General features: G+C 45.5%; 1 protein-coding gene across 1 annotated transcript; it reads right to left on the bottom strand.

Annotated features, from left to right (window-relative positions):
• Positions 1–30632: 30632 nt before the first annotated feature.
• On the bottom strand, positions 30633–64724 carry AQP3 (aquaporin 3 (Gill blood group)). The gene is made up of 6 exons (XM_088442409.1): positions 64534–64724; positions 46335–46461; positions 45560–45697; positions 37461–37579; positions 34479–34696; positions 30633–31940 (listed from the first exon to the last, which is right to left on the bottom strand). Exons 1-6 carry the CDS (start codon positions 64717–64719, stop codon positions 31772–31774), a joined length of 957 nt encoding a protein of 318 aa, XP_088298535.1. The 5' UTR covers positions 64720–64724; the 3' UTR covers positions 30633–31771.
• Positions 64725–72089: the final 7365 nt, after the last annotated feature.

The raw sequence follows: 72089 nt of genomic DNA, 5'->3' as shown, positions 1-72089 counted from the left end.
CAGAGTACAGCAGATAGAGGCACATGATAGGCAGAGTACAGCAGATAGAGGCACATGATAGGCAGAGTACAGCAGATAGAGGCACATGATAGGCAGAGTACAGCAGATAGAGGCACATGATAGGCAGAGTACAGCAGATAGAGGCACATGATAGGCAGAGTACAGCAGATAGAAGCACATGATAGGCAGAGTACAGCAGATAGAAGCACATGATAGGCAGAGTACAGCGGATAGAGGCACATGATAGGCAGAGTACAGCGGATAGAGGTACATGAAAGGCAGAGTACAGCGGATAGAGGTACATGAAAGGCAGAGTACAGCGGATAGGGGTACATGATAGGCAGAGTACAGCGGATAGGGGTACATGATAGGCAGAGTACAGCGGATAGAGGCACATGATAGGCAGAGTACAGCGGATAGAGGCACATGATAGGCAGAGTACAGCGGATAGAGGCACATGATAGGCAGAGTACAGCGGATAGAGGCACATGATAGGCAGAGTACAGCGGATAGGGGTACATGATAGGCAGAGTACAGCGGATAGGGGTACATGATAGGCAGAGTACAGCATATAGAGGCACATGATAGGCAGAGTGCAGCGGATAGGGGTACATGATAGGCAGAGTACAGCATATAGAGGCACATGATAGGCAGAGTACAGCAGAAAGAGGTACATGATAGGCAGAGTACAGCAGATAGAAGCACATGATAGGCAGAGTACAGCAGAAAGAGGTACATGATAGGCAGAGTACAGCAGATAGAGGCACATGATAGGCAGAGTACAGCAGATAGAGGTACATGATAGGCAGAGTACAGCAGATAGAGGCACATGATAGGCAGAGTACAGCGGATAGAGGTACAAGATAGGCAGAGTACAGCGGATAGAGGCAAATGATAGGCAGAGTACAGCATATAGAGGCACATGATAGGCAGAGTACAGCAGATAGAAGCACATGATAGGCAGAGTACAGCGGATAGAGGCACATGATAGGCAGAGTACAGCGGATAGAGGCACATGATAGGCAGAGTACAGCGGATAGAGGCACATGATAGGCAGAGTACAGCGGATAGAGGCACATGATAGGCAGAGTACAGCGGATAGAGGCACATGATAGGCAGAGTACAGCGGATAGAGGCACATGATAGGCAGAGTACAGCGGATAGAGGTACACGATAGGCAGAGTACAGCAGACAGAAGCACACGATAGGCAGAGTACAGCAGATAGAGGCACACGATAGGCAGAGTACAGTAGATAGAGTAGATAGAGGCACACGATAGGCAGAGTACAGCGGATAGAGGCACACGATAGGCAGAGTACAGCGGATAGAGGCACACGATAGGCAGAGTACAGCCGATAGAGGCACATGATAGGCAGAGTACAGCCTATAGAGGTACATGATAGGCAGAGTACAGCGGATAGGGGTACATGATAGGCAGAGTACAGCGTATAGAAGCACATGATAGGCAGAGTACAGCGGATAGAAGCACATGATAGGCAGAGTACAGCGGATAGGGGTACATGATAGGCAGAGTACAGCGGATAGAAGCACATGATAGGCAGAGTACAGCGGATAGGGGTACATGATAGGCAGAGTACAGCAGATAGAAGCACATAGGCAGAGTACAGCATATAGAGGCACATGATAGGCAGAGTACAGCGGATAGAAGCACAAGATAGGCAGAGTACAGCATATAGGAGCACATGATAGGCAGTGTACAGCATATAGAGGCACATGATAGGCAGAGTACAGCGGATAGGGGTACATGATAGGCAGAGTACAGCGGATAGGGGTACATGATAGGCAGAGTACAGCGGATAGAGGCACATGATAGGCAGAGTACAGCGTATAGGGGCACATGATAGGCAGAGTACAGCGGATAGAGGCACATGATAGGCAGAGTACAGCGGATAGGGGTACATGATAGGCAGAGTACAGCGGATAGGGGTACATGATGGGCAGAGTACAGCGGATAGGGGTACATGATAGGCAGAGTACAGCGGATAGGGGTACATGATAGGCAGAGTACAGCGGATAGGGGTACATGATAGGCAGAGTACAGCATATAGAGGCACATGATAGGCAGAGTATAGCAGATAGAGGCACATGATAGGCAGAGTACAGCAGATAGAAGCACATGATAGGCAGAGTACAGCGGATAGAGGCACATGATAGGCAGAGTACAGCGGATAGAGGCACATGATAGGCAGAGTACAGCGGATAGAGGCACATGATAGGCAGAGTACAGCGGATAGAGGCACATGATAGGCAGAGTACAGCGGATAGAGGTACATGATAGGCAGAGTACAGCAGAGTACAGCAGACAGAAGCACATGATAGGCAGAGTACAGCAGATAGAGGCACAGGATAGGCAGAGTACAGCAGATAGAGGCACACGATAGGCAGAGTACAGCGGATAGAGACACACGATAGGCAGAGTACAGCGGATAGAGGCACATGATAGGCAGAGTACAGCGGATAGGGGTACATGATAGGCAGAGTACAGCAGATAGAAGCACATAGGCAGAGTACAGCATATAGAGGCACATGATAGGCAGAGTACAGCGGATAGAAGCACAAGATAGGCAGAGTACAGCATATAGGAGCACATGATAGGCAGAGTACAGCATATAGAGGTACATGATAGGCAGAGTACAGCGGATAGGGGTACATGATAGGCAGAGTACAGCATATAGAGGCACATGATAGGCAGAGTACAGCAGATAGAGGTACATGATAGGCAGAGTACAGCAGATAGAGGTACATGATAGGCAGAGTACAGCATATAGAGGTACATGATAGGCAGAGTACAGCATATAGAGGCACATGATAGGCAGAGTACAGCAAATAGAGGTACATGATAGGGAGAGTACAGCAGATAGAGGTACATGATAGGCAGAGTACAGCAGATAGAAGCATATGATAGGCAGAGTACAGCAGATAGGGGTACATGATAGGCAGAGTACAGCGGATAGAAGCACATGATAGGCAGAGTACAGCGGATAGGAGTACATGATAGGCAGAGTACAGCGGATAGAGGTACATGATAGGCAGAGTACAGCGGATAGGAGTACATGATAGGCAGAGTACAGCAGATAGAGGCACATGATAGGCAGAGTACAGCGGATAGGGGTACATGATAGGCAGAGTACAGCGGATAGAGGCACATGATAGGCAGAGTACAGCAGATAGAGGCACATGATAGGCAGAGTACAGCGGATAGGGGTACATGATAGGCAGAGTACAGCGGATAGAAGCACATGTTAGGCAGAGTACAGCGGATAGGGGTACATGATAGGCAGAGTACAGCAGATAGAAGCACATAGGCAGAGTACAGCATATAGAGGCACATGATAGGCAGAGTACAGCGGATAGAAGCACAAGATAGGCAGAGTACAGCATATAGGAGCACATGATAGGCAGAGTACAGCATATAGAGGCACATGATAGGCAGAGTACAGCAGATAGAGGTACATGATAGGCAGAGTACAGCGGATAGGGGTACATGATAGGCAGAGTACAGCATATAGAGGCATATGATAGGCAGAGTACAGCAGATAGAGGTACATGATAGGCAGAGTACAGCAGATAGAGGTACATGATAGGCAGAGTACAGCATATAGAGGTATATGATAGGCAGAGTACAGCAGATAGAGGTACATGATAGGCAGAGTACATGATAGGCAGATTACAGCAGATAGAAGCACATTATAGGCAGAGTACAGCAGATAGGGGTACATGATATGCAGAGTACAGCAGATAGGGGTACATGATAGGCAGAGTACAGCAGATAGGGGTACATGATAGGCAGAGTACAGCGGATAGAAGCACATGATAGGCAGAGTACAGCGGATAGGAGTACATGATAGGCAGAGTACAGCGGATAGGGGTACATGATAGGCAGAGTACAGCGGATAGGGGTACATGATAGGCAGGGTACAGCGGATAGAGGTACATGATAGGCAGAGTACAGCATATAGAGGCACATGATAGGCAGAGTACAGCAGATAGAGGTACATGATAGGCAGAGTACAGCAGATAGAGGTACATGATAGGCAGAGTACAGCAAATAGAGGTACATGATAGGGAGAGTACAGCAGATAGAGGTACATGATAGGCAGAGTACAGCAGATAGAAGCATATGATAGGCAGAGTGCAGCAGATAGGGGTACATGATAGGCAGAGTACAGCGGATAGAAGCACATGATAGGCAGAGTACAGCGGATAGGAGTACATGATAGGCAGAGTACAGCGGATAGAGGTACATGATAGGCAGAGTACAGCGGATAGGAGTACATGATAGGCAGAGTACAGCGGATAGAAGTACATGATAGGCAGAGTACAGCATATAGAGGCACATGATAGGCAGAGTACAGCAGATAGAAGCACTTGAAAGGCAGAGTACAGCGGATAGAAGCACATGATAGGCAGAGTACAGCGGATAGAAGCACATGATAGGCAGAGTACAGCAGAAAGATGTACATGATAGGCAGAGTACAGCAGATAGAAGCACATGATAGGCAGAGTACAGCAGAAAGAGGTACATGATAGGCAGAGTACAGCAGATAGAGGCACATGATAGGCAGAGTACAGCAGATAGAGGCACATGATAGGCAGAGTACAGCGGATAGAGGCACATGATAGGCAGAGTACAGCGGATAGAGGTACAAGATAGGCAGAGTACAGCGGATAGAGGCAAATGATAGGCAGAGTACAGCATATAGAGGCACATGATAGGCAGAGTACAGCAGATAGAGGCACATGATAGGCAGAGTACAGCAGATAGAAGCACATGATAGGCAGAGTACAGCGGATAGAGGCACATGATAGGCAGAGTACAGCGGATAGAGGCACATGATAGGCAGAGTACAGCGGATAGGGGTACAAGATAGGCAAAGTACAGCGGATAGGGGTACATGATAGGCAGAGTACAGCGGATAGAGGCACATGATAGGCAGAGTACAGCGGATAGAGGCACATGATAGGCAGAGTACAGCGGATAGGAGTACATGATAGGCAGAGTACAGCATATAGAAGTACATGATAGGCAGAGTACAGCATATAGAAGCACATGATAGGCAGAGTACAGCAGATAGAAGCACATGATAGGCAGAGTACAGCGGATAGAAGCACATGATAGGCAGAGTACAGCATATAGAAGCACATGATAGGCAGAGTACAGCAGAAAGAGGTACATGATAGGCAGAGTACAGCAGATAGGAGCACATGATAGGCAGAGTACAGCAGATAGGAGCACATGATAGGCAGAGTACAGCAGATAGGAGTACATGATAGGCAGAGTACAGCACATACGAGCACATGATAGGCAGAGTACAGCAGATAGAGGTACATGATAGGCAGAGTACAGCAGATAGAAGTACATGATAGGCAGAGTACAGCAGATAGAGGCACATGATAGGCAGAGTACAGCAGATAGCAGCACATGATAGGCAGAGTACAGCAGATAGAAGCACATGATAGGCAGAGTACAGCAGATAGAAGTACATGATAGGCAGAGTACAGCAGATAGAAGTACATGATAGGCAGAGTACAGCAGATAGAGGCACATGATAGGCAGAGTACAGCAGATAGAGGCACATGATAGGCAGAGTACAGCAGATAGAGGCACATGATAGGCAGAGTACAGCGGATAGAGGCACATGATAGGCAGAGTACAGCGGATAGAGGCACATGATAAGCAGAGTACAGCGGATAGAGGCACATGATAAGCAGAGTACAGCGGATAGGGGTACATGATAGGCAGAGTACAGCAGATAGGGGTACATGATAGGCAGAGTACAGCGGATAGAGGCACATGATAGGCAGAGTACAGCAGATAGGGGTACATGATAGGCAGAGTACAGCGGATAGGGGTACATGATAGGCAGAGTACAGCAGATAGGGGTACATGATAGGCAGAGTACAGCATATAGAGGTACACGATAGGCAGAGTACAGCATATAGAGGTAGACGATAGGCAGAGTACAGCAGAGAGAAGCACATGATAGGCAGAGTACAGCATATAGAGGTAGACGATAGGCAGAGTACAGCATATAGAGGCACATGATAGGCAGAGTACAGCGGATAGAGGCACATGATAGGCAGAGTACAGCGGATAGAGGTACATGATAGGCAGAGTACAGCAGACAGAAGCACACGATAGGCAGAGTACAGCAGATAGAGGCACACGATAGGCAGAGTACAGCAGATAGAGGTACATGATAGGCAGAGTACAGCGGATAGGGGTACATGATAGGCAGAGTACAGCATATAGAGGCACATGATAGGCAGAGTACAGCAGATAGAGGTACATGATAGGCAGAGTACAGCGGATAGGGGTACATGATAGGCAGAGTACAGCATATAGAGGCATATGATAGGCAGAGTACAGCAGATAGAGGTACATGATAGGCAGAGTACAGCAGATAGAGGCACATGATAGGCAGAGTACAGCAGATAGAGGTACATGATAGGCAGAGTACAGCGGATAGAGGCACATGATAGGCAGAGTACAGCGGATAGAGGTACAAGATAGGCAAAGTACAGCGGATAGAGGCAAATGATAGGCAGAGTACAGCATATAGAGGCACATGATAGGCAGAGTACAGCAGATAGAGGCACATGATAGGCAGAGTACAGCAGATAGAAGCACATAGGCAGAGTACAGCATATAGAGGCACATGATAGGCAGAGTACAGCGGATAGAAGCACAAGATAGGCAGAGTACAGCATATAGGAGCACATGATAGGCAGAGTACAGCATATAGAGGCACATGATAGGCAGAGTACAGCAGATAGAGGTACATGATAGGCAGATTACAGCGGATAGGGGTACATGATAGGCAGAGAACAGCATATAGAGGCACATGATAGGCAGAGTACAGCAGATAGAGGTACATGATAGGCAGAGTACAGCAGATAGAGGTACATGATAGGCAGAGTACAGCATATAGAGGCACATGATAGGCAGAGTACAGCAGATAGAGGTACATGATAGGCAGAGTACAGCAAATAGAGGTACATGATAGGGAGAGTACAGCAGATAGAGGTACATGATAGGCAGAGTACAGCAGATAGAAGCATATGATAGGCAGAGTGCAGCAGATAGGGGTACATGATAGGCAGAGTACAGCGGATAGAAGCACATGATAGGCAGAGTACAGCGGATAGGAGTACATGATAGGCAGAGTACAGCGGATAGAGGTACATGATTCGCAGAGTACAGCGGATAGGAGTACATGATAGGCAGAGTACAGCGGATAGAAGTACATGATAGGCAGAGTACAGCATATAGAGGCACATGATAGGCAGAGTACAGCAGATAGAAGCACATGAAAGGCAGAGTACAGCGGATAGAAGCACATGATAGGCAGAGTACAGCGGATAGAAGCACATGATAGGCAGAGTACAGCAGATAGATGTACATGATAGGCAGAGTACAGCAGATAGAAGCACATGATAGGCAGAGTACAGCAGAAAGAGGTACATGATAGGCAGAGTACAGCAGATAGAGGCACATGATAGGCAGAGTACAGCAGATAGAGGTACATGATAGGCAGAGTACAGCGGATAGAGGCACATGATAGGCAGAGTACAGCGGATAGAGGTACAAGATAGGCAAAGTACAGCGGATAGAGGCAAATGATAGGCAGAGTACAGCATATAGAGGCACATGATAGGCAGAGTACAGCAGATAGAGGCACATGATAGGCAGAGTACAGCAGATAGAAGCACATGATAGGCAGAGTACAGCGGATAGAGGCACATGATAGGCAGAGTACAGCGGATAGGGGTACATGATAGGCAGAGTACAGCGGATAGGGGTACATGATAGGCAGAGTACAGCGGATAGGGGTACATGATAGGCAGAGTACAGCATATAGAGGTAGACAATAGGCAGAGTACAGCAGAGTACAGCATATAGAGGTAGACGATAGGCAGAGTACAGCAGATAGAGGCAGACGATAGGCAGAGTACGGCATATAGAGGCACACGATAGGCAGAGTACAGCAGATAGAAGCACATGATAGGCAGAGTACAGCAGATAGAGGCACATGATAGGCAGAGTACAGCAGATAGAGGCACATGATCGGCAGAGTACAGCGGATAGGGGTACAAGATAGGCAAAGTACAGCGGATAGGGGTACATGATAGGCAGAGTACAGCGGATAGAGGCACATGATAGGCAGAGTACAGCGGATAGAGGCACATGATAGGCAGAGTACAGCGGATAGGAGTACATGATAGGCAGAGTACAGCATATAGAAGTACATGATAGGCAGAGTACAGCATATAGAAGCACATGATAGGCAGAGTACAGCAGATAGAAGCACATGATAGGCAGAGTACAGCGAATAGAAGCACATGATAGGCAGAGTACAGCATATAGAAGCACATGATAGGCAGAGTACAGCAGAAAGAGGTACATGATAGGCAGAGTACAGCAGATAGGAGCACATGATAGGCAGAGTACAGCAGATAGGAGCACATGATAGGCAGAGTACAGCAGATAGGAGTACATGATAGGCAGAGTACAGCACATACGAGCACATGATAGGCAGAGTACAGCAGATAGAGGTACATGATAGGCAGAGTACAGCAGATAGAAGTACATGATAGGCAGAGTACAGCAGATAGCAGCACATGATAGGCAGAGTACAGCAGATAGAAGCACATGATAGGCAGAGTACAGCAGATAGAAGTACATGATAGGCAGAGTACAGCAGATAGAAGCACATGATAGGCAGAGTACAGCAGATAGAGATATATGATAGGCAGAGTACAGCAGATAGAAGCACATGATAGGCAGAGTACAGCAGATAGAAGCACATGATAGGCAGAGTACAGCAGATAGAAGCACATGATAGGCAGAATAGAGCAGATAGAAGTCCATGATAGGCAGAGTACAGCAGATAGAAGCACATGATAGGCAGAGTACGGCAGATAGAAGCACATGATAGGCAGAGTACGGCAGATAGAGGCACATGATAGGCAGAGTACGGCAGATAGAGGCACATGATAGGCAGAGTACGGCAGATAGAAGCACACGATAGGCAGAGTACGGCATATAGAGGCACACGATAGGCAGAGTACAGCAGATAGAAGCACACGATAGGCAGAGTACAGCAGATAGAGGCACACGATAGGCAGAGTACAGCAGATAGAGGCACACGATAGGCAGAGTACAGCAGATAGAAGCACATGATAGGCAGAGTACAGCAGATAGGAGCACATGATAGGCAGAGTACAGCAGATAGGAGCACATGATAGGCAGAGTACAGCAGATAGAAGCACATGATAGGCAGAGTACAGCGGATAGGAGTACATGATAGGCAGAGTACAGCAGATAGAAGCACATGATAGGCAGAGTACAGCATATAGAGGCACATGATAGGCAGAGTACAGCAGATAGAAGTACATGATAGGCAGAGTACAGCAGATAGAAGTACATGATAGGCAGAGTACAGCAGATAGAAGTACATGATAGGCAGAGTACAGCAGATAGAAGCAAATGATAGGCAGAGTACAGCAGATAGTACATGATAGGCAGAGTACAGCAGATAGAGGTACATGATAGGCAGAGTACAGCAGATAGAAGCACATGACAGGCAGAGTACAGCAGATAGAGGCACACGATAGGCAGAGTACAGCAGAGAGAAGTACATGATAGGCAGAGTACAGCAGATAGAAGCACATGATAGGCAGAGTACAGCAGATAGAAGCACATGATAGGCAGAGTACAGCAGATAGAAGTACATGATAGGCAGAGTACAGCATATAGAGGCACATGATAGGCAGAGTACAGCAGATAGAAGTACATGATAGGCAGAGTACAGCAGATAGAAGCACATGATAGGCAGAGTACAGCAGATAGCAGCACATGATAGGCAGAGTACAGCAGATAGAAGTACATGATAGGCAGAGTACAACAGATAGAGGTACATGATAGGCAGAGTACGGCAGATAGAAGCAGTGGCATCACAAGGGAGATGCGGGCCGCCCCCGGGAGTTACCCGCCGAGGGGTGACGCCAAGGTCCAGACTCCCCCTCAGTGACAGGAGCCGGGTGATGCACTGTATATTTAAGCTCCTGACACTGTGAGGGATCCAGCACTGCAAACTGGGTAGTCACTCCGCACCTCCGGCACCCCCCTTCCCCATTGTCTGCACTTAATTATACAGTAGCCATGGGGATTCTGGGCGCGAAGCCCCTCCCCTTCCCACGTGGCCCATCCCCTAACCGCGAGTCCACACCCCCTTTTTGTAGGCGCGCGCCGGAGCCTCCCTCCCCGCACCAGGTGACACCGCAGGGGGGGGGGCACCACTGGATAGAAGTACATGATAAAAGATGTGCCATACTGCAAAATGCGTGAGGACAGAACCCTCCATTTGTTGTGCCCAACCGTAACCTCTCCCTCTTAGTGCCTGAACCTAACTCCCCCTCCCCGCATCCTAAACCTAACCCTCCCCCCTTAGTGCCTAACCCTGCACCCCAATCCTCTCCGTAACCCCCGATACTTACTTTCGGGATGCTGACAGTCGGTATTCCGGTGCTGGTATTTAGACCGTCAGCATCCGGTCAGCCAGGGTGCTGGCTACATCCCGATAATAATAGTCAGGGTTTAGCACCTATGTGTATTGTGACCAGCAGAGGTTACAGGAGGGGGGGATTGAGTAACAGCATGCAGGGGTTGAAATACTTGAGAACTTGTGGAACTTTAGAGATTGGGACAAACGGCCTGATTCAGAGCCGGACGCAATTAGCGCTCGCTCGTCCACAAAATTGGGGTGGCTATTCAAATCAACCGTTCGATCTTTGCGGTCTGTTCACGCCTCTAGGTCTGAACGAGCGAACAAAACTTGCGGTAGTTTTTTGAAAAAATTACGCCGGCTGGCCGCTCGCATCCTACGTCATGTCCGCTATTTATTAGATTAATCGAGTACATCGACCAGGGTATGAACTGCTCGCTATTCTTGTGGTTGGTTTTTGCTACCACAAATTTGCGAGCAGTTCTGGATATAAAATAACCCAGTGACGTGGTCAATGACGCTGCTGTTTTAATTATGCACACCCATAAAACGCCCGTTTTGACCTTTAAGCATGCCTGCGTTCGGATCTCCACTCCCCGTTTTCAAGCACCTTCCCCCGTTACCACCCACATACGCCTACTCCTGTCACTCAAATTATCAAGCATTCGCTATTTTGCGAGCACATGAATTTCGACCGCACTGACTGGTTCGCGCATGCGTATAACGATCCGTACGCATGCGAAGTTGGGCAAACATCGCTCGGAGCGAACGAGCGGCCGCTTACGAGCGGCTCTGAATCAGGCCCAAAATCCATTTTAAACTCCAGTTATTATAACTCTGCATCCTTGAGATGACATAAAGTGTGCACTTGTTCCCATAGCTTCATACTGATTACAACAGTCCAATAAGATCACTGTACGAGAAGTTATAGTAGAACAAAGAAGACTTATAATTAAGTGAATAACTTCAGTGGTTCAAGTGTCTGACTCAACCTCTTGACTCTTTACTGGGCCCAATACAAATATACCATACAACGTATTATTAATGTAATTAATGCTAATATGATCCTATTATGTAATAGTCTAGTAAAGAACAATGTAAATATAGTATTATATTATTTATCTATATTTTTTTTCCTTACATATACCTATAATGGCTCACCCTAAAATCCTTGGGATTGTCTCCACAGATACTGACCCTCCCTAGTAACTGAGAATACCGTACTGTGTGCATGATTCAGAGATGTACACTAATGCGACCGCAACTGCATCTCCATACTGTGTGCCTGATTCAGAGATGTACACTAATGCGACCGCAACTGCGTCTCCATACTGTGTGCCTGATTCAGAGATGTACACTAATGCGACCGCAACTGCGTCTCCGTACTGTGTGCCTGATTCAGAGATGTACACTAATGCGATCGCGACTGCGTCTCCATACTGTGTGCCTGATTCAGAGATGGACGCTAATGCGACCGCAACTGCGTCTCCATACTGTGTGCCTGATTCAGAGATGTACACTAATGCGACCGCAACTGCGTCTCCATACTGTGTGCCTGATTCAGAGATGTACGCTAATGCGACCGCAACTGCGTCTCCATACTGTGTGCCTGATTCAGAGATGTACGCTAATGCGACCGCAACTGCATCTCCATACTGTGTGCCTGATTCAGAGATGTACACTAATGCGACCTCAACTGCGTCTCCATACTGTGTGCCTGATTCAGAGATGGACGCTAATGCAAGCGCAACTGCGTCTCCGTACTGTGTCTGATTCAAAGAAGTACACTAATGCGACCACAACTGCGTCTCCGTACTGTGTGCCTGATTCAGAGATGTACACTAATGCGACCGCAACTGCGTCTCCATACTGTGTGCCTGATTCAGAGATGTACACTAATGCGACCGCAACTGCGTCTCCATACTGTGTGCCTGATTCAGAGATGTACACTAATGCGACCGCAACTGCGTCTCCATACTGTGTGCCTGATTCAGAGATGTACACTAATGCGACCGCAACTGCGTCTCCGTACTGTGGGCCTGATTCAGAGATGGACACTAATGCAAGAGCAACTGTGTCTCCGTACTGTGTGCCTGATTCAGAGATGGACGCTAATGCAAGCGCAACTGCGTCTCCGTACTGTGTGCCTGATTCAGAGATGGACGCTAATGCGACCGCAACTGCGTCTCCATACTGTGTGCCTGATTCAGAGATGTACCCTAATGCAACGGCAACTGCGTCTCCATACTGTGTGCCTGATTCAGAGATGTACACTAATGCGACCACAACTGCGTCTCCATACTGTGTGCCTGATTCAGAGATGTACACTAATGCGACCGCAACTGCGTCTCCATACTGTGTACCTGATTCAGAGATGTACACTAATGCGACCGCAACTGCGTCTCCATACTGTGTGCCTGATTCAGAGATGTACGCTAATGCGACCACAACTGCGTCTCCATACTGTGAGCCTGATTCAGAGATGTACACTAATGCGACTGCATCTGCATCTCCATACTGTGTGCCTGATTCAGAGATGTACAGTAATGCGACCGCAACTGCGTCTCCATACTGTGTGCCTGATTCAGAGATGTACACTAATGCGACCGCAACTGCGTCTCCATACTGTGTGCCTGATTCAGAGATGTATGCTAATGCAATCGCAACTGCGTCTCCGTACTGTGGGCCTGATTCAGAGATGTACACTAATGCAACCGCAACTGCGTCTCCGTACTGTGGGCCTGATTCAGAGATGTACGCTAATGCGACTGCAACTGCGTCTCCATACTGTGTGCCTGATTCAGAGATGTACGCTAATGCGACCACAACTGCGTCTCCATACTGTGTGCCTGATTCAGAGATGTACGCTAATGCAACCGCAACTGCGTCTCCATACTGTGTGCCTGATTCAGAGATATACGCTAATGCGACCGCAACTGCGTCTCCATACTGTGTGCCTGATTCAGAGATGTACACTAATGCGACCTCAACTGCGTCTCCATACTGTGTGCCTGATTCAGAGATGTACGCTAATGCGACCGCAACTGCGTCTCCATACTGTGTGCCTGATTCAGAGATGTACACTAATGCGACCTCAACTGCGTCTCCATACTGTGTGCCTGATTCAGAGATGTACACTAATGCCACCGCAACTGCGTCTCCATAATGTGTGCCTGATTCAGAGATGTACACTAATGCGACCGCAACTGCTTCTCCGTACTGTGGGCCTGATTCAGAGATGTACACTAATGCGACCGCAACTGCGTCTCCATACTGTGTGCCTGATTCAGAGATGTACACTAATGCGACCGCAACTGCTTCTCCGTACTGTGGGCCTGATTCAGAGATGTACGCTAATGCGACTGCAACTCCGTCTCCGTACGCAACTCAGCTGCATGAATATGCTAATGTTAACATAGATCACCCGAGCATAAAGACGCCCACTACTGCCTTCTCACCTGCGTGCGACTAGAGATACAAATACCTACATAAACACCGGTATCTTCCAAGTACATCGGCTGCCATTTTATCCTTGCGGCAGGTCTGATTTGACGCAGGCCAGGGAGCTCTTCTGTAGATAGTAGCACATGATAGGCAAAGTACAGCAGATAGCAGCAAATGATAGGCAGAGTACAGCAGATAGAAGTACATGATAGGCAGAGTACAGCAGATAGAGGTATATGATAGGCAGAGTACAGCAGATAGAGGTATATGATAGGCAGAGTACAGCAGATAGAAGCACATGATAGGCAGAGTACAGCAGATAGAGGCACATGATAGGCAGAGTACAGCAGATAGAGGCACATGATAGGTAGAGTACAGCAGATAGAGGTACACGATAGGCAGAGTACAGCAGATAGAGGCACATGATAGGCAGAGTACAGCAGATAGGAGCACATGATAGGCAGAGTACAGCAGATAGAAGCACATGATAGGCAGAGTACAGCAGATAGAAGCACATGATAGGCAGAGTACAGCAGATAGAAGCACATGATAGGCAGAGTAAAGCAGATAGAGGCACATGATAGGCAGAGTACAGCAGATAGAGGCACATGATAGGCAGAGTACAGCAGATAGAGGCACATGATAGGCAGAGTACAGCAGATAGAGGCACATGATAGGCAGAGTAAAGCAGATAGAGGTACATGATAGGCAGAGTACAGCAGATAGGAGTACATGATAGGCAGAGTACAGCAGATAGAAGCACATGATAGGCAGAGTACAGCAGATAGAAGCACATGATAGGCAAAGTACAGCAGATAGAAGCACATGATAGGCAGAGTAAAGCAGATAGAGGCACATGATAGGCAGAGTACAGCAGATAGAGGCACATGATAGGCAGAGTACAGCAGATAGAGGTACATGATAGGCAGAGTACAGCAGATAGAAGCACATGATAGGCAGAGTACAGCAGATAGAAGCACACAATAGGCAGAGTACAGCAGATAGAAGCAGACGATAGGCAGAGTACAGCAGATAGGAGTACATGATAGGCAGAGTACAGCGGATAGAGGCACATGATAGGCAGAGTACAGCAGATAGAAGCACATGATAGGCAGAGTACAGCAGATAGAGGTACATGATAGGCAGAGTACAGCAGATAGAAGCACATGATAGGCAGAGTACAGCGGATAGAGGCACATGATAGGCAGAGTACAGCCGATAGAAGCACATGATAGGCAGAGTACAGCAGATAGAGGTACATGATAGGCAGAGTACAGCAGATAGAAGCACATGATAGGCAGAGTACAGCGGATAGAGGCACATGATAGGCAGAGTACTGCAGATAGGAGCACATGATAGGCAGAGTACAGCAGATAGGAGCACATGATAGGCAGAGTACAGCGGATAGAGGTACATGATAGGCAGAGTACAGCGGATAGAGGCACATGATAGGCAGAGTACAGCGGATAGAAGCACATGATAGGCAGAGTACGGCAGATAGAAGCACATGATAGGCAGAGTACAGCAGACAGAAGCACACGATAGGCAGAGTACAGCAGACAGAAGCACATAATAGGCAGAGTACGGCAGATAGAAGCACATGATAGGCAGAGTACAGCAGATAGAAGCACATGATAGGCAGAGTACAGCAGATAGAAGCACACGATAGGCATAGTACAGCAGATAGAAGCACACGATAGGCAGAGTACGGCAGATAGAGGCACATGATAGGCAGAGTACGGCAGACAGAAGCACATGATAGGCAGAGTACAGCAGATAGAAGCACATGGTAGGCAGGGTACAGTAGATAGAAGCAGTGGCATCACAAGGGGGGTGTGGGCCGCACCTGGGTGTCACCCGCCGAGGGATGACACCCAGGGCCGCCAAGAGCCAAGGCTAGCCCAGGTAATAGGGGGTGTGGCCTAATCTCAGGAGGCGTGGCCACGGCCCCTTGACGAAAAATAAATAAATAAATAAGCTGTCACCCACAGCTTAGCGAGCGGCCAGGAGGCCGCAAAAAAAAACCACCCTGATTCAGAGCTATTAAAGAGCATCCGGCTCTGAATCAGGCCCACTGTGTTTTGAGGGGGATTCTTTTAGAAAAAATTGTGGTGGCGTCCCCCCAAAAGCCTACCCTGCACCAAATTGGTCAGCCAGTCCTGGTCTAGAAAATTACGGGGAACAAAACGTGTAGGGTTGGCTGCAGGGCCAGTGCTGGTTTTAAATATAGGGGGTCCCCCTATATTTAAAACCAGCACCGGACCCAAACCGACCGGGGTGTAATGCCACAGCCAGGAGACCCTATTACCGGGTCTCCAGGTCCAAAGCATTCACACCCCAAGTTGGTCAGGCCAAGCTGGGGATCTCAGGGGACGTGGGGACCTCTCAAAAAACCAAACCAAAGCCATACGGACAAGTATTGCTATGTGTGTTGTCACACACAGCAAAACTTCACGATTGACAGCTGACGGGCGGCCTCGGGATTTCCCACGGGACGCCAGCCACTTTACATGTAGCAGCCACTCATTGGCTGGTTACACGTGGGTTCCAGCCAATGAGTGGCTGCTACATTTAAAGCACTCTCTGATTGGTTGGCGGGCCATGGGAATTCCCGAGGCGGCCCGTCAGCTGTCATTCGCAAAGTTTTGCTGTGTGTTACAACACACATAGAAATACTTGTCCGTATGGTTTTGGTTTTTTCGGGTTGTTATTTTTCCAAGACCCCTGGAGGCTATGGAGACCAGTGTGAGGTTGGAGATGAGTGTAAGATCTTTTTTCAGGTACATCCAAATGGTGCTGGTTTTAAATATAGGGGGACCCCTAAGCATTTTTTCCCCCCTATTTTTAAAACCAGCACTGGCCCTGCAGCCAGATGCTGGTTCTTAACTTATGGTGGAACCCTACACGTTTTGTTTCCCATAACGCCAGATCGAACGAGGTAAGTCCGGGGCACCCTTAGCGTTAGCCGCGGGGAGGATGGTTAGGTTTAGGGGGTATAGCGGAGTTAAGTTTTGGGGGGGAGAGGTTATGGTTAGGTACCCCAGGGGGTAGGTTGGGTTTAGGCACCTGCCGGTAGGGTTAGGTGTGGTAATAGGGTGTTAGGCTTAGGCACCCTTGGGGGGAGGATAGGGTTAGGCACTAGGGAGGGAGGTTAGGGTTAAACACCACTAAGGGAGGGCTAGGGGGGGAGAGGGGTAGGGTTAGGGTACTCACCTGCCCTGTCGGGATCTTCTCCCTTTGGGTTGCCGGCGTCGGGATATGAACCACCGGGACTTCATACCCATTCAAAAAACAACATATATACATTCACATGGGATCATTAGTATAATTTCCCTGCATTGGGTATTAGACACAATGATCCCTATGGTTACATACATTTTCTGAAAAGTATCAGTGTGTTTTCATCAACAAATAGATCTTACTGACTGCTTTGGGGCTCATTTACATTTGTATGTAAGTCAGTATTATGACACACCCCTGAGATGTAGCAGTACACGCCCACTTTACCGCTGCGCTCATAGGTGCTGCTTTCACAATCTCCCTGACATGCTTTATCAAAAGTAGGCAAGTATGACATATGGCTTTAATTGCTGTTACCAGCCGCTAATATCTGGTCATGTACTGTTTATCCAGCAGTTTTATTTCTCCAGCTTTCCCTATACACAGTGACGTAATGTGGGGGGGGGTGAGTGGGGCACAGGCCCTGGATGCCATCTGACCTGGTGGCTTGCAGGGCGCCCTCGGCCACAGTCCATTACACGTGTGGTCCGTGGCACTACACAGTCAGACAGACTGTTATTGGCTGTTGCACTCAGGGCCGGACCCGGGCTGGAGCTTTCTCATGAGCTCCGCCTTCTGGCTCCCGCACTGGGTGAAGGGAGAGACGTCAGGACATCATGACGTCTTTCCCATAGTGCCAAACGGAAAGGGAGCAGCGGACAGTGGCGGGCACAGGAGAGGGCATTTCCAGTAAGTATAATTTTGTCTGTCTGTGTATCTGTGTGTTTTATGTGTAAAAAGCAATACTACTGGGGGTACTGTATAAGGGGCACTGTATAAGGGGCACTACTGGGGGCACTGTATAAGGGGCACTACTGGGGGCACTGTATAAGGGGCACTGTATAAGGGGCACTACTGGGGGCACTGTATAAGGGGCACTACTGGGGTCACAGTATAAGGGGCACTACTGGGGGAACTGTATATTGGGCTCTATTTTGGGAGCTGTATAAGGGGCAATATAGGGCACTACTGGGGACACTGTATATTGGGCTCTATTTTGGGAACTGTATAAGGGGCAATATAGGGCACTACTGGGGACACTGTATATTGGGAACTGCATAAGGGGCACTGTATATTGGGCACTACTGGGGCACTGCATAAGGTGCACTACTGGGGGCACTGCATAAGGGGCACCTTATGCAGTGCATCCAGTAGTGCCCACTATATAGTGCCCCCAGTAGTGCCACATATAGTGCGCCCAGTAGTGGTGCCCCTTATGGAATGTGTAAGGGGCACTACTGGGGCACTGCATTAGGTGCACTACTGGGGGCACTATATATTGGGCACTGCATAAGGGGCACCATAGTGCGCATTATGCAGTGCCCCCAGTAGTGCCCCTTATACAGTGCCCCCAGTAGCGCCCCTTATACAGTGCCCCCAGTAGTGCCCCTTATACATTCAATAAGGGGTACCACTACTGGTTGCACTACATGTGCACTACTGGGGCACTGCATAAGGGGCATTACTACTGGGGCACTGCATAAGGGGCACTACTACAGGGGGCATTGGATAAGGGACACTGCTACTGGGGGCATTGCATAAGGGGCACTATTAGAATGGGCATTGCATGAGGGGCACTTCTACTGGGGGCATTGCATAAAGGGCGCTACTACTGGGGACATAAAGGTGCATATGGAATGGAAATAAATATTCCCAGAGTGACCAGAACGGTGGTATCATGTTGCCATGCCCCCATTTTTTTCAGTGCCATTAGTGCCCATTTCCGCTGCATGCACATAGGGGGGAGGGCTCAATTTTTCATCTTGCCCTGGGCTCCATATATATCTTTGTCTCCCCACCGCCCAGTTTTCTCTGTCCCGGTTTCGTAGAGGTAATGTTGAAACCTTATTATACAGAGTTTTCCATAGAAACAATGTTGCAACTTTGTTAGAAGATTGTGCAACTGTAGATGTTCTATTAATACCTCTGCTATTGCCACCTCCGTGTAATAGTGATCCTCATTCAGGGATGCACGTAATGCCCGTTGCTGCCGCGATCCTGTATGCAGTGTACCTGCAAAAATATGCTAATGACTCAGCTGCCATCTTGTGCACTGAGACACCCACCTCTGGCGCCTCACATGCGCCGCTTACGTACAAATGCGAAATCATCGGTTTCTCGTGGAACTTCTGAGCAAGCCTGTGCTGTGCGAGCTGAGCAGAATGAGCGTCTCCCCTAAGGCGCTGGGGCCTCTCCAGCTGCGCATGAATTCAGAGAGGCTCAATATAGCACGCCCAGAAAAATGTCCCGACGCGCCTGTGTTTTTCTAGCCACCCGTTACCTCCCCGAAACACAATCTTCTTTGCAATTGCAGTCGCTCACCAATCGCTGCACAAGTGCGGCGCGCACGGCTTTGGTACATGTGCTTTTGCAAAATATCGCTCCACTGCCTCCGACATTAATATTGCGTCCATCTCTGCATCAAGCCCAATGGTTTCTATGGAACAAAAAGTTGCAACATTCGACCTGATTCAGAGTTGTACGCTATGCCGAAATTTGCGCAGTTGCCCAATGATTTTATTGCTCCTGAGATGTATGTGACCGGAGGCCTTTGTAATGTCGCCCGTAGAGGGGTTTTACACTCTGAATGAGTGACAGTTAGGGACTGTTTGTGGGTGGCAATGGTGGGGTGGTTAGGAAAACGTGGCCGTATTGTAGGTGCGTTGGAGCCAACGACTGCGTATTTGTATGCAGTATAATGGTGCCAGCGTCTCAGCCATTCTAAGTAGCTATAGGGTTACTCAGGAGGCCGATAATCGACTGATCTGCGTCTGATGCTGTATTTCTGTACGCAGTCGCTTGGATTCGCGAAAGCCACAGGTGGGCGTCTCTATACATATGTCTCCCAGTGGCTGAGACATATGACAGCATAAACGTACGATAATTCTGAATCATCCCCATTGTCTCTATGTAACAAAGGAGAACAACAGAAACCAAAACCGGGGAAGTAAAACCACTTCTTGTGATATATACCTGAGCCGCAATTTATGGCACATACCAGCAATTAATACCCTGCAAGGTCATCCGTGACACGGCACTTCCTAGCCAGTAAGATCTCTCATAACTAGACATGTGCGCTGACCCCGTGTTTTGGTTTTGGATCTGGATTCATCTTCGTGTTTTGGTTTTGGATCTGGATTTTAGAAAAAAACAAAAAACAATAAACAGTTTTTAAAATCAGCTAATTCGGGTGGATTCAGATTTCTGGAGAACCGAACTGCACAACTCTACTGGACCTGTGAGCCACTGAGGCGGCTCCTAACATGGTTGTTTAGTGGTGACTTAACCTGGTCTGGCAGTTTCAGCTGTGCTTCCAGGAAAATCTTACCCCTAACCCTCCCCATAGTGCCTAACACTTCCTTTCCCACAGTGTGCCCGGACTCTACTGCACATGCACAGAACGCTGAAAAAATGGCCGCCACGCCAGTCATCTGTCGGGAACTAGGGAGAGAGGAGCTGGCCCGCACAGGGAGTGCACACGGGCCCCCTGCTCTCTTAAGATGCCTCTGCCTCCTACCCTAGTGCCTAATCCTAACCATTCCCCTCCACTGTACATTCGGATGCCGGACTGTAGATAGACAGAAATTAGTTAGACAATGTCTAGATCGACCCCAGTTGTTAGACAGTCAATAGATCGACAGGTACAAAAGGTCGACAGGTACAAAAGGTCGACATGTAAGAAGGTCGACAGGTACAAAAGGTCGACAGGGTAAAAAGGTCGACATGGAAATGGTCAACACAAAAATTATTGACATTTTTTTGGGGGGGTTAGGTACTTAAGATGAGCCAGTGTCCAACGTCATTCCCTACCATCCAACGTCATTCCCTACCATCCAAATGGGCATGGAGGGGGAATAAATCCATGTGGCGAGTGAAGCGAGCCACCGTGCCCGCAGCGTGGTGAGCGAAGCGAGCCCGCAAGGGGCCGAATGGTATTTATGCAAAAAAATTTTTTTTTAAATGTGTCGACCATTTCAGTGTCGACCTTTTCCATGTCGATCTTTTGTCCCTGTCGACCATTTGTACCTGTCGACCTTCTTACATGTCGACCTTTAGTGTGTCGACCTTTTGTACCTGTCGATCTATTGACTGTCTAGACATTGTCTAACTAATTTTTGTCTATCTCTTATACCACACCCTGTACATTCATGGATAAATAGGGTACAGTAGCCACATACGGCAGTCCAGTGGTGACGGCTGACTTCTGCCGATCACCCTCATTACATTGCACCAAGGCCCTGAATATGCTTTAACTATTCAGGGACCCAATCAGAACCCCAGAACAGAGGCATGCCCTTGCAATTCATTACACTGCAGCTGAGTAGCTGCCGGTACAAAGATAGCATCAGGCAGTGCAGCTGTAGAGAGTCTTGGTTGCCTAGCAACCGTCAGGACCATCGGCCATTGCAGCTGCTCCTCCCTCCTCCCCTCCTCTCTCCCATGCTGCTGCTATCACTGACTGACTGCACAACGCCTGGTAGCCCCGCCCCCTGCTCGGTCTCCACCTGCGCTCTCCTTTACAATTTCTGCAGTTTGCAATGGACTTATGCACTGCAACTGCAGAGCAAAGCTGGGGGGTCCCATGAGAGGGGGGGGCAGAGAAATTTGCCTCCTGTGCCCCCCCTTAATCCAACTTTGGCCACACACACAACACAAGGGTCACTTACATCCACAGTCAGTCTACCATATGTTCTTGGATTGTAGGGGGCAATTGGCGCACCCGACGGGTACCCACACAAACACGGGGACAACATGCAGAGTTCACTGGTTGGAACGGAATGTATGATGCTGGCACTGTCAGGCAGCAATGCCAATTATTGTGCCAACAATTACATAGACCCTGCATACAATTTACATAAATTCTACACTTTTAGCAGTAATTATTATTATTATTATTAAGAAATGACCTGTTTGACCATCATGTAGATTAATCCTGGCTGTCACTGTCCCTGATTTTATGTTGGACTGCAGATGTCCATTAGCTGTAAACTTGTAGTTATAATATAATCTTCTTAAAGATGAGAAACCCAGGAGATACAATGTTACAATGAAATGAAGTAACGAGTGAGTCTGTGCAGTGTCTAATTAGATAGCTGAGTGTTTTTCCTCTGCACGTTGATCATTAATATGGTAACATCCCCTTCTCAGAACAGGAAACCAGACAGGAAATTACTATGTGAATATTATTGTCATTATTATTTTAGCAATATAAAGGAAACATATTAACACATTAATTGGGCTAAACCTCTGCATTACACAGGCAGCAGGTTTAAAGAGTGGACGTAATTCCCCCTGTCATTCCTAAATTGCTGATTACACAGTTCTAGGTCAATAATGGTCATTTACAAAATTTGCAATACTGTGCACGCGGATGATGTTTTGTGGGGTAATTTGCCAATTTTCAGTGCACCCGTTATGGGGAGTGAATGGAGTTTTATATGAGAGGTTGCAGCCTTCTGTATATCTTGCCGGGAGGAGCTGGGCAGGTCAGGGGCGCCGATAACCTCTCACCCACCTGTAGTACAGTATTACCACATGCAAAAACACAATATTTTTCCTCTCTGAATTAGATTCAGGGAGGACGTGGGGACGGGCTCCCTGGTTTGTGGATGGATGAGGTGCGCTTTCCTCCCTGCAAAATGTCTTATCCCTTACAAGTGCTCAGAGGTGGTAAAACTGGGCTTCGCCAGCACCATCAATGAAAGGCCAAAATATCAAGAATATTCAAATAGTAGCTGAAGTACCTGGCGTTACCCGGGTTTAAATCTTCAAATGATTAAGTTAGGCATCCCAGACCAACTCCATCCAGTGGAAGGCCCAGAACAGGCTCCCCGGGTCAAAGTTCTGCCCAGCGTACACCAACAGGAGGTCATACCGAGACCTCAACTCCCCTAGTATGTCTTCTGGGATCCAATGTTACCACTCTGGTAAAGGTGCTATGGGGCAGCAGGGATGTTGCACCCACAATAGTGATGACCATCGCCTGCTTTTTCATTAAGGTTTGATGGTTTTTCGGTAATTAACCAATTGATGGTTAGTCTATGTGCATGTGGAAAACAGCATCCTCGCACCATCATGGATCAGTCACAGGTGTTTACCATTGGTGACTTTCCATCAATGGTGAACACAATCAGCATCAGACCATTGATGGTTGCTAACTAGTAATGGCCAAGACTGTACCATTGATGGTTTTAAAACCATCAGGAGAAAACAATGTTTTAGACAGCGATTATAAAGTGCTGCTCCTGCTCAGTCCTCAGCTATCGGGCTGGCACCACTGATGTGCTCTCGACATCGATGGTAAAAACACTTGCCATCGTCGTAGACCATTGATGGATGCAAAACATTGATGGTCGATGGCCACTCCTACCGCACAGCCTTGCATCCTGGGCAGAGGGGTAGGAGGTATAATATATCTTAATTAATATTTCCCCCTGCCTCTATATACTATGCTGCCCTTTTTATAAATTATATCCCACATGTGCATTATATCAGATGATTAGTATATCCCACATGTGCATTATATCAGATGATTAGTATATCCCACATGTGCATTATATCAGATGATTAGTATATCCAACATGTGCATTATATCAGATGATTAGTATATCCCACATGTGCATTATATCAGATGATTAGTATATCCCACATGTGCATTATATCAGATGATTAGTATATCCCACATGTGCATTATATCAGATGATTAGTATATCCCACATGTGCATTATATCAGATGATTAGTATATCCCACATGTGCATTATATCAGATGATTAGTATATCCCACATGTGCATTATATAAGATGATTAGTATATCCCACATGTGCATTATATCAGAGGATTAGTATATCCCACATGTGCATTATATCAGAGGATTAGTATATCCCACATGTGCATTATATCAGAGGATTAGTATATCCCACATGTGCATTATATCAGAGGATTAGTATATCCCACATGTGCATTATATCAGATGATTAGTATATCCCACATGTGCATTATATCAGAGGATTAGTATATCCCACATGTGCATTATATCAGAGGATTAGTATATCCCACATGTGCATTATATCAGAAGATTAGTATATCCCACATGTGCATTATAGCAGAGGATTAGTATATCCCACATGTGCATTATATCAGAGGATTAGTATATCCCACATGTGCATTATATCAGATGATTAGTATATCCCACATGTGCATTATATCAGATGATTAGTATATCCCACATGTGCATTATATCAGATGATTAGTATATCCCACATGTGCATTATATCAGATGATTAGTATATCCCACATGTGCATTATATCAGAGGATTAGTATATCCCACATGTGCATTATATCAGATGATTAGTATATCACACATGTGCATTATATCAGATGATTAGTATATCCCACATGTGCATTATATCAGATGATTAGTATATGCAACATGTACATCGTATTTGGATTTCAGAAGATGCGGAGACGAGGCATAAAAAGTAGCCATTGGAGAGCTCTGTAGTCGCAACCTTGGAAAATGCAGGGTAGGACGCAATCACGAGATGGTTCTCTTCCATGCGTCCGCCACACCTATTTCATGTATGGAGAGAAACAGTCATAGTATAGGGGACCTGATTCAGACCCGCTCGCTAAGGCGCGATCGCTCGCTGTGAACAATTTTCACCCATCTGCGCATGCGTATAATTCGCAGTGCACGTGCGCAAGCCATTCATTGCGATCTGATTTTGGTAGCTGGTAAGCCACTATCAGGTCGCTGCTTTGAGTGACAGATAGCGCCGTTTGTGGGAGGTAACAGGGGAAGGTGCTTGTGAACGGGGGAGTGGATGTGCGAACGCAGGCGTGTCACTCCCCCAAAACGCTGTTTAAAGGGCGTGCATAGTTAGCAAAGTAGTGTCATTGAACACATCACCTGCATTTATTTCAGCCCGCACTGATCGCAGTGCTTGCGGCGGGGAAAGGCTACCCCAAGGGCTGCGAGCTGCTCCGATGGATCCCGATGATCCCGATTAATCATACATTTCCCGGAGATGACGTGTGTTGCGAGAGGCAAGGGGGCGTCTTCAGACACTTGCGAGCGCACTTTGCCGTAGCTCGCTAACACACAGTGGGCGTCCTTACGCGACGCAGTGCGAGCGCTTAATTTAAATATCTGACACCCCTTTTGGCCAGCGAGCGATCGCATCTTGCGTGCCGGTCTGAGTGAGCTCCCGTATGTACAGTACGCTGCAGAGCATGCGGAATTTGCTAGACTTTGCCACATGCGGTGCTGCCTGCCTGACACTCAGGAATAGAGGCCAATGCTGTGGCTAGATTGTGCCATTCGCCTCTTTATATGAGCGCGCCAAGGTGTGTAATGATGCTAATTGTGTCACCACTCTGTGGGCCTGATTCAGAGCCGCTCGTAAGCGGCCGCTCGTTCATTCCGAGCGATGTTTGCCCAACTGCGCATGCGTACGGATCGTAATACGCATGCGCGAACCAGTCAGTGCGGCCGAAAATCGTTTGTTCGAATAGCTGTGGGTGGTAACCCACAGCTATGTGAGCGTCCATGAGGCCGCTCCAAGTCGAGAGAGGAGGGACCTGATTCAGAGCGAGTGCTCTGGTCAGAGCGTTCGGCTCTGAAAGGCCCAGCATGCGAAGGGAGCATGGTCGTGTACAGCAGGGTACACCCTGGGAATGCCCACTCCCCACCCCTGTGTATCATATAATATTTCTCCATATAATGAAATCTCGTTTCTGCACTACTCCCCATCCTGACCTATTCTTAGCGTCACTTTCCGGCCGCGAGGTGGGGTCGTGTTGGGTGGATCTGTGAAAATGAGACAAATATTATGACTGCATCATCGTCTGGTTTAAAGGTTCTTAATAAGGATTCAGGATTCAATTACATGAGCTCAGTTCACATCTACAGTCGGAGGGCGGACGTCGACGTGTAAGACATTATTGGCCCCTAGTAAATGTGTTTTACTGAGTGAACTTTTTTCTCCCTAGTGAATAATCATTCTCTTATTTCCCCTATCAGAGCCTCCGGGATGTCAGTGGTAATGGTGCACTAATTGTCTGTGATGTACAGGATTATACATTATTTCTGTGAGTATGTTTCCTGTATAGGGAGGAAATAATATTAATTATTCTCACTGAGACTGTAGCAGCCACTGTGACTATACATCATAGGTGCAGCCATTCAGACATTGGGCCTGATTCAGAAATGGACGCAATGTCGGACGCAGTGGAGCAATTGTTTGCCGTAGCGCATGCGTCACAGCCGCACTGCGCACGCACAGGGATGGATTAGCAATGGCGGATGCAGTGAGGATTCATTTGCAAAGTGAGTGACAGATAGTCAGCGTTTGGGGGAAGTAACAAGGTCGGCTAGAAAAACGCAGATATGTCTCCACCGCGACCAATGTTATCGATGTTGCACCTTTTGTATATAAGCAGTGGATCTGAGATGCCGGCGATGGGTGTCTCTGTACACAAGATGGCGGCTTGTGTCAATAGCATATTTCCGCAAAAGTCAGCTGCCTTCAAAATGGCATTTACGAATGCACCAGTGTCCCCCTCTGAATCAGCCCCATTGTTTCTGGCTTTCAGCCTCTTTACAAGCAGAAAACTAATGTGGAGACTTTTATGACTCTGACGATATAATTTCCTCTCCTACGTTATCCTTCTTCCCTGTTATAGGTAGGGATAATGGGGTACCCAGCATTTAATGGGGTCACTCTGTGCAAAGCATATGCCAGACTTCATTCTACTAAATCCAAAATTTAAACCTTGAGCAAAGAGAGACTTCTACAGAATCCCGAGCAGCACGGCCCATACATGTCTGTGGCATGACCGCGTGGCTTGTGTCATGTCCTGCACCGGGTCAGTCATCTGGGTGTGGGGCAGTTATACAGGTATTGCCTGCACATCTGCTGCAATGTATTTATTTTTAAGTGGGGCGGTTGAGGTTTGAAGGGGTTAATCACTAGTAAAAACCAACCAAGGGGCACAATAGATGTCAATAAAACATAAAAAACATTTATTATATCATAAGTCATACTATTAATTGCTAGAGTCTAATTAATAACAAATTGATTACAATAAAATTCAAACAAACACATATATATGAATGGACAGAGAGCATGGGGGCAGATCATGGGCTTCTCCTTACTCTACCTTCATCTACTTCTTACTCTCTACCAGGGCACCTAACACTGGGTTGCTTTGCATTGTTGCTTATCTGAGTGTTATGGTCGCGAATGTAGCAATATATATTATCCATGTCCTGTATTGTATTGTATTGTACTGTACTGTAAGTGAATGTAAATCAATCTATTTATTTATGTACTGTGTAAGGCACTGCGGAACACTTGTGGCGCCATATAAATAAACGATAATAATAATAATAACGGGGGCAGATCATGGGGGCAGATCATGGGGGCAGATCATGCCATCGTTACTCCTGTGCTTTCCACTTGGTCTCTACTCCGGGATTTGGATGTCCCAAGTGTAGGTAAGTTAGTCATTATTTATCCCTTGTCATCCTCCTATTCAACATGGTGTAGCATATATTCAGCCGGCTAACAATGAGCAAACTCACATCCCCCCACACCCCACAATATGTCCCCCCACATTTCCCCCACACATTCACCAAGTCACCATACACCCCCAACATGCTCCCCATATGTACCACCATGTCCTCAACACCCCCCACACAAACACGAAGCCCACATGTCTCCCCACACGCCCTCCACATTCCCACCCCAGAAACCATGAGGGGGGAATGTGGATGGGCATGTGAACCTCATCTCTCCACAGACCCTCCCATATGTTCCTTAATGCGCCCCACATGTTTCCCCACATATACCCCCTCCACAATTCCCCCCACATGTCCTGACATGCCCCACACACACATCCCTCCATACACCCCCACGTCTCCCCACATACACACCCAGATGTCCCCCAACATGAGCATAAACATAGAACTCTGCCCCTTTCCAACTTCATCTAATCCATCAGTGGGCCTGTTGCGGAGCTGAATATCCTGCTGCTTGCAGAGCATATTTTGCATTCGCACTGCACCTGCGAGTGCACACAAGTACGGGCTGCACTACGTGTGAAGATAGCATAAGAAGAGCATATGGGGTGATTTTACTCAGGTGACACATCTTAGAAGTGGAGATGTTGCCCTGTTAGCAAACTAAGGGCCTGATTCAGGGATGGACGAAATTGCAGAACCGCACACAAGCAGCTTTACAATTCTGTCCATCTTAATGCAAATGCAGAAGGAGGTGTCAGACACAACCTTGCTGCATTTGTGAGCACCATCACAACAGATGGTCACGACGGTTGCACCCTAACCGGGTGCTGGTCACTTCAGAGTGAAAGACGCGCATAGGTCATGCAGTGTATGACCATGTAATGCCTATGCAGAATGTGCTGCCCTGTAGAGCACAGCTGCAGGGAAGGGGTGTATTGGGTGGAGGCGGCTCACCCTTCATGAGCAGAGAAGCATGAAGTTGTCCAATGCTGGTGGAGCTGTCCCTTCATTTGGATCTGTTTCAACAGTCTCAGATCAGAGGGTGTTTATTTGGTTGTGGATCAGTTCTTCAAGCAGGGTGCTTACATTTAGTTGGAGCCTCTCTAGGACAGGTCCGCAATCATCAGTAAGCATGGGACACAGCGGCAGAAATCCTGACACATCATGTTGAACTACAGTCAGCTGGAATTGTCCACATTGCATGCATGGAGCCAAGTACGAATGGGAGTTGTATGTATCTATGCCCATACCCATAAGCTTGGTTTAATAATAGGCTCATTACAAGTGCGTATTTGCACCTGCCTTCTCCGTGGTGCAAAAGACATATGTCTCAAAACAGTGGCAATAATCCGTACTCATTAATTAGCATAGCCTGCAAGCCACATGTCCTCACTGACGTAGCCTAAGATTCCCCATTTGTACCCAGTTAGGAGGAGGAGAAGGAAGAAGAGACAAAGGAAAAGAAAGAGAAAAAAAGAAAAGAGAAAGATAAGAAGGAGATGGAGGAAGAAGAAGAAAAGGAAGAGGAGGAGGAGAAAGATGAAGGTGAAGAAGAGGAGGAGATAGAAAAGGTGGAAGAGAGGGTGGAGGAGGAGGAGGAGGAAGAAGCAGAAGAAAGAAGAGAAAGGGCAAAAATTCCCCATTTCTACCAAGTTAGGAGGAGGAGAAGGAAGAAGAGGCAAAGGAAAAGAAAGAGAAAAAAGAGAAAGATAAGAAGGAGAAGGAGGAAGAAGAAGAAAAGTAAGAGAAAGAAGAAGAGGAGGAGGAGGAGAATAATGAGGGAGAAGAAGAGGCGGAGATACAAAAAGTGGAAGAGAGGGTGGAGGAGGAGGAGGAGGAGGAGGAGGAAGCAGAAGAAAGAAGAGAAAGGGCAAAAATTCTCCATTTCTACCAAGTTGGAAGGAGGAAGGGGAGGAGGAAGAAAGAAAAAAGCAAGTTAAAAAGAAAAATAGAGGAAGAGAAGGAGGAGGAAGATGAGGTGGAAGAAGAGGAGGAGGAATAAGAGAAAGAAAAGAAAGAGACAGAAGATTAAGATAATGAGGCGGGGAGAAAGAGGAGGGGGAAGAAGAGGAGGAGATAGAAAAGGAGGAGGAGGAAGACGAGGAAGAGAAACATGAGGAGGAGGAAGAGAAAGAAAAGAAAGAGGAGGAAAAGTAAGAAACAAGAAGGCATAGTAAGAGGAAGATAATGAGGAGGAGATAGAAAAGGAGGAGGAGGAAGAAGAGGAAGAGATAGAAAAGGAGGAGGAGACAGAAGAGGGAGAGATAGAAAAGGAGGAGAAGGAAGAAGAGGAAGAGATAGAAAAGGAGGAGGAGGAAGAAGAGGAAGAGATAGAAAAGGAGGAGAAGGAAGAAGAGGAAGAGATAGAAAAGGAGGAGGAGGAAGAAGAGGAAGAGATAGAAAAGGAGGAGAAGGAAGAAGAGGGAGAGATAGAAAAGGAGGAGAAGGAAGAAGAGGGAGAGATAGAAAAGGAGGAGGAAGAAGAGGAAGAGATAGAAAAGGAGGAGAAGGAAGAAGAGGGAGAGATAGAAAAGGAGGAGAAGGAAGAAGAGGAAGAGATAGAAAAGGAGGAGAAGGAAGAAGAGGGAGACATAGAAAAGGAGGAGGAAGAAGAGGAAGAGATAGAAAAGGAGGAGAAGGAAGAAGAGGAAGAGAAACATGAGGAGGACCAAGAGAAAGAAAAGAAAGGTGAGGAAAAGTAAGAAACAAGAAGGCATAGTAAGAGGAATATAATGAAGAAGAAGAGGAGGAAGAAGAAGAAGGAATAATATTCATCTATATAGTGCATTTCTTTAAAAGGACTGAAATATGTTATTGTGCTAATTACTATGATGGAATAAAGCATAAAAAACATTCTCTCTCTATTTTCTATAACAATGTTTTATTTATCGGCACATAAAATACATCCAATGCACAAGCAGGTGCAATAAGCCATATGTACAAAGCTCACACCCTTTATCCTTAACATGAAATTGCGCCCAGCATTTCTCCTCCCCTATAGGAAACAAAAATCATCTTATAACCCCCCCAAAAAACAATTGTCCGATGCCCAAATATTGAAATAATACATTGTAATGCCTGAATGCCCCAATATTGTCCTCGTTACCAATATTGTACCGGATCTAATTGTTGCGCAGCTAAAGCCGCGTTACCACTAGTTGCCAATCAGATCAAGTTGTTGGAAAATACTATGCGCGTTGGATATAACGATGGTTGCGTACGTGCCACGTACATTATTCTGCATCATGATGACTGAAGACTGTACCATGCATGCACTGGAACTTTTTAGTAGGGATGTACTAATCCCTATTTTGCACGTCACCTGCATGCAGCAGAGACAGACGCACTGTATGCTGGACCAATATCCATGAAAATGTCTCTATAGATCTGATTGCTAATGTGAAGGAAGGGCCTACTGGAAACAGCAGCTCCGTGTCCAAGACTCTGAAATTACGGAGCGACAGCAATCTGGATTCACTTACAGAGTACTATGGAATGGGGTAAACCCAAACTTTCTTAATTCTCCTCAATTTTTGTCTGAATTCAGGATTGCAACCCTACTTTCTAGTTCCTTCACCTTACAACAACCCTAAGAACCTGCTCCTGCAGGATATTTGCTCCTCTCTTTGCAAACAGTGAAATGTTCTCCTTACAAAAACAAAGACAATACTGAATTCTCAATTTCTCAGCTACCAACTCTGGGCCGGGATTGGAAAGCTACAAAGAGGAGTAGTCAAACAAAACTGTAAATCGGGATTAACACCGGGGCTCTGGCGCTGTTCACGACCACTGTCCATTGGCGCTGTCTGTGGAGAGTTTAGCAAGGGAAGACGTATCAGCTTCATTATGGGAAAACGGGTCTGCATATCCGACAAGCGAGTAAGCGTATACTACAAACATCTAACATCTAAAAGACGAGGAGGTCATCGGCTACTTTCTTCTTGGCCAGTGGCAGCCTTATGAATATGGACAGTCCCTTGGTGGCTGCTCTCTTAGATTCTCTCTTTGTGTTTGACGTTGGCCAGCTTGACGTTTTCTTGTTCTGTAGATTGAGGTGCAGGTTCAATGTGACAGCCAATCATCAGCTGGTAGACCATGACTCCAGCCACTGCTCCTAATAAGGGTGAGACGATGGGGACCCACCACCATTGGTCGCCGGCCCTGGGGAGAGCACAGAGAGAACAAAGTGAATGTTTAGACTCTTATAAAGATTCATTGCCATTGACTCATGTTGTATCATAAAAGGTCCATTAATTCTTCCTTTGCCTTTGTAAGGCAATAATGAAAGCATACCATTATATGACACCCACGGGGGTGCCTAACCCTAAGTCCCCCCCGGGAACCCTAAACCTAATCCCCCCCCCACCCGCGCGGCTATCCGTGCTCGACTCCCGATGTATGTCTAATGACAGACGTCGGCATATCAACGCCTGTCTTTAGACCCGGGCCGGGATATCACAATTCGGGAAGCCGGCTGTCGGGATTAGGTCCGCCGGCTTCCCGACTGCATACTGGTATCCCAAAGAGATTACATCAGATTATTAACATTTTTACTGGGTGTGTTTGTGAACTTTATCTCCCAGATCTTATCTACATTTCCTGGTGCACCCCAGGGTCACTTAAATCTGTGTTTCTTCTGTTATGTTTTTGACAGCCGAAAGGAGGAGAGACAGAAACAGACAGTGTGTCGGGTGGCACTGTGGCAGGGCCTTGGTCAGAAGTGATAATGATAATAAATAGAGATCACTGGATGCTATGGAGCAATGTTGGTGGGGTGTATGTGGCCATCTCAGAATGACCGGAGCAGAAAGGAGGACAATGCGACCTACTCCACTTCCCCCATCCTCGGTCTGTCATCCACCCCGCTAGGAAAGTTGTGTGCACAGCACATGGTTCTCAAGCGAGCGACACAGTCCTTATGTGGGCGTCTGTCTCTTGTACTTTGCCGGAATGGAGGAGTGACAGAATTTGTTAACGGGATGTATCAAAGCTTTTTTGTAATGGTTTGACAGCATCTTTGTACTTCCCTATATGCAAGTAAAGAGTCCACAGCAGATATTGGCGTAACTTATTCCACCCAGGGTAATCCTACGTAGTGTGCCCAAAACGGCTGCCTCATTTGGTACCTTTGTGGGTGGAATATTTAACCCATTGAAGTTAATTCCCAAAATGTCTGCACCAACCCTGCAATATGCTTATTGTGTTCTCTAGGTTTCGGCTGATTTCAATTATTTGGGTGTGGTTTTCTACTTTTTTGCAACACCAAATCCTTGTACAATGTGCCATGTTTTCTGATGTCTGTAAAGCGACTTTGAGTCCTATGGGAGAAAAGCGCTATATAAATACAATTATTATTATTATTATTATTATTGGAGATAGTGCTGCGGTTCCATGGCACAGCAGTCCCCATGCATCAAGCACCAGAACACGTAACTATCTGGAGCTTGTGCCCGCTTGCCAACATCGTCCTGATGGCCACACATGCGCATTTCAACCCCTGCGTGAGGAAGACCGAAGATAATTCATTGCCAGGACAACCTTGTATCGTGAAGCTCTCCTGACACGCAGAAAACACGGCATAGCGGTTGACAATAACTCGGGTAAATAAGTGAAGTATGAACGTTAATGATCGCCTTTTATAAACGCAATCATTAAAACATCTCACCCATAGGGGCCTATTTAACATTAAATATTTGCTGCATATTCCCCGAAAACACCCGTTCTCCGATACCTGCTGCAGTCCAACCATATCCGAGAGCAGCCACAACGGGAGGCAATCGGGAAGCCGACTGCCTAAATAGCGGCAGCCGGCTTCCCGACTGTCTTATCCCGGCATGGGTGAAATGCCGGGCGTCTAGATGTAGATGCCCGCATTTCCCCGACACCGGGAGACCGGCGCCCGGCATCACGATCGTAGTGATGCCGGGCGCCGCGAGCGGACAGCCGCCGGGGGGGAGGGTTAGGTTTAGGGCTCCCGGGGGGGGACTTAGGGTTAGGCACCCCCCGGGAGGGTTAGGGTTAGGCTAGTGGGAGGGAGGGTTAGGGTTAGGCACCCCCGGGGGGGACTTAGGGTTAGGCACCCCCCGGGGGCTTAGGTTTAGGTAGCGGGGAAGGGGGTGGTTAGGGTTAGGCACTTAGAGGGGGGATTAGGGTTAGGCACTTGGGGGGGAAGTTAGGGTTAGGCACCCCTAAGGAGGGTTAGGGTTAGGGGGGTTAGGTTAGGTTAGTGGATACTTACCTATCCACGATCAGGATTTCCAGCGCTGTCGGGCTTCCGCTGCGTCGCACTCTGCTCCTGTCGGGCTGCCGCTGACGGGAATGCGGCCGGCGGTTTTTCATACCAATTCCGCCACAACCCCCATAGGTTTTTATGTGGGATGCGATGCTTTCCTGGGGTTGCTCTTTCCTACATCTCAGCGCTATGATCACATACTGCAATGCAAGCACCGGTGCTAATATCGCTAACAAAACCCATTGCAAATGCGATTATTGATAAATGGACCCCTTAATGTTGGATAATGTCATTACATAATCTGTATCCTGGGACAGGGTCCCCAAAGGTGGTTTCTGAGTCAATGATAAATGTCTCTCCCTATGCTGTGTTAGTATTTATTCCATAAAGGAATCTTAGTTACTATAGGTATTTCTCACCAGGCCATAATCGCATCACTCATGTTGTGGTGTCCGTATGATACTTACGAGAAAACCTCTGTGCCCCATCCAGCCAGCGAGGTGAACAAACGTGGTCCAAAGTCCCTGGCAGGGTTAACGGCATAGCCAGAGTTGAAGCCCATAGATAGACCGATGACTAGGACGACAAACCCGACCGTGAAGGCCTCCAGACCGCGGGGGATGGGGTTGTTGTAGGGGTCTACGATGGCCAAGACGCAGACGATCAAAGCAGCCGTGCCGATAAACTGGAACACAGAATAATGAGACGTTATTGACAATATATCACCTAACACCACACTAAGGCCCTGATACAGAGCCGGGCGCTCTGACAGAGCGCTCGCTCTGAATCAGGGCCGTCCCTCTGAATTTAAGAGCGGCCTCCTGGCCGCTCGCATAGCTGTGGGTGACCACCCACAGCTATAGCGAGCGGCCAAAATGATGGTCGCGATGGTCAAGACCATCGCGACCATCGGGCTTGCGACGAGAATCTTGCGGTAGGGTCTCGTTGCCGCAAGCCCTGTAGTGCTTTTGGCTCTAACAGAGCCGAAGGCACTCCCACTGACATCACTTGTGATGTCAGTGGGGCCGGCCCCAGACGGTAGGCGTTCCCATGGGAACGCCTCCGTCTGGGCAGCCACGCCCCCGGCATGCCCACCAAAGGGGGCGTGCTGTCACTCACCATCAACAGCACGCCCCCTTTGGTGCGAGACCCATAATGACGGCTTGGCCGTCGTTATTCGGATCTCGCGCATGCGCACGACGGAGCCGCCTCCGTCGTGCGCATGCGCACTTGGCCAACATCGACCCTCTTGCGAGCGCTCAGCGCTCGCGAGCGGGTCTGAATTAGGCCCTAAGACCACGGCTGGCAAACGTCAGAGTCTGCAGTAAAAAGACGATGAAATGCACAAACGTATATATCTACAAATGATCAGTTATAACTAGTTACTGTATAACCATATCCGCCCAACATGAAGCCTCTTCTGACCTGAGTGACCTGTTGCTCATAACTTGCCCTTGTTTTTCGGTCATCTTACCCGTAATAATTCCTGATCCTGCAGTGTGTCTATATCGAAACAATTTACTAATTGTATTTTATGGGAACAGTTCTGCAAATGATGAATTATTTCTTCGAATGTTCTGCGGCCATTTCCTATTCCGATACACCGTATTCATTTCGCTGACACTTTATTTGTTCAGCTCTATGTGTTGTTTAGATATAGCGCTCAATTCCCCCTGACAGCGTTGCCCATTTCACCCGGGAATATATAACTACATTTTCTGCTGATATATTTCTCAGGATGAAGATTCATTTTTCTTAAGTTTGTACGACTTTTAGATTCATTCTGTAGCCCTTTGAGCTGCTGTGACATCTCTGGGCCCACCCCAAATGCATGGGGTGTGGATTGATGGATAGACACTATTTTGATAGACAGCATGGAGTATATTTAGTAAAATGAGAATTTTTAGAAGTGGAGATGTTGCCCACAGCAACCAATCAGATTCTACATAACATTTATCTAGCACCAACTAGGAGATAATACCTAGAATCTGATTGGTTGTTATGGGCAACATCTCCACTACTAAAAACTCTCATTTTAGTAACTATACCCCCAGGAGTTAGAGAGGCCAAAGGTTCAACAGGGACAAAAGTTTGTCAGGGCTAAAAGGTTGACATGTAAATAGTCGACATGACCTTAGTTCGACAGGGTCAAAAGGTCGAGACGGTCAATGGTCAACATGCAAATGTTCGACACATAAAAGGTTGACACTTTTTTTTATATTTAACCCTAATCCTCCCCCAGGTGCCTAACCCTCCCCCTAGTGCCTAATCCTACCCGTCCCCTTCTGCAACCTAACCCTAACCCTCTGCCACGTGCCTAATCCTAGCCCTAATCCTAACCCTAGTCCTAAAAATCATGAAAAACCACACGGCAACCTTTTTTTTGTGTGTGTCGACCATTTGCACATCGACCTTTTGACCATGTCGACCACTGTAGTAATATTATTAATGTCAGCAACATACAGTAAAACAATTATACCCTAATGCCAAATACTGCAGTTACTTAGCGTAAATCATGTGCGCCTTCATCAGTTAATCAGACAATAATGCATGGTGTAGGAAATAAGCCCGGTCACAAGCCTCCAGGGGTGGGTCGCTCCCTAGTGAAGAGTTTAATGGAAGTTTGTTTTGCTGAACAAAGGGAGTATTGAAGTAGGAAAAGCAGCGGCATTGGGAGCATTTTCAAGGTCAGATATTTAAGAGATGCGCTGGGGATATTTAGTTACGCAGACATGTCTCATGGTCATCGCAGGTCATCAGGCTGACTATAGAGGGAGAGAAGAACGCGGTGGGGCGGCTTTCTATCTGTGTGTGATAAACCGCAGCTATGCCTTACCACGGGCCGCGGAGAACATGTCAGAGATCCCTATGTATATAGAAATATACTGAAGATGGGATGTTACATGGGCGCTGTGCTACATTTCTTCTGGGGTTCTCCTCTGAATTCAATAAAATACATAGGGCCTGATTGGGACCGGCACGCAATAGCGTCTATTGGCGATCGCCCGTCTGAGGTTATGAAATTGTTGCTATAAACTTCCTTCCCTTGTATACATCCGTGCGGCCAAATGTGCAAGGACTGAGACGCCCACTTTCAGCGCCCGTGTAAGATGTAACACCGATCGATGCGTCCTTTAACGCCACCATCGGTCGCATCCGTAGTATATTCGGCTTACTGTTGGCGGCACTCTGTTTTATATATTGGTTGCACAGGATTTTATCACTTGTCATTTATAAAGACCCCTATGTTGCTGTAACCAGAGGGAAACCTGCTGGGTGGCACCACCCAGTGTATCACGCCTGCTGCCAGTCATGCCCAGCATGGCGAATAGGTTACTGGGAGGAACAGGAGGTAAAGCTGCGGCTACACAGCAGAAATACTGAATATGGTCACTGTCCCTGGTAGTGTGCTCCTCCCGGTCTGGCGGCTGAGGGGGACACCGACGTACCTGGTCAAAAAATCCGTTCATGAGAGTCAGATGTTCAGATGGGAATGTGGTGAAAATGCCGGCGGTGCCGTTGGGACCCGTCACATAGAGATTGTCATTGGCAAAATACCAGATGGCATCTGAAATCAGAGGTAAGAGAGGATTATCAGCCGGGGTCTGCAGGGGGGATCCCAGGTGATTATTATAAACCACCCGGAGCTTTATTACACAATGCGTCCACTGTACAGGAAGGGGGATTACATACATTTACAGATGGTTTTATCATTTATATACTGGGAGTCAGATACAGCGTTAGACGTTCAGGATCCTTTATCATTTATATACTGGGAGTCAGATACAGCGCTAGACGTTCAGGATCCTTTATCATTTATATACTGGGAGTCAGATACAGCGTTAGACGTTCAGGATCCTTTATCATTTATATACTGGGAGTCAGATACAGCGCTAGACGTTCAGGATCCTTTATCATTTATATACTGGGAGTCAGATACAGCGTAAGACATTCAGGATCATTTATCATTTATATACTGGGAGTCAGATACAGCGTAAGACATTCAGGATCCTTTATCATTTATATACTGGGAGTCAGATACAGCGTAAGACATTCAGGATCCTTTATCATTTATATACTGGGAGTCAGATACAGCGTAAGACATTCAGGATCCTTTATCATTTATATACTGGGAGTCAGATACAGGGTTAGACGTTCAGGATCCTTTATCATTTATATACTGGGAGTCAGATACAGCGTAAGACATTCAGGATCCTTTATCATTTATATACTGGGAGTCAGATACAGCGTAAGACGTTCAGGATCCTTTATCATTTATATACTGGGAGTCAGATACAGCGTAAGACATTCAGGATCCTTTATCATTTATATACTGGGAGTCAGATACAGCGTTAGACATTCAGGATCCTTTATCATTTATATACTGGGAGTCAGATACAGCGTTAGACATTCAGGATCCTTTATCATTTATATACTGGGAGTCAGATACAGCGTTAGACGTTCAGGATCATTTGGAATCAGTTTTTGCAGAAAATGAAAATAAAAAAATAACATGTTAGACTACAGTCGGTTTAAGATCCTCTTTGTGTTCTGCTATCTGAGCCCTTGTGAGGATCTTGTGACGATGTAAAACTGCTCTATGGTTGGAAAAGTCAGTGTTTGAGAAACGAGGGAGGAACATTTCCCCTTTCAGTCTCCTGATCCCCCACAATTACAGACGTTATTAATAGACTCCTGAGCGCAGATTGCGGCTTTTCTGTGCATTCGGGGTGATGTGACCAAAATGGTTTCTTGCTTCTCATTATTTACAAACCTTAGCGCAAAAGTGTAACCAGAGTTGTCTATGTCACGTAACACAAAGACAAATCCAGATTTGATAAATGTAGCTCTGTAATTCCCCTAGTAACGCTAACTGAACCATACCATTTACCATCATTTATAGGTAATTATCCTACAGAATCCACTCTTATTTTATGTTTCCCATCTCATGCATAGTTCAAGGTATTTATAATACAGTGTAATAGATGTGTATTATGGTCATGTGCAGCGGTCAGGTCATGTTGGGAGTGTAGTGTCCTATGTCTGTATACAGTGTAATAGATGTGTATTATGATCATGTATAGTGGTCAGGACATGTTGGGGGTGTAGTGTCCTATGTCTGTATACAGTGTAATAGATGTGTATTATGGTCATGTGCAGCGGTCAGGTCATGTTGGGAGTGTAGTGTCCTATGTCTGTATACAGTGTAATAGATGTGTATTATGGTCATGTACAGTAGTCAGGTCATGTTGGGAGTGTAGTGTCCTATGTCTGTATACAGTGTAATAGATGTGTATTATGATCATGTATAGTGGTCAGGACATGTTGGGGGTGTAGTATCCTATGTCTGTATACAGTGTAATACATGTGTATTATGGTCATGTACAGTGGTCAGGTCATGGTGTAGTGTCCTATATCTGTATTGTGTGCAATATAATTCTATTATGGTCATGTACTGTATAGTGGTCAGGCCATGTTGGGGGTGTACTGTCCTATATCTGTATTGAGTTTAATATAACTGTATTATGGTCATGTACAGTGGTCAGGTCATGTTGGGGGTGTAGTGTCCTTTGTCTGTATACAGTGTAATAGATGTGTATTATGGTTATGTACAGTAGTCAGGTCATGTTGGGGGTGTAGTGTCCTTTGTCTGTATACAGTGTAATAGATGTGTATTATGGTCATGTACAGTAGTCAGGTCATGTTGGGGGTGTAGTGTCCTATGTCTGTATACAGTGTAATAGATGTGTATTATGGTCATGTACAGTTTTCAGGACATGTTGGGGGTGTAGTGTCCTATGTCTGTGTATAGTGTAATGGATGTGTATTATGGTCATGTACAGTGGTCAGGACATGTTGGGGGTGTAGTGTCCTATGTCTGTATACAGTGTAATAGATGTGTATTATGGTCATGTACAGTTTTCAGGACATGTTGGGGGTGTAGTGTCCTATGTCTGTGTATAGTGTAATGGATGTGTATTATGGTCATGTACAGTGGTCAGGACATGTTGGGGGTGTAGTGTCCTATGTCTGTATACAGTGTAATAGATGTGTATTATGGTCGTGTACAGTTTTCAGGAGATGTTGGGGGTGTAGTGTCCTATGTCTGTATACAGGGTAATAGATGTGTATTATGGTCGTGTACAGTGGTCAGGACATGTTGGGGGTGTAGTGTCCTATGTCTGTATACAGTGTAATAGATGTGTATTATGGTTATGTACAGTAGTCAGGTCATGTTGGGGGTGTAGTGTCCTTTGTCTGTATACAGTGTAATAGATGTGTATTATGGTCATGTACAGTAGTCAGGTCATGTTGGGGGTGTAGTGTCCTATGTCTGTATACAGTGTAATAGATGTGTATTATGGTCATGTACAGTTTTCAGGACATGTTGGGGGTGTAGTGTCCTATGTCTGTGTATAGTGTAATGGATGTGTATTATGGTCATGTACAGTGGTCAGGACATGTTGGGGGTGTAGTGTCCTATGTCTGTATACAGTGTAATAGATGTGTATTATGGTTATGTACAGTAGTCAGGTCATGTTGGGGGTGTAGTGTCCTTTGTCTGTATACAGTGTAATAGATGTGTATTATGGTCATGTACAGTAGTCAGGTCATGTTGGGGGTGTAGTGTCCTATGTCTGTATACAGTGTAATAGATGTGTATTATGGTCATGTACAGTTTTCAGGACATGTTGGGGGTGTAGTGTCCTATGTCTGTGTATAGTGTAATGGATGTGTATTATGGTCATGTACAGTGGTCAGGACATGTTGGGGGTGTAGTGTCCTATGTCTGTATACAGTGTAATAGATGTGTATTATGGTCGTGTACAGTTTTCAGGAGATGTTGGGGGTGTAGTGTCCTATGTCTGTATACAGGGTAATAGATGTGTATTATGGTCGTGTACAGTGGTCAGGACATGTTGGGGGTGTAGTGTCCTATGTCTGTATACTGTGTAATAGATCTGTATTATGGTCATGTACAGTTTTCAGGACATGTTGGGGGTGTAGTGTCCTATGTCTGTATACAGTGTAATAGATGTGTATTATGGTCATGTACAGTTTTCAGGAGATGTTGGGGGTGTAGTATCCTATGTCTGTATACTGTGTAATAGATCTGTATTATGGTCATGTACAGTGGTCAGGACATGTTGGGGGTGTAGTATCCTATGTCTGTATACTGTGTAATAGATCTGTATTATGGTCATGTACAGTGGTCAGGTCATGTTGGGGGTGTAGTGTCCTATGTCTGTATATAGTGTAATAGATGTGTATTATGGTCATGTACAGTGGTCAGGACATGTTGGGGGTGTAGTATCCTATGTCTGTATACTGTGTAATAGATCTGTATTATGGTCATGTACAGTGGTCAGGACATGTTGGGGGTGTAGTGTCCTATGTCTGTATATAGTGTAATAGATGTGTAGTATGATCATGTACAGTGGTCAGGACATGTTGGGGGTGTAGTGTCCTATGTCTGTATACAGTGTAATAGATGTGTATTATGGTCATGTTGGGGATGTAGTATCCTATGTCTGTATACAGTGTAATAGATGTGTATTATGATCATGTACAGTGGTCAGGACATGTTGGGGGTGTAGTGTCCTATGTCTGTATACGGTGTAATAGATGTGTATTATGGTCATGTTGGGGATGTAGTATCCTATGTCTGTATACAGTGTAATAGATGTGTATTATGATCATGTACAGTGGTCAGGTTATGTTGGGGATGTAGTATCCTATGTCTGTATACAGTGTAATAGATGTGTATTATGATCATGTACAGTGGTCAGGGCATGTTGGGGGTGTAGTGTCCTATGGCTGTATACAGTGTAATAGATGTGTATTATGATCATGTACAGTGGTCAGGTGATGTTGGGGATGTAGTGACCTATGGCTGTATACAGTGTAATAGATGTGTATTATGATCATGTACAGTGGTCAGGACATGTTGGGGATGTAGTGTCCTGTGTCTGTATAGTGTGTAATAGATGTATTATGATCATGTGCAGTGGTCAGGACATGTTGGGGATGTAGTGTCCTATGTCTGTATACAGTGTAATAGATGTATTATGATCATGTACAGTGGTCAGGACATGTTGGGGGTGTAGTGTCCTATGTCTGTATACAGTGTAATAGATGTGTATTATGGTCATGTACAGTGGTCAGGTCATGTTGGGGATGTAGTGACCTATGTCTGTATACAGTGTAATAGATGTGTAGTATGATCATGTACAGTGGTCAGGACATGTTGGGGGTGTAGTGTCCTATGTCTGTATACAGTGTAATAGATGTGTATTATGATCATGTACAGTGGTCAGGTCATGTTGGGGGTGTAGTGTCCTATGTCTGTATACAGTGTAATAGATGTGTATTATGGTCATGTACAGTGGTCAGGACATGTGGGGGTGTAGTGTCCTATGTCTGTATACAGTGTAATAGATGTGTATTATGGTCATGTACAGTGTCAGGTCATGTTGGGGGTGTAGTGTCCTATGTCTGTATACAGTGTAATAGATGTGTATTATGGTCATGTACAGTGGTCAGGTCATGTTGGGGGTGTAGTGTCCTATGTCTGTATACAGTGTAATAGATGTGTATTATGGTCATGTACAGTGGTCAGGTCATGTTGGGGGTGTAGTGTCCTATGTCTGTATACAGTGTAATACATGTGTATTATGATCATGTACAGTGAGCAGGTCATGTTGGGGGTGTAGTGTCCTATGTCTGTATACAGTGTAATAGATGTGTATTATGGTCATGTACAGTGGTCAGGTCATGTTGGGGGTGTAGTGTCCTATATCTGTATTGTGTGTAATATAATTGTATTATGGTCATGTACTGTATAGTGGTCAGGCCATGTTGGGGGTGTACTGTCCTATGTCTGTATTGAGTGTAATATAATTGTATTATGGTCATGTACAGTGGTTACAAATGAAACACTTATGAATTGCAAGGAGTTAAGTTTCATTTGATTTCAAAACACAATGAAATGAAACAAAGATACGTTATATTGTTGCTATTTGCACATTGTAACCATTAATTTATTATAGATCCTTGGTTGGGATCCAACCATCTAAGAGGCTGAACTATGATGACTGCAGGTCTGTTCCTGTAACCTGTTCTACTGGGAATAACATCCAACTGGGTCCCTGACAAAAAATTAGAAACTACCAAACACCGTCCCAGTATTGCACCAAATAGTGTAACAACTTCCTGCAGTTTCACAATGAATCTGTAATGTTCCAATAAGATATTTCAAAGCAGTCTTGGGAGGAATCCAGTGCATGGCAGGTGCAATTACAGGATTATACAGGGAAAACCGGAATAAGCTGCTTATGATATAACACTTTACAGGTATCGTATGAAGGGGTGATTAGTAATTAGCCTTCTGGGATTTCCATGTAGAAAACAATAATTCATAAACTGGTCACTTTGACACCTGGACATGTTACTACCAGTTACTGAATGGGAATGGGATCCGAACTCTTCTATGCCTGCAAGAAGTGTAATCTCACTTCAAATCCCACAAAACTGTAACAAAGTCACGTATGACAGACAAGTGGCCATGTCTGACCCTCACACGCTCTGTTATCCCAAACACGTCATCTTCTTCCATGTACCGTGTGATGTGTGAACATTAGTTACAGTAGGCTGTTGGAGTGTTTCAGATTTTGCGCCTATAATCTAACAAAGGGATTAATTAGTTAATGCCACCAAAAAACAGATGAACATTTCTGTGCTGCTGTAATAGTGGGTCTCCCAGCACTTGTTCAGCGCACTGCGGAGGGCTGTGCGAGTGTGCGGCTCTGCTGGAGCCTGACATCACCCTTAACACAGGATGTGGTGTGCGCCTGCTGTCACATCTTCTGCATTTGTGCTGGCAACAGGCAAATGTTATACTATGTTATAGTTTTCTGTCTGTAGCATGGGATTGAGTGTGGACTAAATTCTGACAAAACATGGACCAATGATGACTCTGTATGTAGATGTATGTATACCCAATACAGGCAAAGAAAGATATATTATAGATAGCATAACTGAACTGATGTTCTGCAAGATCACAGAGAACTTCATCTACTAATCTAGATCTGATGCTCTGCTGTATGGAATGTACTCACAGAGACCTTCATATCCTACTCTAGATCTGATGCTACAAGTGTATAGAATGTCCTCACAGAGGCCTTCATATCCTACTCTAGATCTGATGCGCCAGTGTATAGAATGTCCTCACAGAGGCCTTCATATCCTACTCTAGATCTGATGCTCTGCTGTATGGAAAGTCCTCACAGAGACCTTCATATCCTACTCTAGATCCGATGCCTGCTGTATGGTATGTCCTCACAGAGACCTTCATATCCTACTCTAGATCTGATGCTCTACTGTATGGAATGTCTTCACAGAGATCTTCATCCTCTACTCTAGATCTGATGCTCCAGTGTATAGAATGTCTTCACAGAGGCCTTCATATCCTACTCTAGATCCGATGCTTGCTGTATGGTATGTCCTCACAGAGACCTTCATATCCTACTCTAGATCTGATGCTCTACTGTATGGAATGTCTTCACAGAGATCTTCATCCCCTACTCTAGATCTGATGCTCCAGTGTATAGAATGTCCTCACAGAGGCCTTCATATCCTACTCTAGATCTGATGCCCTGCTGTATGGTATGTCCTCACAGAGTCCTTCATATCCTACTCTAGATCTGATGCCCTGCTGAATGGTATGTCCTCACAGAGACCTTCATATCCTACTCTAGATCTGATGCTCTGCTGTATGGAATGTCCTCATAGAGACCTTCATCCGCTACTCTAGATTTGATGCCTACTGTATGCAATGTCCTCACAGAGACCTTTATCCTACTCTAGATCTGATGCTCTGCTGTATGGAATGTCCTCACAGAGACCTTCATATCCTACTCTAGATCTGATGCCCTGCTGTATGGAATGTCCTCACAGAAACCTTCATATCCTATTATAGATCTGATGCTCTGCAGTATGGAATGTCCCCACAGAGACCTTCATCCCCTATTCTAGATCTGATGCTCTGCTGTATGGAATGTCCCCACAGAGACCTTCATCCCGTATTTGAGATCTGATGCTCTGCTGTATGGAATGTCCCCACAGGGACCTTCGTCCCCTATTCTAGACCTGATGCTCTGCTGTATGGAATGTCCGCACAGCGACCTTCATCCCCTACTCTAGATCTGATTATATGCTGTATGGAATGTCCCCACAGAGACCTTCAACCCCTATTCTAGATCTGATGCTCTGCTGTGTGGAATGTCCCCACAGAGACCTTCATCCCTTATTATAGATGTGATGCTCTGCTGTATGGAATGTCCGCACAGAGACCTTCATCCCCTACTCTAGATCTGATGCCCTGCTGAATGGAATGTCTGCACAGAAACCTTCATCCCCTACTGTAGATGAGATGTTGCAGAGGCCATCTCTCTGAGACTCTAAAATGAATACTCTCATGGCTGGAATATCAATCAATTAGAGCAATGCTGTTACCTGTATATACAGGTCTACTGTATGCCACACATACCATAATACAATCCATAAATGATGCCCGCTCCAAGGAATGCTCCCAGAGTCTGTGCCAGTGTGTATATCGGAAACTTAATCCAGGGTTCTCTTGCCATAATGCACAAGGCGAACGTTACAGCTGGATTCAAATGCCCACCTGAGGAAGACATGTATTATATAAGTAACATTATATCACAGGAACATTAAAGATGCAGATAGAAGTTATTGGAAGATATTAAATGTCTGTGGAGAGTTTACAGATGTTAATGAATTGGCTCCATCTACTAGAGATGAATAGAAGTTGCCTCAGCTCCTCAGACTCATCAGTTGTTTTTCTCTTTGAAAAGTGAGGCTACAAATATATCTACAAATATACCCACTCCGATTACATGAGAGTTATCTGGTTATTGGTGACTGATATATATTCAAAGAGTTTCAGTGAGATAAAGTGCAGAAGTTACCAAAAACAGCCAATCAGCTTCTATCACTTATCTAGCAGAGCCTGTGAAATAAAAGACAGAAGCTGATTGGTTGCTTTGGGCAACTGCTCCAATCTATCTTTCTCCCAGGCTTAATACATCTCCCCGGCATTCTTCTATTCTTGGAATAAATTATTCCGGTTGCCGTGTATTCAGCTGATACTATTACCAAGGTCTTTGTGGGTACTGAGGCCAGGTCAGTGCCATCAGCGGGTTCTCCTGTCCTGTTGTACTATCATAGGGGACAATTATTTATCTCATTAACCGGCACTTCACCACACTTCTATGTTGAATAGAGTTTTAAGCTATATTTACCTGAAACCTGTCCTGCAATGAGAATACCGAGCATGACTGCAAATCCGAAGGCCAAGTTAACGGTCAAGAATTGACCATGGGAGCCTTTACTGAGAACCACCTGAGCCACCGATCCACAGCCAAACATCTGCAGAATAGGGACAGAACATAGGTTATCATTATTAGTACAAATACAACATGAACACACATTACAGGTCAGTTTCAATTCTATATTTTTAGTTATAGGTGGAGTTTCATGAGATAAAGTCATTTATGAATCTTCAGATGCTTCTAATGTTCTTGAGCAAGGGACCCTTATCCCTCCGGGTCATACAGGCCTATTCACACCGGCACGTGGGTTATCATGACCCCTCTTCGTCATCTCCTCATTTATGGGGAGGGGCTTCGACAACCCACAAAAAAAGGGGTACTAGGCAAGAAAGAGGATCACCTGCTCAGGACCAGGAGACATAGGTAGACCCGCTGGATCACTGGGGTGCATATAAATAACAATTAATATTTTATTTTACCTCATGTAATTAAAAAAAAATGCTTAATGCACAATAAAGCAGCAGAATAATTAAAGTTTTCGTTGGAATTCAATTAAATGGCGCATACACTGCGACCCACCAGCATGGAAATGTACACGGCCCTGGATATTGCCACTAGAAAATGTCAGCTTGGAATAACTATTTCCCTACAATCATTGCATATTCTATGCTTAATGTAACAGATAATGGAAGAAGTGATACTGTGACTCGGACAGAAGTGAGTTTAGGGTTAGGTCTAGACTATAGAGGGCTGATGGCCCTGTGACGTCACACCCACGTGACTCGGCCTGAAAGGGGGAGGGGCGGGGATGGTAACAGGGGACCAAAAGTGTCCGCTCGCCGCGCTTCGGGCACGGTGGCTCGCTGCGCTCGCCACAGATATTTATTCCCCCTCTATGCCCTAGTGGATGGTAACGCACGAGTTGTCCAGCCTCCTGCAGCAGTCACGTGGTGTCTACGTCACAGAGGTCCTTTCTCCAACTTGGAAATAGCAGCAACCGTGAGTTTAGGTTATGATGGGAATAGAAAGCCTACATCCCTACACTACAGAAGCCATTCATTCGTTTTACACTGATGAGCTCTAGTCAGACGGAAGCAGCTGTCAGCACCATGGATTTACGGCTCAGTGTTGACTATTGAATTGAAAATCCTGCATACATAGGTGATCTACATAAACATGGCGAGTACTTGTATAGTCTATATATATATTATATGGGAGCCTGGTTACAGAGTATAACGTCCCAGATATTTACATTCCTGCAGACATTACTGTCACCGAACTCCATTAGAGCTGAAGGAAATGACACTCACAATTGTAAGACTACAGATCGTGAATGATGCACGAAGCAGGAGACTTGGGATAAGTTAGTGGAAAGCAGAACATAATGACAAACAGCTTATAGCCAATCACGTGCCATCCTCTTCTGAAGGTATGTCATCTGAGTGAGGTGGGTCCCCCATCTGTACGGTGGGTCACAGGTAGGGATCTAAGGGGTCTATTTTGTAAGCAGTGTTAGGAGACAGAGTGAAAAGTGATAAGAAAGTGATAAGGTGCCAGCCAATCAGCTCCCAACTGTCATCTCACAGGCTGTTTGAAAAATGACAGTTGGGAGCTGATTGGCTGGCACCTTATCACTTTCTTATCACTTTTCACTTTGTCTCCTAACACTGCTTAGCAAATAGACCCCTTGATACTGTTATTCATAACGACCAATCGGGCATTTGCTTCTATTAGACTGATGGAAGCTGACATCTGACTGGTTGCTGAGGATTACAGCAGATTCTGCCTCATTCTCACACATGAAATTCATGTTGTTTACACTCATATTCCACTACAGAAACCAGGTGTGCCCCCTGTCATGTTATCTGCGCGATGCAGGCTACACACACGTAGTGTTATCCGCGTGTATTTCTTATCTGCATGTGGCATACCGTGTGTCTCACGCACTGACAGCTGCAGGGGGGGGAGGGCATGGGTAACAACGACCTATTACAGACTTATACCATTGCTACTGCCGTAAACACAGCAAATTACGTTTTACATATTACATTCAAAAGAAAGGCTCAATGTACAAATAGAGACAGACAATGTAAATGCACAAAGTGCCTGATTCTGATAAGGTCGCCTGTACCCGATGGGTGTGGCAGCGTGCTTACCAGCCTATGCTAATGCGGGAAAACGCACGTATTTGAACTTACACACACCCCATGCTGGATGCTAAAGGTCTGTTTGAAAAAAAAGAGTCCCACCTTCCCCCACACACCACGATTGGGCGCAGAAGCCGTCTGAAATGCCCACAAGTCTCCCATGACACGCCCACAACATTTCCATGACACGCCCACAAAACTCCCACGACACTCCCAGTAAACCGCATGGAGACCATCTAGCTACCAGCCAGAAACTCCTATTTTATGGAGAGAGAGAGAGAGATGCATCAGCAGAGTAATCCGTCCGCACTTGCTGTCTCCATTCGTTACAAGTTTCCTTAATATGGTGCATGCGCATTCTATCTTGCATCAGACTCAGGCTCAAAGTGCACACTCACCTGCCCGTAGTAGAGATCACCAATAGTGTGCAGTCACCTGCCCATAGTAGAGGCCACCAATAGTGTGCAGTCACCTGCCTGTAGTAGAGGCCACCAATAGTGTGCAGTCACCTGCCTGTGGTAGAAGCCACCAATAGTGCACAGCCACCTGCCCAAAGAAGCCACCAATAGCGTGCAGTCATCTGCCTGAAGAAGAGGCCAAAAATAGTGCCCAGTCACCCTTCTATAGTAGAAGCCACCAATAATGATCCATCATCTGCCCGTAGTAGAGGACACCAATAGTGTGCAGTCACCTGCCTGAAGAAGAGGCCACCAATGGTATGCAGTCACCTGCCCATAGTAGAGGTCACCAATAGTGTGCAGTCACCTGCCTGTAGCAGCAGCCACTAATACTGCACAGTCACCTGCCCGAAGAAGATGCCACCAATAGTGTGCAGTCACCTGCCTGTAGTAGAAGCCACCAATAGTGTACAGACACCTCCTCGAAGAAGAGGCTACTAATAGTGCACTGTCATCTGCCTAAAGAAGAGGCCACCAATAGTGCCCAGTCACCCTCCTATACTAGAGGCCATCAAAAGTGAGCAGTCACCTGCCCATAGCAGAGGTCACCAATAGTGTGCAGTCCCCTTCCTGTAGAAGAGGCCACCAATAGTGTGCAGTCAGCTGCCCAAGGTAGAGGCCACCAATAGTGCACAGACACCTGCCCGAAGAAGAGGCCACTAATAGTGTGCAGTTACCTGCCTGTAGTAGAGGTCACCAATAGTGTGCAGTCACCTGCCCAAAGTAGAGGCCATCAATAGTGAGCAAAATGCTAAGTGTCATGGAATATAAATGTACTTACCTACACTCCTGGAATGTCCGGGACACTCCTGCATTGTGAAGGGCTCTCCTGCACTCTCAGGACCGTAGACCAGCCTCCCGGATTGGATGCACTTTCCCAGTGAAGTGGGCGTTCCAGGGGGCTTGTTGGTCAGTCAAGTCATCATGGCCCTCTACCACTCAAATAGTGATATTGCACGCTGAGAACGTGGGTCTGCAATCCGTGGCGCTATGCCACCTGCACCTCCTATCGCCCTAAGGAGGGGTTTTAAAGTTGGCAAGTATGTAGGTAATAATAATGCTTAGTCATTTGGATTTAAAATTCACTTTTCCAGATATTAAAGATTCTACCTTATTTCCTATGTATTTTATACCTACTGAGATATATCTATCCTAACTAGAGTAGGATAGAAATATGTGCGTGACCCCCGTGTTTTCATTTTGGATCTGGATTTATCTTCGTGTTTTGGTTTTGGATTCAGATAAAAATCGATAAAAACATCTAAAATCCCCTTGACTTTATTAACTCTTACGTATATTAAGAGCCTTTGGTAAGACTTGCACAGATGGTGGAACTTGTTAAACACTTTACTCTAATTGCTGCAATCTCATATTGACTTTTATGTGTGCAGTATACAACATCCAGCATTTATGTTCATCTAATAAATAACAGGTCGTTTTGCTGCTTGTTATTGATTCCTATTTCGGTAAAACGGTTCCTGGTAAACCAGCTTGTAGCGTATTGTGATATTGTGAATAAGCCCCTGACAGCCCAAACTGTGTAGCATTAATGGCATTTTCCAGCTTTCCAAATATTTTCAAAAGAAAAAAAAGAAAGGAAAAGTCACACTAAAACTGTCTGTACATTCTGGGACTAGTGGTCCCACAGCAGCCGGAGAGCATGTTTATTTCTAGTAATGATAAAATGTAACTTCTAAATCTGAGTTGTTTTAAAAAGTGATAAAGAAACGTTATATCAAAGAGAAAGGTGGGAGAGGGTCTCTGGTCACCTGAACGCCAACTTACGGACCCTGCGATAACAGCACTACTGACTAAATGAATACATTTATTTTCTTATAAAGAGAATAAATGGTTTTCAAAGGAACATTTTTTGAGGCACCAGCCAAGTTAAGGATCCTGTTTCTGTTTGTACAGTCAGTTCCTGTTGGGCAGGAATCCACGTAAGAGCTGGGTAGATTGTGTGGGAGCACCATCCCCAATATCCCTGTCTGTGTGGTGACTTGGTAAATACCCAGTTAGAGAGGTTATATAGTGTGGTGCATGTAGCAAGAGAATTAGCTTTTATTAAATACTGAAATTGCAGCACTTTCCGGCTGATATCTGGTCACTTTCCCTGAATTCAACATTTACCTGTAGCATTAACCCTCAGTACCATGTATGCACCCTGCACCCCTCACACGCAATGCGCTATTATTTATTATCCTTTATTTTTAAGACGCCACAACATTTGCAAGGTGCCGTATATGTATTATATATACACAGTAATAGTAAAACATGACATATCAATTGTAGGGGATCGGTATGATTTACTGCTGGACGCCTAACCGCTTCCCGCATCAGGCTCCCGACGTAGATAAAATGACGGGATTTCGACGCCTGTCATTAGACCCTTGCCAGGATTACACAGACGGAATGCTGACGGTCGGCATTTAGACCGTCGGCATTCCGACTGCATACCGATTGTTCAGTAGCTGTTAGTTGACATGTCATAGGAACAACACAGAGGGCCTAATTTAGAGCCGCTCGCTCTGACAGAGCGCTCGCTCTGAATCAGGGCCGGGCTTTTTTGTTTTTGGAGCGGCCTCTTGGCCGCTCGCATAGCTGTGGGTGACCACCCACAGCTAATGCGAGCGGCCAGGATGATGGTCGCGATGGTCAAGATCATCGCGACCATCAGGCTTGCGATGAGACCCTTGTGGTAGGGTCTCGTGGCCGCAAGCCCCAGAGAGCTTTCGGCTCAAACAGAGCCGAAAGCTCTCCCACTGACATCACTGGTGATGTCAGTGGGGCCGCACCCAAACAGTAGGCGTTCTCATGGGAACGCCTCCAATTGGGCAGCCACCCCCCTGTCCCGCCCACCAAAGGGGGCGAGCTGTCACTCAACATCGACAGCACGCCCCCTTTGGTGCGAGACCCAGAGCAACGGATTGCCCGTTGCTAGCCAGGTCTCGCGCATGCGCATGACGGAGCCGGCCCAGTCGTGCGCATGCGCTGTGGGCCATCATCGACCCGGTTGCGAGCACTCAGCGCTTGCGACCGGGTCTGAATCAGGCCCAGAGCCCCCTACCACTGTAGAGTGTAAGCTGTCTGCACTTGCAGCAAGCCTTGCTAGTACTTTTCCCGCACCCCACTCCCCTACGCTGTCATGTCATTCACAATACCAAAAATGTAAAATCGTCTACATTTTATATAGGGGATATTTTTCCTTTTTCCTTTTATTTATAAAGCAAAAGTGTAATTGTTCACAACATGTGGCCTCATAATTGCATTTGTTTGCGTGTATTAAATTAATGTGCAATTTGCAGGGCTTTGTTGCTTCAATTAGTTACGCTGAACAAATACAGGAGACGCCCTCTCACAGTGCTAGCATGTCATAGAGATACAGGACTTACAGTAAGTTTGTAATATGAAGTCTGCTGAACACAATCCATGATAACACAAACCGAAACGCAAACAAGAATGATGATGTTACTAAGACGCGGAAATAGCAGTATCCCTGTATTTATACTTTGGTCGGCGGAATGTTCTTTGCTAGATGTCTATTATAAGGTTCATCGATGACATATCAGCTGTACAAATGATGGATGTAAGCTGCACCTTCCCTCCTTGAAGACTTGTACCCTTGATTCAGTGTAAAGCAACCTGAGCTGATGTGAATGCAGCTGCCATCCCAATTATGCCAGACACAGAGCTATATTTATACTCAGGTTAACAGGATAAAGGGCAATAACCCCAGGGGTGTTTAACTGAGTAGGGTAGTGTCCTTCACTAAATATGGGTCTGCAATAGTAGAGGAGCCAGCCCCACAGAGGTGTGAGTAACGTCAGGCACCGTGGGGTATATTTACTAAAGTGCCGGTTTACAAAAGTGGAGATATTGCCCATAGCAACCAATCATATTAGGTACTAGATAAATTATACTGTAAATAGAATCTGATTGGTTGCTATGGGCAACTTGTCCCGCACTTTAGTAAATATACCTCAGTGAGTACAACGATGGGTGCCCCAGAAAATGTATGTCATACAAACTATAAGAGAAGCCAGCTTTTGCTATGGGATATAAACCTGTATGAAATTATATTATCGGAGGATTTAAGCACATCCTCGTAATCCAGGCTGGACATCGGAGTAGTGGCCGTCACGCGATATGTACAATATGTAGTGCGAATCCCGTTCAGGGACTGATGCAGAGATGGACGTTATCGCTCAGCTGCTGAGACTTTGTATGCAGCGGCTGCACAATAATATGATAGTGCTACAGGAGGTGTCTAGTGTTATAAGAGGCCTTCTGCCGGCATCGCGAATCCGCGGGCTGCATCCACAGGCACAGCATCCGATCACTCTGCGCGAACATCGGTCATCTGAGTAACCCTAAAGTGACTCATGAAGACGCAGGCGCCGGCCTCGGCACCGAAGCCCCCTGTTTTCCAAAATGCTGTCCCTCTCCCCCCAGTCCCCATCCCCAAATGGCCGCATCATGTGAACGAGATCTGCATACGCGCAGTGCAGCACTGCGCATGAGCCGATCTCGCGCCAACAGACATGTACTTAGACCATAGGGTTTGCATACATCTCTAAATAAATCACACAGTCAGAATGATCTCACTAGGGGCTCTATGTATTAAGCCTTGGCGAGAGATAAAGTGGTAGGAGATAAAGTACCAACCAATCAGCTCCTAACTGCCATGCCACAGGCAATGGGGGAGATGTACTAAGCTCTGGAAAGTGATAAACTGGAGAGTGATAAACCACCAGCCACTCAGCTCCTAACTGTCATGTCACAGGCTGTGTTTGAAAAATGACAGTTGGGAGCTGATTGGCTCGTGGCTTATCTCTCTCCAGTTTATCACATTTCAGAGCTTAGTACACCTAGCCCTGTGTTTCAAAAGTGACAGTTAGGAGCTGATTGGTTGGTACTTTATCTCAGTTGCATTTATCTCTCTCCAAGAGTGAAAAGTGATAAGAAAGTGATAAGATGCCAGCCAATCAGCTCCCAACTGTCATTTTTCAAACACAGCCTGTGAGATGGCAGTTGGGAGCTGATTGGCTGGCACCTTATCAAAGACTTATCACTTTTCACTCTGTCTCCTAACACTGCTTGGTAAATAGACCCCCAAGGCTTTAGTACATTGACCCCTAGGGAGCTTATTATTACGTTGTTGTTTTTTTTGCACAAAATATGTATTTCCATACTGTGTATGCGCACAGAAAAAGGCAGACGCTTGCGTCCATATCCAGCTTTGGTTGCATCTTACACTTATGGAGCAAGGGTAGGAATGGGGCATTTTTGAATTTGTATATTGAAAATGTTGAAGGAAATAACAACATGTACCTTAAGCTAGAGTGCAAGCTCTGTGGGTAAGGTGTAGGGATGGCCATCAGTGGGTTAACCATCGATGATGCTATTGGCGCTTAATATTGATGACAATAAACAATCATCGGGGAACCATCGATGGCCTGCACCCATCTATGGACATCCCTGTTGCGGGATGCAGCAGGTGGCGGACCAATCAGGTACCTAGTGGGGCACCAGAGGTGGGGCTATGCACTACGGGTCTTAGCTCTATGCCGTCCTGTGGCAAGGACAAAAAATAAAACATTGCTGCCTCTCAGCCATCATGGTGCAGAACCATCGGATTTCCACCTTCGATGACAATTAAAAAATAAAAAAAACATCGACCATCGGTGGCAAACCATTGATGGCCATCCCTAGCAAGGTATGTATTGCTAAATTGATTCTATGAGCAAAATAACTGGGGTGTAGCTGGCAACTATTTACACTTTCCAGAGACAGACTAAGGAAAGATTTGTCTCCTGTAAATTCATATCCCTGTAATGCAGAGACGGTCGGACGTATTTTGCATTGTAGATGTGTGTGAGCTGGACTCCACATTGCGTACCCTTTGCCAGACCTCCTGGGGAGTTGGCACCCTCCGATTGTGCAGGAAGGACTTTAGACTTTATCGGACCTTCCCCAATGTAAACAGAAACTTCCTGGGCATCTCGGAGTCACAGGCTCAGAACTGGCTTTGGCAGAAAGTTACATGTCGCGTGCCAGATCACACAAAGCACTTACTGTCCTTATCATCATCTCAATGGGAAACGTTTCTCTCCCAATCTTACTTTATTAGGCTGCTGGTTACAGCGCAAGAAAGTCAGTGAATGAATTCAGGCTTCCTCCAGTGAGGAATTAATAAATGTTTAATTTCTCTTGTGAGAACATAAAATGAAGATTAAAGCATAAACAGCTAACACCCTGTTTCCACAAAAAAAGGGCAATGATTGATTTACTTTATACTGGAAACAATATGTTTCCAAACGTCCCACACGGGATTTAAATGGAACAGTACAGTAATGGCTGATTGCTTAGCCTGGAAATTCTGCTAAATAAGATCTATGAAACTGTAACAAGACCCTCAATAGATAAGAAATCCCGCCGGATTATAATGCAGGGAAATTTACATTTTAATTGCTACATGGTTGGTACATTTAAAAAAAAAAAGGTTTAACAATTTCTATACAGTACAAATATACATTGTGTTGAAACACACTTTGGGCCAAATGTAATAGGTTAGGAATTAAAGTTGGTGCCGGGACTCGCAAATGTAATAGGCTGCAAACTTTTCAGCTCAAGGCTACTATGAGAATCTTTGCGGTTTTTTTTTCCTATGTAAAGTTAAACTAATACCTTTTAATGCGACTAGCAGTAATAAGTGCGAGTTATAAAGAAGCCATCACAGATCAGTGAAATCCATGAAGGCTTCAGTCTGTGTTTTTTTTTTAAAAACTACGTGCGCCCCCTTCCCTGAAGCATAACCAGCAACGGGCTATATAAAGCCTGTCCTGGTTGTAAAAATACAGGGCCAAAATGCATAGGGGGCCCCACTATATTAAACACCAGCACAGGTATTTTCTGAGCCGGTCCTGGTTGTGGAAAAACAGGGGACAAAATGAGTAGGAGTCCCCTGTAATTTCCATAACCAGCACCTGACTTTTTCTAGCGGGGGGTAATGCCTGAATGGGATTGAAATGCCAACGGCAGTCTGTTAAAATCCCGACAGCGGATGCCCAACGGGATCAAGATCCCGACAGGATCAGGTAAGTACCCTAACCTCCCCTGTCCCCCCCCCCTTAACCCTCCCTCCCCGGTGACTAACCCTAACCCACCCCCGAGGGTGTCTTACCCAAAACCCCCCTTACTGATCCCCACACCTAACCCTCTTAGGGGGTGCCTAACCCTAACTCTCCCCCCTTATGGGTGCGTAACCGTAAATCTCCCCCCACACACACCTAACCCTAACTCTGCTAGACTCCCTAATACCAACCCTCCCCCCTGCGGCTAAAGTTAAGGGTGCCCCGGACTTACCTTCGTTCATGATGGCGGGATTATGATAGGCGTCGGTATTTCGACGCCTATCATAATTCCATAGCCGGCATTCCGTTGTCGGGATTTTGACCGGCGGCCTCACATGACTATATCCCGGTAATGCCACAGCCAGGGAAAACCTTTCAGCGGTTTCATTACCCCTGACCGCTAGACAGCCCAGGCCGGGGATTCCTGGGAAGGTTGTGATCCCCCAATAAAGGGGTCCTTCTCTCCAGGCCACCCCAGGACTAGTCTGATAGCCAGGGGACTTGAACATCGCATAGTATGGATGTTTTATTATAGGTACCCCTATGGATTCCTATTGGACAAGGGGACATGATGGCATCAGGGATACTAGATGAGTATTCAAGTTTTTTTAAAGAAAAACACCAATTCCCGAAAATATGCCGGACAGGAGGAATGGTATGTGTTCACACATACCTTACCTCCGCGTAAATTACTTGGCCACACATGTGCCCAGTAATTGCAGGAGCCACCAGCCAATCAGTGGGCGTCTCCGTCGGAGCTACTCGCTGATTGACTATGTGTGGTCAGCCTGTCTCCTCCATAGACTTCAATAGTGAGAAATCTCCATTGAAGTTTATGGTGGAACCGCGACATTGTATCCAATGATGTAACCACAATGTAAACCTCATTCGCGCGGAGGAAAGGTATGTGTAAACGTATATCGTTCTTCCTGTCCAGCATGGTTTCTGGAAATGGCGTTTTTTTTTTTTGTAAAGCCCCCGGATGCCTACATGGAATGAAGAGGACTTGAACATGGTATAGGAGAGGTGCGTATGGATTTTTTTATTATAGGTACCTCGATGGAATTCTACTGGACAAGGGGACATGATGGCATCAGGGATACTAGGTGAGTATGTGTGATAGTGAGTGTGAGTGTTCATGTGTATGTACATGTATATTATAATAAACTTTTACTGACAGTGTGTGTTGTGTTTTTTTTTTAAGTATTTCCTTGGCTGTGGAACTATAGGTACCAGCGTGCCCATAATGCCCCACATGCTGATACTTGGGGTTCTCCAACTACTAGCATGCAGGGGAGGCTCGCTGGGACATGTAGTACCACAGCTAAAGACAATATTTTAACTTCATTTTTACACAACACATTTACACTATCAACCCGCCACCCACCGACCAGGTGTGCCGGGGATAGCCCCGGGCTATCAGACTAGGCCTGGGGTGCCCTGGAGAGGGGGACCCCTTTAATGGGGTGGGGTCACCACATCTCCAGGGATCCCCGGCCTGGGCCGACTAGCGGTCAGAGTAATGCTTTGGCCGGGGAAACCGGTAACAGGTTTTCCCTGGCTGAGGCATTACCCCCCCCCCGCTAGAAAGAGACCGGTGCTGGTTATGGAAATTACAGGGGACCACCTACTCATTTTGTCCCCTGTTTTTCCACAACCAGGACTGGATCAGAAAGGCCCTGTGCTGGTTCTTAATATACAGTGGCCCCATACGGATTTTGACCCCTGTATTTTTAGAACCGGGACAGGCTTTACATAGCCCAGTGCTGGTTATGCTTTTGGGGAGGGGGGTGCACGTCTTTTTTTTTAAAGAGTTTTTATATGTACACACAGAAACATGCAGATATCTCATGGATATGTGTATGTTTCTGTGTTACTCTGACCTGCTCAGGATAAACTCCCCTATCCGAACTTGGTCTAAAGTTCTGTCGAATTTTAGTTACGTTTGGCTTGAAAATTTGCAAATTGTAACCTATTACATTTGGAGCGTTGTAAGTTTACAATTGAAAAACATCTGGATTCGATTTGGCAATTTGCGATTTAGGGGAAAAAGTGAAAAATGCCAAAGAGCCTGTTCTCACACTCTATTACATTTGCGATTAGCCGAAACATGCGAATTTACTGTCAAACTAGCACAAAAAAAAACTAAATCGCTACCTATTACATTTGGTCCTTTATTTCTATAACAGGGGGTCATGCAAAAAGTGTAGTGAGACAGGGGCAGTCAGAAGACTTTAATCATAGTAATTAAAACTTACTTTTTGTCAAGGTGCACATAAAACTTTTGAAATTGTCAAGTCAGGGGCTATATCCTACCCTGGTGTACTCTACAAACAACAGTGTAATATAAATAGTAAAAACATAGGGCCTGATTCAGACCCACTCGCGAGCGGCTGTCCGCTCGCAAGTGGGTCGATGTTCTGGACTGAGCATGCGCACGACGGAGGGAGCTCCGTCGTGCGCATGCGCCAGACGCGACGAGCGAAGGAAAGTCCTTCGCTCGTTGTGTCTGATCAAAGGGGGCGTGCTGTCGATGTTGATTGACAGCACGCCCCCTTTGGTAGGCGTGCCGGGGGCGTGCCTCCCTGACGGGGACGTTCCCACGGGAACGCCTCCCGTCAGAAGCCGGCCCACTGACATCACTAGTGATGTCAGTGGGAGTGATTTTGGCTCTAATAGAGCCAAAATCACTCCGGAGCTTGCGGTTGAAAACCTCAACCGCAGGCTCCGGCTCGCAGTTTCGATGGTCGCGATGGTCACGACCATCGCGGCCATCAAACTGCACGCTCGTATAGCCTGTGGGTGGTGACCCACAGCTATACGAGCGTCCAGGAGGACGCTCCATTCTCATGGAGGCCAGCCCTCATTCAGAGCGTGCGCTCTGCTCAGAGCGTACGGCTCTGAATGAGGGCCATAGTTTGCAGATTTAATGGAAGCTCAACCCCTAGTGGTCATAAATGGTAATGCCACTTAAAAAAAAAAACTTATTAGCATTTTTAGAATAATATTTTTCGATTGGGGGTTTCTTCTACACACTTCAGATAACCCCTGTTATATCTATATATTATTTAATATGTATTCCCCGCCCCATATTCCTATTATGCAACAAGTCAAATCCACCACTCCTTAATCTCCTGTGAGATGTATACTCCACCCTTGCTGTACACAATGTCATATAGTATATATCTACACAATTATTTGCTGAAACACAGATTGACTCACTGCACCCATCATCACCATTAACCAGAAAATGTAATTAGTCGCCCAGTTGCTTCTTAAGTACAGATCACTTCAAAACTTCCCCATAAAGCTGCCTTTGCTTTTGTGGTTTTATTATACAGCACTTTATAGGAAAATGTAAGACCGGCAAACGTTTAAAGACACAGGCTCTGAATCAGGGCCGGCCTTCTTGTTTTTTAGAGCGGCCTCCTGGCCGCTCGCATAGCTGTGGGTGACCGCCCACAGCTATAGTGAGCGGCCAGGAAGATGTCGCGATGGTCAAGACCATCGCGACCATCGGGCTTGCGACGAGACCCTTGTGGTAGGGTCTCATTGCCGCAAGCCCCAGACAGCTTTCGGCTCTCACAGAGCTGAAATCTCTCCCATTGACATCACTTGTGATGTCAGTGGGGCCGGCCCCAGACGGTAGGCGTTCCCATGGGAACGCCTCTGTTTGGGCAGCCACTCCCCCAGCCCGCCCACCAAAGGGGGCATGCTGTCACTCAACATCGATAGCACGCCCCCTTTGGTACGAGACCCGGAGCGATGGTTTGCTCTCCGGGTCTCGCGCATGCGCACGACGGAGCATGCGCACTGGGCCACCATCGACTCGCTTGTGAGCGAATAGCGCTCGTGAGCGGGTCTGAATCAGGCCCTTAGTGCTCATGTATTACTGTTACAGTGACATCATCAGAACCATCCAAAGCTGTTAATTGAAACAGAAAAACAGAAAACCTAATGGAGGGACTCATTAATAAAGTACAGTACATTAGTCCTGCCCTTCTGCAACCTTTAATGATGCTCGTTCACTGGGCTTAGCACATACAGAGACATTTTAGCAAAAGCTAAGGCAGAAATGTATTAAGTTGACCACAATACTGTACTTTTAAAAATGGAAAGCTGTTACCATCATTGGACGTTAAAATATGTAGTTTGAATTGGAACTAAAGCAAACCTCGACACTAATTTCATTATAACAGGGCATATTTCAGCTTATATTTAATAGTGCTATGAGGTTCCACCTTTTCCAGGTGCTATACCTCTTTGCATCCTGCGGATGTCGCTGTTTCTAGGGAGATCTATGAAGTTTAACTGATGACTAAAACCCACAAATCCCTGGGGCATCTTATCAACAAATACAGTATGTTAATGGAATGTTTGTATCTTAAATTACCGTATTTAATTAATATGAATTAAGGTGCTTCCTCTTTACATAACTCCTCTTTATAAAGCCGCTCTCACTTACCTGCAGGTATTGTCTCAGACTAAAGTTCATTTTAAATGTATTATTTCAGCTATATGTCATTATTTCAGTTACTGTATATGTCACCTGCCTTATTATAACACCACCCTCACTATATGGACAGTTTAAGCCTTTGTTCTATGTATGCAGTAAAATAGGCACCACATTGGACTAATAGGAAATAGATTTTCACATTATTTATTATACAATTTTTATGGAATTAACGGATAAGTAATAATTTTATTATCATCAGGTTCCAGAACCCAAAGGCTATTACTGAGCAGAAGGCACCAGCAATACCCCGCACATTTCATCCCTTCCATAGCAAATCATGGGCCGCCGCTGTGCAAACTCCCACTAAAATTAATGTTACCCCTCTCCCTCAAGGGCACCACCTCAGTTTATATGTAAGTTGCCCTATAGCACATACTGTCCCAGGCACTGGCCTAATACTAGATCTAAACTAGCTGCAAACCCATTCTGCATTGCAATTGGCTGGCCCATCTGACAATCAGCTGAGAGAGCCAATGAGAAAAAAAATATAAGAGAGGAGTGGGGCTGTGCTGACAACCGCATCAGTCAAATGGTTGTCAAGAGACCGCCTAGCCGGGAACTGGAGGTAAGACACATCTGCAGCTGGCTGGAGAAGTTGTTTGTGTTATTTACTTGTGATCTCCCTTTAGTATGAGGCAATCGGAACGCTTGATTGATGGAGAAAGCCAGCCGCACACAGAGTTGCAACAAGTCCTGGAAAGCAGAAGTGGTTTCACCGTTTCTCAGTGCAAAGTGCAGCATCTGGTCTTCCCAAACTGTGACCTATCCCCTTCTCTGGGCACATGTAACACTGAGCTACAACAAGACCACACGTGGATCAGGGCAGGCTTCCAGGCGCCCCACTGACAGTCAGATGCACAAAGCACGCAGGCCAGGAACTGCGAGATGTGAATTCCCAAAATCTCAAAGCTGGGTTTCCAATGATAGAACAATTCTGACCCCTCTGGTTACTTTAAGGCCAATTTGCCCAATGTTCTCACAGCCTGATAGTACCGTGTTTCCCCGATAATAAGACCTACCCCGAAAATAAGCCCTACCCTTAATTTTGTAACCCGGCCCAAATTAAGCCCTACCCCGAAAATAAGACCTACCTGAATCTCATTTAGAGCTGGGAACGCTGCAGAGACCAGCGTTCCCAGTCATGCAGTGTGCGGGTGACGTCATGACGTCACCCGCGCGCTGAGGATCCTGTGCGGCCGCGCCTGCTGGATCATGTTAGATCCAGTCAGCGCGCAAGTGAGAGCGACATCCCAGACGGCGGCGAGTCAGGTAAGTGCACTGCAATAAGGGGCACTTCTACAAGGGGGCCTGCAAGGGGGGGCCTGCATAAGGGGCACTTCTACAAGGGGGCCTGCAAGGGGGGGCCTGCATAAGGGGCCCTTCTACAAGGGGACCTGCATAAGGGGCACTGCTGTCAATGTTAATTAATATAAGACCTACCCTGAAAAATAAGCCCTTTGGTGTTTTTTTGAACAAAAAAAAAAATAAGACAGTGTCTTATTATCGGGGAAACACGGTATATACAGTATGACCATGTTATCAATCAATTTGTTGTATTTGCTATTGTGTAAGGACTGAGGTTCCCAAACTCCGTCATTACAGTCCAGGTTTTAAGAATATGCATGCGTCTTAATTAGTATCTTGGTTAATTTGATTTTACCATCTTGGCTCAAGCATGGATATCCTTTAAACCTGGACTGTAATGGCAGAGTTTGGAAACCTCTGTGTTAGGGGGGGGAACCACAATCCGTCATTATTACAGAACTGCAGGTACAACTCCCATATAATTTATTATTCTGATGCTCGGATCACTAACAGAAATATAGGTGCAATCGAAATATACAGCTGCAGCCGTCTGACGTTTATCAGTACAAAATGTTGCAAATACACATCGTACAGGATATTTATCTGGTGTAAAAAAAATCTTTGCTGAGAGTTACCGTGACATCTGCGTCCATCTAAATGTATTATTCCATAGAACCCTATATAGCATAATATCACCCAACCCGCCAGTTACAGTGATATGGGTCTTGTGTGGCATATTCTCTCCCAAGGGCAGATGTACTAAGCTCTGGAAAGTGATAAATTGGAGAGTGATAAACTACCAACCAATCAGCTCTTAACTGTCATTTTTCAAAATCAGTCTGTGACATGACAGTTAGGAGCTGAGCGGCTGGAAGTTTATCACTTTACAGGGCTTAGTACATCTCCGCCCCTAATCTGCACTCCTGTCCTGTGTGCTATCTAGACGGGGAGGTTTGCAGTAAAGGACGGAGCCTCTGGAGTGGCTTTCACTGTGCACGCCAGTCTGACATAACCTGTTCTGTTCCTAATGTGCAGTGTCCAAAAAACTTCACCGCAATTACAGCTGTGCACACAAGATTTCCTTAAGTTGTTCACTACTAGAAATGTTGCACGTGTCTTGTGCACTATTCCAGACCTCTGTGCCACCGGTAACGGCTGACAACCCCAGCCCTGGGATGCAGACTGGTGAATAAGCTCAGCACAGTTATCTCAGGGGTGATATCTCAGAGAGCACATGAGTGTGCACCCAGCCAGTAGCTGATAAGAACACAAGACTCTGGGAAAATATGTTATGTTTCAAACTCAATGGCTTTATATGAAAGATGGTGCCTGACCCACTCCCTCCATTCTGCAATATATATGTATATATCCTGCCAGGGTCCTGCTCTGCATGCTCCTGGAGCAGGTGTGTAACAGCCCCTCTCTGCTTATATGTAATATTAGTTATGTCTTGCAGGGCTGGGTTATGACCTAACACACCGCAGAAAGTCCTGCAGAGGAACGTGCAAAAACAACAGGTCATCGTATTCCTTTCCTCTGTAAATAACAGGTGCCCTAAACTTTTCAGCTGGCGTTCTGCTGTTGGGGCGATCTGACTTATAATTATGGAAATGAAGGCGACGGCGTTCCAACAGATTATAAATAGAAATGCAATGCAGGACCGCAATAGATGCAATGCTGCACAGCTCCAGTCCATCAGCTGTACCCATTAAGGTGCCACTTAGTGCCAGTGTTTTCAATGTTATCAATCGTGGTTTATAGGCTACACAACCCGGGACCTCATACGTTACAATAAAATAATTCATGGGACAAACATATTGCCATTGTTAAAGCTTAAACAAAAAAAAAAAATTAACATTTTTAATATCTTAAAAGTGTTAAAATAATCTCTTAAAAGACATCAGCTCCTTTTTATGCTGCGCACCTTGCAGCGATGCGGAACTTACACACCCGGTAATGGTAATATTTGTACAGCACAGGTGTACTGGTATCATCTTAAGGCCCCCATACGTCATCAATTGATAGCAGCAATTCAGCAATTTGCAATCGATTGTGTATAAAAATCTTTCCCTTCTTCAATCGATTGTGGCAAGTCTGCAATCTGCAATCGATTGTGTATAAAAATCTTCCATTTTTGAATCGATTGCAAATTGCAGACTTGCTGCAATCAATTGCTGATGTATGGGGCCTTTAATGTGATCATGTGTCCACAAATCCCCTTTTCTGTTCCAGACATAAGATCGGGCAACCTGTAACTCTCCAATTGTTGAGAGCACTTCTGGAACTTGTAGTTCCACAACAGCTAACGAGCTGCAGTTTCTGCTTAGGATGCTGATGTGAAAGAAAGACCCGTTTCAGGTATTAATGACTTTACCGCTGTATCCACAGGTGTCAGTCAGAATCCAACTTTCGCCAAACAGGAGCAGAACCCTCACAGACACCAGAACTGGTGCTATGAAGGAACTTTCCAGCCTGGGGCACCAAGGGTTAAACAAACTAGTGCCATTCCCAGCATTTAGTGCAGGAAGAGCTCACACATCCCACATGCTGCCTGCTCACCAGTGCACTGACTTGTGGCTGTATAATGCTACTATGAAGAATAAGACTTACCACAAGGATCAGTGTCCCCAGGCACTCGGACAGCGCCTGCCTCAGCAGCTTGTTCCGGATCCGCAGCATCCCGGAGAGGCTGTTGAGAAGTTCCTTCTGTCTCCCCATGATGAGAGTCGCCTGTGTCAGGATAGAGATGTGATGCCTGCAATGTTCCCGGCTGCTGAGACTGAGCTGGCAGGACATATGGGTGTGCGTGCCTATAAGTTTGGAGGTAGACACCTCCCATCCTCTGTACTGGGACACTCCTCTCCCCACCCAGCCCCACACTCATAACACGTCTGGTGCCTTTCCACTTTCTGGGTGTTTTCAGCCCTCACTGTGCAAAACTCCAGAATAGATGGAATCACTGGGGTGAAGAAGTGGGAAGATAGGGATCTATAATATATCGTTAATCACAGGGTTATCGTTCACTGGTAATAATTCCGCAATCTCTCTCATCTGGAACATTGTGGCATTTGCTATTGTATGGCTAATATGTATTCAAATAAAAGTTTCTCTTAGTCATTTTGTTCTGCACCCAATGAGATATGCAGGGCGCAAATGGAAAAGAGCAAGATATGTATAATAACGTCTCAGGAGGAGAATTCTTTCCTACGCTCATCTGAAACTTTGCTCTTTTATATTTTCTTGCTGTAACCTGCCCATTTCTAGTCTATTCTCTGACCTACATACTGGAGGATTTAAACCATCTTGGGTCCTCGTCCCCTTAGGCAATGGGTCATTCTCTCCTCTTACCTCCAAACAGGATGACCGTTGTGCAGCAAACTTGAAAAGTGCAATTGCACATGTGTTTTGTGGTACCACATACACACACAGATGCCACCGCACACCCCCCACCCAGGGCCGGATTAAGGATTGTGGGGGCCCCATAGAAAAAAAAATGTAAATGCAGGATTTAGAGTGAGGGAGATTATATATATATATATATATATATATATATATACACACAGTATATATATTATATAGATAGATAAATAAATTGAGATATATAAATATATATATTAATAGATAAAGCTAGAGATATAGATACAGTAAAGAGAGAGTGGGGGGAGGGGGAAAAAGGGACAAGGAGGGAGAGAGAGAGAGAGAGAGAGAGGTGGGGTGGGAGTGAGACAGAGAGGGAAATAGAGGAAGGGAGAGAGAGGGAGAAGGGGACAGAGGGGGAGACAGAGCTGGAGGAAGGGAGCTCGCACACTAACCTCTTGCAGCTGCAGCAGGCAACCCAGCAACCGTTCTGATGGGGCAGGCACTTACCTGCATTAAGCCCCGCCCCCTACTCTTGCACCCGCGAATCGCGGCATTGCCAACAAGGGGGCGGGACTTCCATACAGCCACTGTTGGGTGAAACAGTGGCAGTGAGGCTGTGATGCTGCGGGACCGGAAGCTGGCCAGTTTCCAATCATTATTGTCGTCAGTGTGGGGGCCCCAAAGGTGTGGGGGCCCCTGGACGATCGCCCCGCTCGCCCCTCCTATAATCCGGCCCTGCCCCCCCCCCCCACCTCCAGTAGACCCTATCTGCACAGCCAGTGCGCACAATCATTGCAATCTTGAAGATGGTCTAAAAAGTGCAATGTGAGAGTTGAGCAGTAACCTCTCACACTTTTTAAACTCGCATGTTTTTACACTGAAAAAACTCAGTGTATAGGGGTCTATTTACTAAGCAGTGTTATGAGTGAAAAGTGATAAGTCTCTGATAAGGTGCCAGCCAATCAGCTCCCAACTGTCATCTCACAGTCTGTGTTTGAAAAATGACAGTTGGGAGCTGATTGGCTGGCACCTTATCACTTTCTTATCACTTTTCACTCTGTCTCCTAACACTTAGTAAATAGACCCCTTAATCTCTCAGCCACATGTTTTCCCATTTTGAAGATAAAACTGGACCAACATATCTTATTGTAAAAGTGATGATATTGAAGCGGTGTTATATTAGGCCAGTTTGCACACTCTTCCAAAACAGGAAACAATATGCCGCCCTCCGGCCTTCAGTGACCACTCAGGTTTGTCATCACTTCAGACGAAATCTGTTTTGCAGACAGTAAATAGAGATCAGAAGCCCATCACTGGGAGCACAGAAATAACACGACCAGTAAAATAGCCGCCGTTCTATCTTAGCTGCCGACTATCCCGGAACGTCCATGGGACTCCCGAATATTGCGAAATCCCAGACTCCTGGAGGAGTAAGGATCGGCAGGATCCTAGTGCAATGGGTGGGACAGGGGGTGCGATAACATCTCGCGTCCCCTCATTGGGTACTCCCCCAGAGGGAGGGGAAAACTGGAAAATTGGTAAGTAAGAATCTATATAATAAATGAATACGCCTGACATGTCTCTGAGATGACAGATGAGGAGGCTGCTGGAGGTTAAGAATAACAGGCCCACGATGGCAATGGGGGAGGGGCAGGAGGTGGAGCGAAAATGAATGGGGAACAAGGGAGGCGGTAGTGGAGCGGGGACGGACCAAGATGCATTATAGGATCGGTCCTACAACTACTAGTTGCATAGGCAAACGCAGGGGGGATTTCCATCTGACCTCAATAGAAATAGTAATATAATAGATTGTTACTAGTGCTGTATGTTCTTCTCAGTATCACAAATCAAATAATTAGCACCACCTGTGGATATTATATAACATGTATTAGCCAGTAATAAATAACCTGTTCACCAACTAGAAGATATGGAAAACATGCACTGTTAGAAATGCACTGCTATAGAGCCCAATATGTACATATATGTCCAGGGCAGTGCTAGGTTCTTCTGCTGCTCCTCCAGGCTCCCGGACTTTCTCCAATGCTGGAATGGTGCCCACATGTGAGATAAAAACATTCAGCTCAGGCAGGATGGACCTACTGACACACCTAATGGCTTACTGTGATCACTGGTCCTGTACATACTGGAATTATGACACACAATACACTATGTATGACACATATAATGGGTTACTGTGATCGCTGGTCCTGTATATACTGGAATTATGACACACAATACACTATATATGACACATATAATGGCTTACTGTGATCGCTGGTCCTCTACATACTGGAATTAAGACACACAATACACTATGTATGACACATATAATGAGTTACTGTGATCGCTGGTCCTCTACATACTGGAATTAAGACACACAATACACTATGTATGACACATATAATGGGTTACTGTGATCACTGGTCCTGTATATGCTGGAATTATGACACACAATACACTATGTATGACACATATAATGGGTTACTGTGATCGCTGGTCCTGTATATGCTGGAATTATGACACACAATACACTATGTATGACACATATAATGGGTTACTGTGATCACTGGTCCTGTATATGCTGGAATTATGACACACAATATACTTTGTATGACACATATAATGGGTTACTGTGATCACTGGTCCTGTATATGATGGAATTATGATACACAATACACTTTGTATGACACATATAATGGGTTACTGTGATCACTGGTCCTGTATATGCTTCAATTATGACACACAATACACTATGTATGACACATATAATGGGCTACTGTGATCACTGGTCCTGTATATGCTGGAATTATGACACACAATACACTATGTATGACACATATAATGGGTTACTGTGATCGCTGGTCCTGTATATGCTGGAATTATTACACACAATACACTATGTATGACACATAAAATGGGTTACTGTGATGACTGGTCCTGTATATGCTGGAATTATGACACACAATACACTATGTATGACACATATAATGGGTTACTGTGATCACTGGTCCTGTATATGCTGGAATTATTACACACAATACACTATGTATGACACATATAATGGGTTACTGTGATCGCTGGTCCTGTATATACTGGAAATATGTCACACAATACACTATGTATGACACATATAATGGTTACTGTGATCTCTGGTCCTGTATATGCTGGAATTATGAAACACAATACACTATGTATGACACATATAATGGTTACTGTGATCGCTGGTCCTGTATATGCTGGAGGTATTACACACAATACACTATGTATGACACATATAATGGGTTACTGTAATCACTGGTCCTGTATATGCTGGAATTATGACACACAATACACTACGTATGACACATATAATGGGTTACTGTGATCGCTGGTCCTGTATATGATGGAATTATGGCACACAATACACTATGTATAACAAATATAATGGGTTACTGTGATCACTGGTCCTGTATATGATGGAATTATGACACACAATACACTACGTATGACACATATAATGGGTTACTTACTGTGATCGCTGGTCCTGTATATGATGGAATTATGACACACAATACACTATGTATGACACATATAATGGGTTACTGTGATCGCTGGTCCTGTATATGATGGAATTATGACACACAATACACTATGTATAACAAATATAATGGGTTACTGTGATCGCTGGTCCTGTATATGATGGAATTATGACACACAATACACTATGTATGACACATATAATGGGTTACTGTGATCACTGGTCCTGTATATGATGGAATTATGACACACAATACACTACGTATGACACATATAATGGGTTACTGTGATCACTGGTCCTGTATATGATGGAATTATGACACACAATACACTACGTATGACACATATAATGGGTTACTGTGATCGCTGGTCCTGTATATGCTGGAATTATGACACACAATACACTATGTATGACACATATAATGGGTTACTGTGATCGCTGGTCCTGTATATGCTGGAATTATGACACACAATACACTATGTATGACACATATAATGGGTTACTGTGATCGCTGGTCCTGTATATGATGGAATTATGACACACAATACACTATGTATGACACATATAATGGGTTACTGTGATCGCTGGTCCTGTATATGGTGGAATTATTACACACAATACACTATGTATGACAAATATAATGAGTTACTGTGATCACTGGTCCTGTATATGCTGGAATTATGACACACAATACACTATGTATGACACATATAATGAGTTACTGTGATCACTGGTCCTGTATATGCTGGGATTATGACACACAATACACTATGTATAACAAATATAATGAGTTACTGTGATCGCTGGTCCTGTATATGATGGAATTATGACACACAATACACTATGTATGACACATATAATGGCTTACTGTGATCGCTGGTCCTGTATATGATGGAATTATGACACACAATACACTATGTATAACAAATATAATGGGTTACTGTGATCGCTGGTCCTGTATATGCTGGAATTATGACACACAATACACTATGTATGACACATATAATGGGTTACTGTGATCACTGGTCCTGTATATGATGGAATTATGACACACAATACACTATGTATGACACATATAATGGGTTACTGTGATCGCTGGTCCTGTATATGATGGAATTATGACACACAATACACTATGTATGACACATATAATGGGTTACTGTGATCGCTGGTCCTGTATATGATGGAATTATGACACACAATACACTATGTATGACACATATAATGGGTTACTGTGATCACTGGTCCTGTATATGATGGGATTATGACACACAATACACTATGTATGACACATATAATGAGTTACTGTGATCGCTGGTCCTGTATATGCTGGAATTATGACACACAATACACTATGTATGACACATATAATGGGTTACTGTGATCGCTGGTCCTGTATATGGTGGAATTATTACACACAATACACTATGTATGACAAATATAATGAGTTACTGTGATCACTGGTCCTGTATATGCTGGAATTATGACACACAATACACTATGTATGACACATATAATGGGTTACTGTGATCACTGGTCCTGTATATGCTGGATTTATGACACACAATACACTATGTATGACACATATAATGGGTTAATGTGATCACTGGTCCTGTACATACTGGAATTATGACACACAATACACTATGTATGACACATATAATGGGTTACTGTGATCGCTGGTCCAGTATATGCTGGAATTATGACACACAATACACTATGTATGACACATATAATGGGTTACTGTGATCGCTGGTCCTGTATATATGGGAATTAATACACACAATAGACTTTGTAGGACACATATAATGGGTTACTGTGATCACTAGTCCTGTATATGCTGGAATTATGACACACAATATACTTTGTATGACACATATAATGGGTTACTGTGATCACTGGTCCTGTATATGATGGAATTATGATACACAATACACTTTGTATGACACATATAATGGGTTACTGTGATCACTGGTCCTGTATATGCTTCAATTATGACACACAATACACTATGTATGACACATATAATGGGCTACTGTGATCACTGGTCCTGTATATGCTGGAATTATGACACACAATACACTATGTATGACACATATAATGGGTTACTGTGATCGCTGGTCCTGTATATGCTGGAATTATTACACACAATACACTATGTATGACACATAAAATGGGTTACTGTGATGACTGGTCCTGTATATGCTGGAATTATGACACACAATACACTATGTATGACACATATAATGGGTTACTGTGATCACTGGTCCTGTATATGCTGGAATTATTACACACAATACACTATGTATGACACATATAATGGGTTACTGTGATCGCTGGTCCTGTATATACTGGAAATATGTCACACAATACACTATGTATGACACATATAATGGTTACTGTGATCTCTGGTCCTGTATATGCTGGAATTATGAAACACAATACACTATGTATGACACATATAATGGTTACTGTGATCGCTGGTCCTGTATATGCTGGAGGTATTACACACAATACACTATGTATGACACATATAATGGGTTACTGTGATCGCTGGTCCTGTATATGATGGAATTATGACACACAATACACTATGTATAACACATATAATGGGTTACTGTGATCGCTGGTCCTATATATGCTGGAATTATGAAACACAATACACTATGTATGACACATATAATGGGTTACTGTGATCGCTGGTCCTGTATATGCTGGAGGTATTACACACAATACACTATGTATGACACATATAATGGGTTACTGTGATCGCTGGTCCTGTATATACTGGAATTATGAAACACAATACACTATGTATGACACATATAATGGGTTACTGTGATCGCTGGTCCTGTATATGCTGGAATTATGACACACAATACACTATGTATGTAACATATAATGGGTTACTGTGATCGCTGGTCCTGTATATGCTGGAATTATGAAACACAATACACTATGTATGACACATATAATGGTTACTGTGATCGCTGGTCCTGTATATGCTGGAATTATGACACACAATACACTATGTATTACACATATAATGGGTTACTGTGATCGCTGGTCCTGTATATGCTGGAATTATGACACACAATACACTATGTATGACACATTTAATGGGTTACTGTGATCACTGGTCCTGTATATGCTGGAGGTATTACACACAATACACTATGTATGACACATATAATGGTTACTGTGATCGCTGGTCCTGTATATGCTGGAATTATGACACACAATACACTATGTATGACACATATAATGGGTTACTGTGATCGCTGGTCCT

The sequence above is a fragment of the Taudactylus pleione genome, unplaced genomic scaffold (genome assembly GCF_031769625.1).
Source record: "Taudactylus pleione unplaced genomic scaffold, aTauple2 ptg000311l, whole genome shotgun sequence".
Taxonomy (NCBI): Eukaryota; Metazoa; Chordata; class Amphibia; order Anura; family Myobatrachidae; genus Taudactylus; species Taudactylus pleione.
The sequence above is the reverse complement of the archived record's forward strand: the minus strand, read 5'-3'. Positions and strand labels throughout refer to the sequence as shown.

Excerpts from the sequence above, each read along its gene's own strand:
- AQP3 (XM_088442409.1), bottom strand. The coding sequence starts at position 64,719 with ATGTCCTGCCAGCTCAGTCTCAGCAGCCGGGAACATTGCAGGCATCAC. Across the intron at positions 46,462-64,533 it reads TGGGGACACTGATCCTTGTG|ATGTTTGGCTGTGGATCGGT; the intron begins GTAAGTCTTATT and ends CCTATTCTGCAG. Across the intron at positions 34,697-37,460 it reads TGAACGGATTTTTTGACCAG|TTTATCGGCACGGCTGCTTT; the intron begins GTACGTCGGTGT and ends TCTGTGTTCCAG.